At 39.0% G+C, this 72,089-nt stretch overlaps 1 protein-coding gene and 1 pseudogene across 1 annotated transcript; one reads left to right on the forward strand and one right to left on the reverse strand.

The window, feature by feature from the left end:
- The first annotated feature begins 28,330 nt into the window (after positions 1 to 28,330).
- LOC121438994 lies at positions 28,331 to 47,142 on the forward strand (annotated as a pseudogene).
- A 12,995-nt stretch (positions 47,143 to 60,137) lies between these two features.
- Positions 60,138 to 60,824, reverse strand: LOC121438996 (BCL2/adenovirus E1B 19 kDa protein-interacting protein 3-like). The gene has a single exon (XM_041639493.1). It carries the CDS (start codon positions 60,822 to 60,824, stop codon positions 60,138 to 60,140), a length of 687 nt encoding a protein of 228 aa, XP_041495427.1.
- Between the last annotated feature and the right edge of the window lie 11,265 nt (positions 60,825 to 72,089).

Here is a 72,089-nt window from a genome sequence, read left to right on the forward strand (position 1 = left end):
ACAATACGGTCGGGGATAGGTTTTAAAGAGACAGTCTCTTCGTCAGATATATCAGAACCTTCTCCCCTTCAGCAATTAAACCTTTAATATCTGGATGATGATTATAAACCCTAAAGATGTCATTAGTAAGATTCTGATAGGAAAGGCTGAGACTGGGACTCTCTCAGGCCCAAAGGAATGATAAATGTCTCTAAGGCAATCCCCTACTCTTAGCCAATGCTTCTCGTGAAGAGTTCCTTCCAGGGGAAACCACGGACAAAGATCCCCAATATAGTCAACAAACTTTTTCAAATCCTTCTTTTTTACCCTTACTCCCCTTGTCTTGAGGGACTCCTTGAGTCCGTGAATAAACATATCCTATTTACTGAATGCTTACCCCATGGTATTTTTTTTTTTTACCTTGCATCACTGTGTTGAAAACCTCCAAATTTGACTCACGGTCTGGTTTCCCATGAAATTCATTGTGAACCATTGCATTTTCCTCTGGCTGAGATGGTTCAGGTGCATGGACAGGCCTGCCCTCCATGTGCAGCAATGTTACTCAATGTAATTATTCAGCCATAGATAAGGCTGCACTTCCAGATTCTAAAGGCAGGCATGTGCAGGCAGACCCTCAGGCACAAAAGGCCCCATGTGACCCACATGCATGCATGCATGGGTACATCAACATATGACTTAGGTAAACCCTTGCGCACATGCATGAGTCACTTGTCATCAGGGCCCCATATGACCCACATGTGCGCATGTGTGGTTACATCCACGTATGACTCAGCTATATTCTTGCGAACATGCATGAGTCACCCATCATCTATGTCAACATGTGCGGGAGCAGCCTTTAAAAGCTGGACGCGCCATCTTTCGCTCTCTCTCTCTCTCTCTCTGCAACTTGATCTCCAGGCCTGTGAACACTCCCCTCTAACAAACTCCTAAGTGGATTTGATGGTGTTCTGTATCTCCTTCTCACTCATGCCAGGTAATTTTATTGGTGCCATGAGACTCAAGAGGCTTTCCCTCCCCAGGCCCCTCTCTCCCCCGGGGTGGCGATCTGGAATCAGGGATTTTCTCCAAAACAACCGTGTGTTCCATATGCCTGAACATGATTTCTCCGAAAAAACACAGGCTTCAATTGGTGATTTTCCCCATTTTGGCCAGTTTAACCATTTCTCTGAACTTGAGGAATTGACTGTTGAGCTCTGGCAACCCTCTGGTGTTCCTAGAAATGGGGGGACTGCCCCCAACCATGGTTGTTCCCTTCGCTGGCATTCATCTGTGGATTGCTTCCCTCAGTTGGCATTCTGTTTGGAATGGACCGGGGCCAGTCCACCCATGACTGAGGGCCCAGGGTCCCTCAGATTCTTCTTTCTCTTTTTTTTTTCCATTTCTTTTTTTTCTTTTTTTCTCTCACCATGAGAGGCTGCTTGGAGCAGCCTCTGTCCTTGCGGGGTTCCGAGTCACCCTGACCGGATCTAGACAGGCTTAAGAGTCCCTCCCTTGGCAAGGGGACACCCTTCCAGAGGTCTTGTGACACGCTGATTTGCACACTGCCTATAGGGGGAGACGTCCCACTAATAGGCCTTGTGGTGTTGACGTTCGCAGGTTTTCATGGTCTCAACTATGGGAAGCAAGCTATCCAAACCCATCAATCCAGCCTCCCCACTGGGATGCCTTTTAGAGGCCCTGAAACCCCAGGTCTTAATGCCCTACCTACAGATTCTCACACTTGTCCGCCTTTGTTCAAAAACATGGCTTCAGTACAATTTAGATGGCAATCTAAAGTGGCCACCTAACGGCACCTTTGATCCCCATATTTTATGGGAGCTTTCTAACTACTGTCAGTGCACAGGCAAATGGAAGGAGTTTCCTTACATCCAAGCCTTTTACTATTTAAGCTCTAAGCCTAAGCCCTTTTGTCCTTGCAAGCTGTTTGCCTGCTCATGTTTCTGGCTATTCCATCTATACCAGAAGAACCCTCTACCCTCTATTTCTGCTCTGGACCCAACTAATGAACTCCCGCCTTTTCGACCTCATCAGGTAGCTAACCCCATCACCCCAGTTTCTACTCCTGTCCCTTTAGCCCCTGCCATCGCTCGTTCAACCTCAGTTCGTACTCTTGTCATTTTAGCTCCTACTCCTGTTTCTATGCAGGTTCCTTTACCAACTGCTCCCGACCACACCAAGGAATCCGTATCTTCCCAACCTCAACAGGCAGATACTTCTGCTCCTTTACCTCCCTCTACATTGCCACCTCTCTTTGCTTGTTCTTCAGCTCTCTCTCCCCCACCACTACCTGCTCCAGTAGCCCCGTTGAATCATTCTTTTTCTCCAGTGCCTGGCCAAAGCAGCCGCCCTGCTCTGTCACCCACCTTTACCCCTCCTCTCACACACTCATGTGCTGCTATGGAAGCTAACCCTATCCAAGCCAAGCCAGCTGCAATTCTCCTGTTGTGAGACGTGCCCAATGTAGATGGATTGATTAGGGTACATGTTCCTTTCTCACTCTCAGAACTCTCCCATATAAAACAAAAACTGGGGTCCTATACATCTAATTCTATCACTTTCATTAAACAATTACAATATCTTACCCAGTCTTATAATCTTACCTTTCATGACATCTAAATGATCTTATCTAATAACCTACTTCCTGAGAGTGCAGGTGAGTTTGGGAATGGGCCAGACTACATGTAGATGAGATTCACCAAACTCTTGCCTCCCACCCTCCCAGAGCAGAGACAGTCCCAGAGCAAGACCCACACTGGGATTATAATACTCCAGGTGGAATCTTAGCTAGGGACCAGTTTTTGACTTGCCTCCCGGCAGGTCTCCATAAACCTGCCCTCAAGCCAGTGAACTATACTAAGCTCTTAGAGATCATTCAAGATATGAAGAAAAATCCTTCTGCATTTTTTGGAACACCTCACAAAAGCTCTGTTACAGTATACTAACTTAGATCCAGAAACCACGGAAGGCAGACAGTTACTCATGATTCATTTTTTTTTAATTAGTGCTACTCTGACATTAGCGCTAAACTTAAACGCTTGGAGAAAGACCCCTGACCCCACAGGCAGAAGACTTAGGGTTGGCTTTTAAAGTGTACCATGCAAGAAATGACAAAGCCCACAATCATTGTCATGTGTTAACCATGGCCTCCTGACCAACTGAGGTGACAGACTACCGGATCCACATTGTCCGTGCTGCTCCCTTGCCCCCTGGGGCTCAAGAACCATCAGGCCCATGTTTCAAATGTGGTAGAACTGGTCACTGGGCCAGAGCATGTCCTAATCCTCATCTTGGTCCCAGGAGACCTTGTCTGAGATGCCATAGGGAAGAACATTGGTCAGTAGATTGTCATCGTGCAGATAGTGGTATGGAAACATCAAACCCAGAAAATTCCCAAGTTGACCTTCTAGGTCTGGCCATGGACAAGTGAGGCTGCCCGGACTCCTTTGACCCGACCACAACTGTCATCTGTAACAGGGAGCCATGGGTAAACATCACAGTATCAGGATGCCCCGTCTCCTTTCTCTTGGACACTGAAGCCACATACTCAGTACTGAGGGAGTTTTAGGGCCCTGCCCCTCCTTCTAGTTTCCCTATTGTTGCAGTAGGGGGACAGCCTTATCTACCTCAGCAAACCCCACCACTTAACTGTGTTTTTAGGGAAATTTATCTCATTCATTTTTAGTCATGACAACCTGCCCGATACCTCTCATGGGAAGGGATTTTTTAGCAAAAGTAGGAGCTTCCATTTCATTTGCTCCTCCCAGTCACCTTACCCCAGACTCACCAGCAGCTCCACTCCTCCTTCTCCTCCTTCTAGCCTCCCAACCTCCCAACCCAATGTGTCTTTTTCTCTACCAGCCTCCCAGGTGGATCCCCCAAGTCTGGGACACCCAAAAGCCCTCCGTTGCTAAGCATCATTCCCCCATTCTTATCCAATTACAAGATCCTACCTACTAAGTACATTATCCAAGCTCAGTACCCCTTTCTCTCCAGAGCATTAAGGGACTTAAGCCTACTATCTCTGACCTCTTAAGAAAAAAGCTGCTTCGCCCCACCTCTTCTCCCTTAACACCCCTATACTTGCTGTTAAAAAACCTAATGAAACCTATATCCTGGTTCAAGACCTCCGGATCATTAACTCCACAGTGGTCCCTCTTCATCCTGTAGTGCCTAACCCTTACACACTTCTTTCCACTATTCCTCCAGGAACTCCCACTTCTCAGTTCTAGATCTCAAGGATGCTTTTTCTCTATCCCTCTCAGATTTCAATCTTAAAACATCTTTACCTTCACCTGGACTTATCCTGACACCTCTCCACACAGCTTACCTGGACTGTCCTTCCCCAGGGATTCCATGACAGCCCACACCTGTTTGGCCATGCATTACCTTCTGATCCGCTCTCACAATCTCTCCCTAAGTCTAAACTCATACAATATGTGGATGACATTTTACCTTGCAGTCCATCATTGGAGATGAGCAAAACTGATACCTCTGCTCTTTTAAATTTCCTGTCCAAAAGGGGCTATGGAGTCTTACCTTCTAAGGCCCAAATGTCTACCTCTCAGGTCATTTATTTGGGATTAACTACAACCCCAACTCATAAGGCTATTACCCTAGACAGAAAGAAACTAATTCAGTCCCTTGCAGTTGCTTCCACAAAAGAAGAGGTTTTATCATTCCTAGGAATACCTGGCTTCTTGTGTTCCTGGATCCCCTCTTTTTCTCTCTTTGCCCACCCCTTATATGAGGCAACTCTTTGCTTTCTGCATGAGCCCCTTCTCCATCCCATTACTAAACCTTTCCAGAGACTCCAGCAAGCCCTTATCCAGGCCCCAGCTCTTCATCTCCCAGATTTAACTCGTCCTTTCTCTCTCTATGTAACAGAGAAGGAGGGATATGCCCTTGGGGTCCTAATACACCAGCTGGGACCTTCCTTTGCACCTGTAGCATACCTGTCAAAGAATATGGACCTCACCACTCAGGGCTGAGCACCCTGCATATGTGCCTTAGCGGCCACTGAGCTTCTTATTCATGAGTCAAAGAAATTAACTTTTGGGTCACCCACCACAGTCTTCTCCCACCACAATCTGTCTCATCTCTTTACTTACAAAAGCTTACAAACATTACCCCCTTCACAAGTTCTTTCCCTCCAGGTGGCACTAGTAGAAGATGTCACATTCACTTGCCAATGCTGCCCACCCCTTAATATCTCAAATCTCCTACCTCAACCTACTCCCCATCTCACTCCTGCATAGAGATCTTAGAGGATCTACTGCCCCACCCTTCACATATACAGGAGGGCAAACTGTCCCAGGCCACTTATACCTAGTACACAGATGGTAGCTTCTTTTTGTGTGATGGGACCCATAGATGAGGGTATGCCATAGTCTTGGATACTGGGGTAGTGGAGGCACAGACACTCCCTGCCCATACCACTAATCAGCAGGCTGAGCTAATTGCCCTTACCCATGCCTTCCAGTTAGCAAAGGGACAATCTTTAAATGTTTACACAGACTCCATATATGCCTTTCATATCCTCCTGTCCCACGCAGCTATCTGGAAGGAGCGTGGGCTTTTTACAATGAAAGGAGGCTCCATAACTAACTCAGGTTACATTATGGACCTGTTAAAAAAAACCTCCCATCTCCCCAAAGTTATAGGAATTATTCACTGTCAGTCTCATCAGACTGACAGTTCCATTATTTCCAAGGGAAATAACCAGGCTGACCAAGCAGCTAGAACAGCAGCATTCCAGAGCCCAAACCTACCTCAATCACCTCGGGGGGTTCATACAGTACAGCCCACATTCTCACAGAAACCTCCTACAGTGTAGTTCATACATTCCCACAGACAGCCCCTGATACCCAGCAAGTTCTGTTCTACCTACATCAGCTCTTTCATCTTAATAGTAAATCTCTGTTTCATTTTGTCAAGGCTCACCTCCAACCCACCCCTGAGGACTAAGAGTTCTTAAAAGCTATCACTGCCTCTTGTCAAATTTGTTAAAAGTCAGATCCCAAGACCAAATACCGTAGCTTCCCTTTCCCCACCCATCATGTCAGGGGCTCCCTTCCAGGAACTAACTGGAAGCTGGATTTTACTCATATGCCCACTGTCAGAAGATCCTGGTCATGATGGACACAATGTCTGGGTGGATTGAGGCATTTCCCACCACTAATAAGAGGGCCCAGACAGTTTCCAATGTTCTTCTCTAAGAAATCATCCCCCGGTTTGGAATCACAACCTCTCTTCAGTCGGATAATGGTCCAGAGTTCACTTTCCAGATTTCCCAAAATTTGTCCAAGGCTCTTAACATCCCCTGGCATTTTCACATCCCATACCACCCTCAGTCTTCAGGGAAGGTAGAATGAACTATGCTCTTTAAAAAATGTTCTTGCTACAATGTTACAGGAGCTTCACTTTGACTGGGTAAAACTTTTGCCTCTGGCCCTACTAAGTCTTAGGGCTCTCCACAAAAGTCCCCTTTTCAGCTTGCCCTTTGAACTCATGTATGGGTGACCAATTTTAACCCCTGACCTCTCACCTAAAACCTCTCTCCTTCCTGATCACCTGCTTACTCCACTGTTATCCCATCTACACTCCCTATTATGGGATTTCATGGGCCACTCATTACCTCAACCATGTGTTAATTCATGCCCACTGCCAATTAAAATAGGGGATCAGGTATTATTTTCTCCCCCAGACCAATGTCCCTCACTCCTTTCTCCTAAATGGCGGGGCCCCTTTAAAGTGATTCTTGTAACTCCCACAGATGCCAAGCTCGAGGGACTTCCTCATTGGATTCACCTGTCACATCTTTAACCTTTTACTCTTCCAGCTCAAGACACTCCCCCATATACAGTAACTCAAACAGGTCTCTGTTCCCTTAAGTTCCAGAGGACACCAAGATCAGCCACTCTCTCTCCACTTCCAGTAAAATAAAAGACTCATCCTTACTCAACTCTTCTGTGCCAAAACTGAATATACTCTACCTCTTCCTCTTTCTCCTATCTGCTTCACCAACTTCTCCATATCTTCAATATCATGCTTAAATTTCCAGTTAACCACTCAGCTGTTATTACAGGGACCATCATTAAATATAGAGCCGGCGGTAAAAGGACTGTCAAAAGCCCAGGTGGTAAGAAACAATAACGAGTTTGTAGCCGCAAACTCCAAAAACTTACAAAACAGACTTTAACATAACAGCTTTATCACTGACTGCAGCAGTTTTTCCTGGATGTTAAGGTAATACCATGATGCAAAAGGAAAACCAGTGGCTTAGGATTTACTACAGGTAAAACATTAAAGGGTCTAATCATTATCCTTTTCAATAATTTCCTCCTTCTCCCCCCTCCCACAATCTTCCATTCTATTGTCGTAATCATAAATTTTTAATATGTCTAAACTTTATTTCTTTTCAAACATTTTTAAAATAAGCTCCAGGGAGTCAACTGGACCTACCTAAACAGACCAGACTCACCCAGAATAAGTATCATTTAATTATTCCCTTATCTTTCCTGGTCTCAGGAACCCCTGGGAAATTCCCTCACCCACCCCCAAAAAAGACACCAAGATCAGTCACTCTATCTTACATCTTGGGACTCTCCTCTCTTAATCACTAGGATCTAAATTTTTTTCCAGACATAATTTTCTGCCTTTCCAGCATCTTGCGAGGTCCAAGCTGTCAGCCAGCCAGTTCCTCAGAACCCGGAAAATACAACAGCAATCAGCCACCCCAAGACATGGTCAAGCATCTCAACTCCTCAACGCCTACAAAGTCAGCGTGAAGCAATCATGAGGGACCTTATGACGCCCCATTTCCATCCATTAAGAACCCCCAAACCTCCAAAATCTTTATTATAAACAAAAGGGTGGAATGTAATTATTCAGCTACAGCTAAGACTGCACTTCTGCGTTCTAAAGGCAGACAGACATGTGCAGTCAGGCCCTCAGGCACAAAAGGCCCTGTGTGACCCACGTGCGTGCATGCATGGTTACATCCACATATGACTCAGCTGAACCCTTGTGAGTTGTCCGTCATTCGGGCCCCAAGTGATGCCACATGTGCACATGTGTGGTTACATCCATGTATGTCTCAGCTAAACCCTTGCATGCATGCTTGAATCACCCATCATCTATGTCACCAGTGTGACATAATCACTCCAACTCCCTGTGCACATGTGTGGGGCAGCCTTTAAAGGCTGGACGCGCCATCTTTTGCTCTCTCTCTCTCTCTCTCTCTCTCTCTCTCTCTCTCTCTGCACCTCGATCTTCAGGCCTATATGTAGCCCCCTCTAATAAACTCCTAAGTGGGTTTGTTGGTGTTCCATGTCTCCTTCTCACTCGTGCCAGGTAATTTCACTCAAGCGTCCATGGTGACCTAAGCCCTCACATTTACGTGCCATCTATCCTGGCCAGTGGGATACAAATGGGGGTCCCTGATAAACCTGGAGTAGAGGAATGGAAGGGCAAGAAACACAAGAAATGACAGCAGGATAGGATTTCTGAGCAAGCCGTGTTTTATTATTTCTCAGAAGCTGTTATATATAGCAAAATGGGCAAGTGGGAGGGGAAGGTGTCAGGTCCACTGGAATTCAGGTCCTGAGACATCCCTAGCTGATAAGGAGATACTGAGGGTCTGTGATTGTTGACTAACAAAGGAAAGGAGATAAGATACCAGGTTGATTTCCTAGGCCCGGATTTTACCCTTCAGAGGGGATAGAGGTGAATATTTTACTTAACTTGTGAGCTTAAGATGGCTGTAAACAAAATATAGATCTCAAAATACAGGTCTTTGCTCCCAGCAAGAAACCATGAGAAAACGATCAGGAACCACAAATGCAAACATAAAGAGCTGAATATGAGAGATGGAAGACAGAATCTCAAACACAGGAGATACAATAGAGGAAATAAATTCATCACTCAATGAAAACATTAAATCTAACAAAAGCTCAACACAAAATATCCAGGAAGTATGTGTAGTAATAAGGGCAGCGGGGCTGCGTTCTCAGCACCCCCGGCCGCCTGCCCGGCTAGCTTACAACGTGGGGCTTCATGCCGTGAGTGGGGCATGGCGTCTCTCCCAGGCATCTGCTCCCGAGAGAGCTGTGGAGTCTCTGACCTCACTTCCTCTTCCTCCCAGTGTTCTGTTCTGTTTACTCCACCTACCTATGTCCTAACCAATAAAATGGGCCAGGGCAGTTTCTTTATTAGCCAATGACCTTCCTCTATCAAGTATGGGACACCAAGAAAAGACCAAACCTAAGAAAAATAGGTATAGGAGAAGGAGAAGGAGTTCAACTTAAAAGCACAGAAAATATATTTAACAAAATGACAGAAGAACACTTTCCCAACCTAAAGAAAGACAAGCCTATGAAGATAAAAGAAGCTTACAGAACACCAAACCGACTGGATTAAAAAAAAAGCCTTTTTTGCCACATAATAATCAAAGTGCTAAACATACAGAATAAAGACAGAATATTAAAAGCTGCAAAGGAAAAAGGCCAAGTAACATATAAAGGTAGACCTATTAGAATTACATCTGACTTCTCATTGAGGACAATGAAAGCCAGAAGGTCGTGGTCATATGTTATGCAGACATTAAGAGACCATGGATGCCAGCCTAGACTATTATACCCAGTAAAACTTTCAGTCACCATAGAAGGACAAAACAAGATATTCCATGACAAAACCAAATTTAACCAAGCCTATTGACAAACCCAGCCCTACACAAAGTACTAGAAGGAAAACTCCAACCCAAGGAAGTTGGTTACATCAACAAAAACACTGTCAATTGATGATCGCACAGCAGCAAATACCAAAGAAGGGGAAAACACACAAATTAACATCACCAGCAATGAAAACGAAATTAACAGGCAATAGCAATCACTGGTCATTAAAATCCCTTAATATAAATGGACTCAACTCACCTATAAAAGAAACAGACTAACAGATTGGGTATAAAAACAGAATCCATTCTTTTTCTGCATACAAGAAACACACCTCAACCTCAAAGACAGACATCTCATCAGAAGAAAGGGTTGGGAAAAAAATTCCAATCAAATGAACCTAAGAAACAAGCTTGTGTAGCTATCCTAATATCTAACAAAATAGACTTCAGACTAATATCAACCAAAAGGACAAAGAACTAAGAAAGATATTTCATATTAGTCACAGGAAAGATCCATCAAATGGAAATCTCAATACTGAACATATTTATGCCCCAAATACAAGTGCAACCTTATATGTTAAAAAAAAAACAAAAAACAAAAAAAACACTTCTAAAGCTTAAATCACACATTAAACCCTACACACTAACAGTGGGAGACTTCAACATTCAACACTCCATTGTCACCAATGGACAGGACAGGCAGACAAAAAATGAACAGAGAAATAAGGGAACTAAGAGATGTTATGACTCAAATGGACTTAACAGATATCTATAGAATATTCTGTCCAAACAGAAAAGAATATACCTTTTTCTCAGCTCCTCATGGAACCTTCTCAAAAACTGACCACATACTCAGTAACAAAACAAACCGCAGCAGATACAAAAAAAAATTGGAATAACCCTATGTATCTTATCAGTTCACCACGGCTTAAAACTAGAGCACATCAACACTAATTCCAGAAAGCCCACAAACACTTGGAAATTAAACAATGCTCACCTGAATCATCAATGGGTCAAGGAAGAAATATAGGGAGAAATTAAAGACTTCCTAAAATTCAATGAAATGAAAATGCCAACACAACATACCCAAATTTATGGGACACAATGAAAGCAGTGTTAAGAGGAAAGTTCATAGCACTAAATGCCTACATAAAGAAGCTGGAAATATCCCACAGTAGTGAATTTACAGAACATTTGAAAACTTTTGAACAAAAAGAAGCAAGCTCACCCAAGAGAACTAGATGGTAGGAAATGATCAAATTGAGAGCTGAAATTAACAAAATAGAAACAAAGAAAACTACAAAGAATCAATGAGACAAAGAGTTGGTTCTTCAAGAAAAATCAACAAAATAAACCTTTATCTAAACTAACCAAAAGGCAGAGAGAGAATATCCAAATTAACAACATCAGAAATGAAAAAGGGGATATAAGAATAGACATGAAGAAAATGCAGAGAATTATTAGGTCATATTTCAAAAAACTGTACTCCACAAAATTGAAATACTTAAAGGAAATGGATAACTTTCTGAATAAATATTACTTACCAAAATTAAATCAAGACCAGAGAAGCAAATTAAACCGACCTAAAACTGTTGAAGATATTGGACAGTCATCAAAAGTCTCCCAATCAAAATAAGCCAGGACCAGATGGTTTGAGCACAGAATTCTACACTATTTTTAAAGAACTAATACCAACACTCCTCAAATTGTTCCACACAATAGAAACAGAAGGAAAATCGCCAAACTCTTTTTATGAGGCTACAATTACCCTGATACCCAAACAACATAAAGACATTACTAAGAAAGAAAACTACAGAGCAATCTCACTCATGAACACTGATGCAAAAATACTAAATAAAATACTGGCAAATTGAATACAAGAACACATCAGAACCCCCCATGATCAAGTCAGATTTGTTTTAGAGATTCAAGGATGGTTCAACATATAAAAATAAGACAATGTAATCCACCATACAAATAAACTGAAAAATAAAAACCACAGCATCATCTCATTAGATGCTGAAAAAGCTTTTAACAAAATACCACATCCCCTCATGATAAAGGTCTTGGAGAGAGCAGGATACTAGGAACATACCTAAATATAATAAAGGCAATATACAGCAAGCCAACAGTCAACATCAAACTAAATGGAGAGAAACTCACAGTGATCCCACTGAAATAAGGAACAAGACAAGGTTGTCCACTCTTTCCATATCTATTCAATATAGTTCTTGAGGTCCTATCTGGAGCAATAAGACAACAAAAGGAGATAGAGGGGATATAAATATCAGAAAAGAAGAAGTCAAACTTTCACTATTTGTTGATGAAATGATAGTTTACATAAGCAATCCCCAAAATTCTACCAAGGAACTTCTACAACTCACAAGCACTTTCAGTAATGTAGCAGGATAGAAGATTAACTCAAAAGAATCAGTAGCTCTCCTATATGCGGATAATAAATGGGCTGAGAAAGATACCCAAGAAATATCACCCTTCAAAACAGCCACAAATACCATAAAATATCTTGGAGTAACTCTAACCAAACAAGTGAAAGATTTGTATGACAAGAACTTCAAATCTTTGAAGAAAGAAATTGAAGAAGACATCAGAAAGTAGAAAGATCTCCCATTCTCTTGGGTAGGTATTATTAACATAGTAAAAATGGCAATCTTACCAAAAGCAATATACGGTTTTCATGCAATGTCCATCAAAATCCCAGTAAAATTCTTCACAGACCATGAAAGAATAGTAATGAACTTCATATAGAAAAGCAAAAAAAAAAAACAAAAAACAAAACAACAACAACAACAACAGGATAGCCAAAACAATCCTATACAATAAAAGAACTTCAGGAGGCATCCCTTACTTCAAACTCTACTACAGAGCTATAGTACTGAAAGTAGTCTTTTATTTGCATAAAAACAGAGAGAAGAAGCAAGGGATCCAAATTGAAGACCCAGATATTAATCCACACACCTTCAAACACCTGATTTTTGACAGAAAAGCAAATAATATCAAATAGAAAAAGAAAGCATATTTAACAAATGGTTCTGGTATTTGTAGATATCAACATGTAGAAGAATGAAAATAGATCCATATCTATTACCAAGCACAAAATTCAAGTCCAAATGGATCAAAGACCTCAGCATAACGTCAGCCATACTGAACCTCATAGAAGAGAAAGTGGGAAGTATACTTGAATGCATTGGCACAGATCACTTTCTAAATATAACACCAGCAGCACAGACACTGAGAGAAATAATTAATAAATGGGACCTCCTGAAACTGAAAAGCTTCTGTAAAGCAAAGGACATGGTCAACAAGACAAAACAACAGCCTACAACATGGAAAAGATCTTCATTAACCCCACATCAGACAGAGGTCTGATCTCCAAAATATACAAAGAACTCAAGAAACTAGTCATTAAAAATACAAATAATCCAATAAAAATGGAGTACAGACCTAAACAGAGAACTTTCAACAGAGGAATCTAAAATGACTGAAAGACACTTAAGGAAATGCTTTACATCCTTAATCATCAGAAAAATGCAAATCAAATGGCTCAGAAATTCCATCTTATACCTCTAAGAATGGCCAAGATCAAAAACATTGATGACAAAATTCAAGAAGTCCTTGTATTTTACTGCTGAGTAATACTCTAATATGTATATATTCCATACTTTCTTCATCCATTCTTCTGTTGAAGGGCATCTAGGTTGTTTCCAGGTTCTGGCTATTACAAACAATGCTGCTATGAACATAGTTGAGCATATACTTTTGTTGTATGATAGGGCCTCTCTTGGGTATATTTTGCATACAAATGGATGGAAATAGAAAACACTATCCTGAGTGAGGTAAGCCAGACCCAAAAAGAGGAACATGGGATGTACTCACTCATATTTGGTTTCTAGCCATAAATAAAGGACATTGAGCTTTTAATTCATGTTCCTAGAGAAGCTAAATAAGAAGGTGAATCCAAAGACAAACACATAGGCATCCTCCTGAATATTAACCTTCATCAGGCGATGAAAGGAGACAAAGACAGAGACCCACATTGGAGCACTGGACAGAAATCTCAAGGTCCAAATCAGGAGCATAAAGAGAGGGAGCACGAGCAAGGAACTCAGGACCATGAGGGGTGCACCCACACACTGAGACAATGGGGATGTTCTATCTGGAACTCACCAAGACCAGCTGGCCTGGGTCTGAAAAAGCATGGGATAAAACCGGACTCTCTGAACATAGCAGACAATGAGGACTACTGAGAACTCAAGAACAATGGCAATGGGTTTTTGATCCTACTGCCCATACTGGCTTTGTGGGAGCCTAGGCAGTTTGGATGCTCACCTTACTAGACCTGGATAGAGGTGGGTGGTCCTTGGACTTCCCACAGATCAGGGAACCCTGATTGCTCTTCGAGCAGATGAGGGAGGGGGACTTGATCGGGGGAGGGAGAGGGAAATGGGAGGCGATGGTGGGGAGGAGGCAGAAATCCTTAATAAATAAATAAATTAAAAAAAAACATTGATGACAACTTATGCTGTAGAGGTTGTGGGGAAAAGAGAACACTCCTACATTGCTGGTGAGAATGTAAGCTGGTACAACCCCTATGGATGTCAGTGTGGCGATTTCTCAGAAAATTAGGAAACAACCTTTCTCAAGACCCAGTAATACCATTTTTGGATATATATTCAAAGGATGCTCAATTGTGCCATAAGGACATGCGCTCAACTATGTTCATAGCAGCATTGTTTGTCGTAGCCAGAACCTGTAAACAACATAAATGCCCCCCGATCGAAGAATGAATAAGAAAAATGTGGTACATTTACACAATGGAGTACTACACAACAGAAAAAAATAATGGCATCTTGAATTTTGCAGGAAAATGGATGGAACTAGAAAACATCATTTTGAGTGAGGTAATACAGAAAGACAATTATTATACGTACTCACTCATAAGTTGTTAAATATAAAGCAAAGAAATCCAACTTACAAACGACAATCCCAGAGAACTTTGAAAACAATAGGGACACTAAGAGAGACTTACATAGATCTAATCTACATGGGAGGAGAAAATGACAAGATCTCCTGAGTAAATTGGGAACATGGGGACCTTGGGAGAGGGTTGAAGGTGGGGGGAGAGACAGGGCAGGGTACAAAGAAAAATGTAGAGCTCAATAAAAGTCAATAAAATACAAAACAAAACTCTAAATTCCTTTGTGGTTTGTGTAATCTTCTCTTTTACGTGAAATAAGACTGCCTTTTTGTTTTTGTTTTGTTTTGTTTTAAATCAAATAACCTTCCAGCTATCATTGAAGGAAAAATCATGATGTATTATTCTCTCAAGTCTTCTGTTTTATAAATAAGTTTCTGACCCTTTACTGATTCAGTATTTACAGACTAATTATTGTATCATTTTTACCTCCCAGAATCCAATATATAACACTGCAAAAATAGGCCTGTAGTAGGAAAGCAAAAATCTACTTAACCATAAAATAAGATTCTAAACAGAAAATTCATTCTTTTATTTTATGGGAAAATACTTTTGAAAATGTTGTTATAAAACCAAATAATACAGATCTAAAATATAGCAATAAAATAACTCATAGTGACATCCTACAATATTCATAAAACAGGCTTGTTCAGCCATCATCAGAGAAGCTTCCTCCTGCAGCAAATGGGAAAGGATACAGAGACCCACAGCTAGACAATTGTGGAGAGAAAGAGACCTTGAAACAATCAGCTCTGAAAGGAAAGTCTCCAGGGAATCTCTCCCCTCAGGGCTCTAGGAATCCTGTGGAAGGGGAGATGGAAAAAGTATAAGAGCTAGAGGGGACTGAGGACACTAGGAGAACATGACAGTCTAAATCAACATTATCAAAGCTCATATGAACTCATAGACACTGAGGCACCAGCACAGGGCCTACACAGGTCTGCACCAGGTCATTTGAATGTTATGGCCTCCAGTATAGTATTTTTACGGGTTTCCCAAGTGTCCAAATAAAGGGGTCTCTGATTCTTGTGCCTTCTCTCATGCTTTTTTTTACCCCATCTCTTTGTCTTGTTTAATTCTGATGTGGTAGTTTTTGTTTGATCTTATCTTATTTTATTTTTATTTTTATACCATAGAATCATGTTTTTTTTTCTAATGAGAGAGAGGTAAAGCAAAACAAAACAAAAAACTGTCATGAGTCCCACATTGAGGCCATCTTTCGTGGTCCAGCCTCAATGGGTTCATACATTCCAGGGTAGGGGCATGTGGATTAGAAATGTTAGGCAGAAACAAAGCAGAGATACAAAAGAAAAGACAGAGACACAGGATAGAGTTGGGAGGGCAACCCAGTGAATACTGAATCTGTCCCTGTTTATTTCTCATGATCTTTAAATACTTGAATCAAAAAGAAGGAAGAAGGCAAGACTTCTTTACCATGATACAAAGAACAAAGTAATTACCATCTTAATACCCAAAACACCAAGTAAGGGCACTGTGGGTAGCCTCACCTTATGTCACACTTCCACCTTATGTCAAACTTTATCTCAAACAAAACAAAACAAAAACAGATATGTATTGGAGAGGATATGGGGAGAAAACTAGGAGGAGTAGGGGGAAGGAAAATCATAATCAGGATACATTATGTGACAGAAAAAATATTAATTTTCAATAAAAAGGAAAATATTAATAATTATAAGAAAGTATAGCTATATTTTAAGAGGAAAATTCAATAAATTTAAAACTAATTTTATCATTGCTAACATCATGTGAAAGATAATTCTCAGATTTCCTGGGATCTCTGCTTGACTTTCAAAATGATAAACTTTATTATTGTCTAATTGTATTCCTGTATATCTTTCTGTGCATGTAAATAAAAATGATACTTCAAAAACAAGCTTGATATTTAGAATCAGAAGAAATAACAAAGGGGAGGTTTCTTTAAGAGTATTCTAGTGATAGTTGGTAGAGAAAATAGTTAATCTTGTCAACTTGACTATAGTTATAGTAATTAGAGAAAGAAACAGATGAGTTTGTCGATGAGGGTATTTCCAGAAAGATTTAATTGAGGTAGGGAGACCCATTCTGCTTGTGGATTTTGTCATCTCATAGACTGGGACCTTGAGCTGAGTAAAAAACAGAAAGGGATCTGAGTCCCGGCATTACTCTCTCTGTTTCATAATTGTGATACATTTTGATCAGTTGCTTTTAGCTCTTGCTATTATGCCTTCCTTAGCACAAGGTGTACTCTCAAACTATCACCCTAAATAAATCTTTTCTTAAAAACAACAGAATTATAATTTCAAAGATGATATTCCTTTAAGGTGACATGCATTTTGTTATTATAATAATTATGATGGATATTTTCCTCAGAAAAAAATGGACATATTATCATAATACATATGTTAGCTCATGAGTACAGTATGGTAACAATCTATTAAAACTGGAATCTTTGAGTTGATACACTGATTTATACTCTTTTGTTTGTTTTATATATTTTAAATTTAAAATATAATTACATCGTTTCCCCCTTCACCTTTCTTCTTCCAAACATTTGTTCCTGAATATAAAAATGAAACCTGCTCAGTCCCTACAATTATAATGTTTATTTGTATCTCTCTCTCTCTCTGTGTGTGTGTGTGTGTGTGTGTGAGAGAGAGAGAGAGAGAGAGAGAGAGAGAGAGAGAGAGAGAGAGATCAGAGATGATCACTTGGTATTCAATAACCAGTAATTGTCTTAAGGATTTTTCAAACTACTTTTCAAGTATGCTAATTTGATATAATATTTTAGGCAGACCAGTAATATTATAAACAGCTGAGATTAATGAAGCAAGTATTAAATGTGGGGTCAAGAACATGACAAAAACCCACAGAGACAACTGACCTGAGCTCCTAAAACCTAATGGACTCTGGACCAATAGCTGAGGAGCCTATATGCGACCCACCTGGGCCCTCTGAATGTGAGTGACAGTTGTGTGGCTTTTGGTTGGGGGATGGCAGTGAGAACAAGATTTTTCCATGGTATATGAACTGGCTTTTTGGAGTCCATTCCCTATGGTAGGATATAGACAGTGTTTCTGTCCACCAGGTCCCACAGCTGTTCAGTACCAAATAAACACACAGAGGCTTATATTAAGTATAAATTCTTTGGCCTTTTTCTCAGACTTATTCTTAACTAGCTCTTACAACTTAAATTAACCCATAATTCTTATCTATGTTTAGCCACATGGCTTGGTAACTTTTCTCAGTAAAGTATCCTCACCTTGCTTTCCCTGCATCTCACTGGCAACTACATCTCTTCCTTTTCTCTTCCCAGAATTCTCCTAGTCTTGTAACCCTGCCTATACTACCTGCCTGACCATTCAGTTTTATTAAACCAATACAAGTGACAAATATTTACAGTGTACACAAGCATTCCTCCATAGCATTTTTACTTTTTTTGTTTTTATAACAAAAACCTAAAACTAATCTCCTTTGTTTAGGTTTTTTACTAACCACTATTCATAGCAACTTGTAAACAACATTCTAAACAAAGACAAACATCCATAATCCAATTTTAGGGAAGATGGGTGTAGTTTTCTAGACTGATTTCTGTAGATTGGGAGTGCTTTTGGAGACTTTGTAGATTGGTAATCTTTTGGAGACACTGAGAAAATTTGGAATTATGGTCAAGTCTTGACTGGAGTGTTCTGTAAGACTGGATTACCTCAACCAGTGGCCCTGAAGATGTTTTGGATGTAGAACTCAGAGGAAACTGCAACAGAGGCATTCTAAGACATTGGATCATCTGGGCCATACAGTCCTATTGGAGATTTTTTTCAGGGGTTATTCATCAGTCAAACCTCTTTTTTCTTAATCCACAATAAATCCACAGCCTCTCATTCCTGTGGAAATAAATGCAGAAACTCTTTCTAAAAGTAATATGCCTTTTGACTTAAATTTTTAAGTCAAGATATTTTTAAAATATATAGGTTGGTTTAATCTAGCAGCATTTATAATCAAATGTCTTTTAGTAGCTGTTACTCTGTCCTCAGTAGTCAAACAATTCCAAAACAATACAATAACCTACAGTATCCAGATTCTCTGGAATTTTCCATGTTTACATGCTTTTTTATTACTCTATTTTTAAAGAACTATATCCTTTTTCATTTATCTCCCAAGCCTACATACATTTTTAACACACTATAAGCCATTTAGAGGTTTTTCTATATGAATCTGTCTTTACTGTATATTTTTATCATTTTTTGGTTCACATGAGTCTTTAATCTGCTAAGGAGCATTGCTAGGATTAAAGTGGTGGCTTCAGTGACTGGCTTCACCCCATTTCTTGACATCCCGAAATTCTAGCTTCATGGCTGATGTACTGGCAGGATCCACATTTATTGCCACAACTCTGCAGTTTCTAGGTCCATGCCATCACCAAGAGGCATACTACCAGCTGCTCATGAATGTCATTTAAGTGTTTGGTAGCAGGGCCTCTTAAAAGAGCTGTGAGGTTTTGGCTGTTAATGCTGAGTCAGGAAGTCTCTCTTAAAAGGGCCTTACCTCTTCCTGCCTCTAGCAAGCAGAGCCCACCCATGAAAATGCCACTACCAAGAAGCTGCACTTAACTCTGTTCTTTTGTGTCTAGAATCCCTTCCCAAGCATTCTCAGGTTTAATGTGTATGTAGTTGTCTCACGTTGGGTACCACATGTTGCACGAGATCTAATTGAGCTTAATATAAAAACCTGGAACCAGATATCAGGGAAAATGCTGAAAGATCTGAGAAAGGAGCAAGCCACAGACAACTCTTACCTTAACTCTTAAGTCAAAAAGGGCCGAGCTACTGTCTCCTCCTACCATAATTATATTCCTCTTTCTGCACAGCCATATCACGTTCTGTCTGTCTGTACAGATCTCCAGACCTTTATGGTTAATCTGTGGCTATCTCTGACCTCTGATCTTGAGGCAATCCTTATTTATTAGAGTACAAACAAAATATTACCACAGTGGGATGCCTTGCTCAGTCTTGATGCAGAGGAAGGGACTTGGTCCTGCCTCAACCTAATGTTGCTTGCTTTCCTGATTCCCTCTAGCAAGTCTTACCCTTCCTGAAGTGTGGATAGGGGTAGGGTTGGAGGTTCTGAAGAGAGTGGGAAGAGGTGAGGAAAGGAAATTGTGGTTGGTCTATAAAATTAAAAAAATAAAAAGGAAAAATGACAAAAATTCAAGTATTAAATGTATACTTTCTCCATTATTTTATTTTGTTTACTAGTTATCTTTACCAAGTAATTCTCATATTAGTTATAAATTTACTACACACCACTATAAGCCTTTAAGACATAAGAGTATAGTCACATATTACATAACAATAAAGTAGAAAGTGTTTCTTATCTCAAGATAAAGGTGGCTCATGTGATTTCTCTCATTAGATTTAGAAAGCAAAGGAGTAGAAAATTCAGGCATAGATACATAGCAACTTTTAGTGAGCTTTTTTTACTTTATAGAAAAAAATATTTTTATCTGGGAGAATGTAACCATTGGCAATATCATCAAATCAAGGTCTTTCTAAAATATACACCATTAAACCTAGAATACACGAAACATAAATTATTTTAGTTTATTTGTCCTTAAATTGGGAAAATTTCAATATATAACCAAGTAGGTAAATAACTCATATAGGAAAAAGTGATAATGAAAATTACTTTCTATCTCAGTTTTACTATCTAAAGTCATATTTCTGTAATTTCTTAAGAAATTCTCTGAGTATTATAGCTTTGAAACTAATGCACTTCTCTGGATTATTAAGGTCACATATTTGTGCAATGTACTGTTGAAACTGAGATTTACGCCTAATTTTGTCAATCACAATTTACAGATATATACTTATATACAAAAATGTGTGTGTGTCAGATCTAGAATACTAAAAGAAAACGACCAAAATGAGAAAATAATGCAATGGAATTCATTAAATTTTTGTTTATGATTGGTCCAGATATACCATTTCAAAAATGATTGTCATTTCAAGATCATTTGTTCATCTGACCAGTAATAGTAAATGACCCTTTAATATTCACCAAACACATATGTATTTCTAAAATTTCAACAATATTACTATTGCCTAATGTATCATTTTTCATGATTTTTTTTCATTTTCATTTCCAAAGAAGGAAAAGCAAAATAGGAAGGAGAAAATATTAGAAAAAAACAGTTTTGATAAGATAAGGCAATAATTTATTTTTTCAATCTTCGTACACCCAACTTCACATATGCTCTACATTCTAATGTACTATAGTCCATTCTGAATGTTATCATATAGGTTTACATGTTATTATGTAGGTTTACTTTACCAAAATAGTTCTGGTACTCTAAATGATGCTGAGGGAAATGGAGGTGTGGGAACTTACCAACGTATAATGCTGGCAGAAATTCACTTGGTTTTCATATCCCACTCGACCTTTTTAAGCAAAGTATTAATACTGTCTCATACAATGAAGGTTCTACATATTTACAGAGTTCTGTGGACAGGTACATATCTTTGCTTATACCTGTCTAGATCAGCTGGAAGTAAAAACTAAATATATAATGTTGAAAGATGATATTTGCTTTTGATGTGATTATTCAGTCTTTTTCTGAAATTTCTCTGTAGTAAGTGGTGGATCATGATCTGCTTGGCATATACCCAAAGGACACTCTATCCTATCACAATGATACTCATAGCATCTTTATTTGTGATAGCTGTAACCTGGAAACAACCTATATGTTACTCAACCAAAAAATTAAGAAACTGTGTTACATTTACACAATGGAATATTACATAGATGCTAAAAATAAAATCAGGAAATTTGCAGAAAATTTAACTAGAAAAAAATCATCCTGAGTGAGATGGCACAGACCCAGAAAGACAAACATAGTATGCACTCATTTATAAGCGGATATTAGCTGTAAAGTAAAGGATAACCAGGCTACAATCCACACACCTGGGGAGGCTAGGTAACAAGGAGGGCTCAAAAAGGAATACAAGGACCTTCATGGAAAGGGGAAAAAGAATAGTTTTCATGAGTGCATTGGAGGATGCTGGGGATAGGAACAGGAGGGATTAGGTGGAGGGGTGATCAAGGAGAGTCTACTAGGAGAGACAACTGTAATTGGGAACATTTGGGGGATGAGGTAGAAACCTAATGCAATGGATCCTCACAGGAATTTAGAAGGGTGATCCTAGCACAAACTTCTAATAATGGGGAATATAGATTCTAATCTGGCCATTTTTTGTATACAGGTGACTTCCAGTGGAGGAATTGGGATATCACCCAGCCATAAAACCTTTGTTCTACAATTGGTCTTGAATGCAAGATACGCTGGGATAAAGTTGGCACAGAACTTGTGGGAGTGACCAACCAATGAATATCTCAAATTGAGACCCATACCATGAAAGGGAGTCTACCTCTAAAAATGCCTAGAGGGCCAGGACCCAGAGACTGGTAACTCAGAGACGTAGGATAGAATCTAACATGACTGACCAAAAATAAAATAATAATAAAAAAAAAGATTCCTAATGATATTCTGCTATACTCACAGATTGTTGCCTAGCCAAATCGTCATCAGAGAGGCTTCATCTAGCAACTGATGGAAACAGATTAAGAGACCCACAACCAAACATTAGGTGGATCTCGGGAATCCTGAAGAAGATGTGGACAAAGGATTGTAGGGAGCCAGAGGGTTTGAGGACACCACAGAATCAACTAACCTCAGTTCATAGAGACTCACATAGACTGAACAATCGCTGTATTGGTCTAATCTAGGTCCTCTGCATATAAGTCTGTATATCTTGGTGCTTCTGTGGGACTTCTAATAGTGGGGGTGGGGGCTGTCTTTGGTTCTTTTGGAACCCTTTTCCTCTTATTGGGTTGCCTGGTCCAACCTTAATATGAGAGGAGTTGCCTAGTCTTATGGTAACTTGATATGCCTCTGAGGCCTGCCCTTTTCTGAAGGGCAGGGAGGGGGAGTGTCTCTGGAGGAGAGGGTATGTGGAGGCCAGGGACTGGGAGCAGAGGAGGGAGGGAAACCTTCAGTCATGATGTAATGTGTGAGAGAAGAAAGGAATGAAGGACAGAAAACCTATACAGCCATGAATAATTAGTAAGCAGATTTTAGAGAGTAAATTTTATGAAGTTAAGGTCATTTTAAAATCTCTTTAAGAATATTTCCTGAAGTATTCCCTTTACATTGCAGATTCATACTCCAAGATAGGACAAAAAGAGCCAGCTTCTTAATGGGCTTGAAGGAAAGGGTGTTTAAGATAAAAAGTGGAAGGATTTGTAGAAATTATCAAATATTAGTCATTTCTATCAAATATTATAAAACAAGGAATTAAAATAATTTTGTCTCCCATGTCTTATAAGACCTGTAAATATTTTATCCTCCCTACCCAGGAAAATCTTCGTTTACTCAGAGGGCTACTGTTCTATACTGGGAATTTGATGGCCTGGATCGGTTACAATTTTCTTCTTGGAGCACACTTCTTTCCCCACACTTTTTTATTTCTTTTGTCCTAGTTCTTTTTTTTTTTTTTTGGTTTTTCGAGACAGGGTTTCTCTGTAGCTTTGGTGCCTGTCTTGGAACTAGCTCTTGTAGACCAGGCTGGTCTCGAACTCCCAGAGATCAGCCTGCCTCTGCCTCCCGAGTGCTGGGATTAAAGGCGAGCGCCAACACCGCCCAGCTGTCCTAGTTCTTATTAAGTAATCCAGCTGAATAAGATTGAGAGGTTGGACCCCAGCCAATGTGAACAAGATAGAGTCACAAACATTTTTTAGTATAGAAACCAAATGCAAAAAGCAATTACCTTGATATTCAAAGTATTAATAAAGGAAAACTTTGTCAGAGGTGAGCTTTATATCAGCTTCATTATAATGTAAATTATTCTACTCTTGTTTCTTAAAATAAATGCATTTAATTATCATTTACCTGCAATTTTCTTAAATCATAACTAAAATTTTATAAATATTCCATTTATAATAAATTATGTACTTCTCAATTAATTCTACTTTTTGTATCTTTCAATGAGAAATGAAGAACTTTCTTTTGTATTCCACAATTTTGAAATAATCTAACTATTGCTTATTTGTAATGAATAATACATTTTCATGCAATTTGAGCAGAATGACTGAATTTTTAATTTACTGTTCTCTTAATCTTCAAGTATCACAATTTTAATATTTAGTCTCATAGCTCTTGTTCTATTTAAAGTACAGTAAATTCAAAAGCATTAAGTCTTTATGTATAAGCATACAGATATCATATTATGGTAGATTTTGTTGAAAGTAAAGTAGAAAGAATACTGCGGACATGTAACTCATAAGAGAAAAATTAATGTTGGATGATATACTTCATTTGTCTCCCTAGGTTATTGGCAGATGTTTAGTTTTGTTTTTAAAAAAATTATACTGACCCAGGCAGTGGTGGCACATACCTTTAGTCCAGCAGTGGGGAGGCAGAGATAGGCAGATCTCTTTGAGTTTGGGGCTAGCCTGATCTGCAGAGGAAGTTCCAGGACAACCAGAGTTGCACAAAGAAACCCTGTCTCAAAAACAAGTTTATACTTGAGTATAAGAAATATATATTGTAGAAATGACAGTAATGAAATATTGAGATCAAAAGACCATTTATCAGAGAACAACCATATAAATAGAAGAGTGAAAGACATTTTTATAGCTATTACAGGGAAATACTTTTCATTCAATATAAATAATAAATAATTACAAAATCAATGGAGACGCAGTATTTCTTGATAAACTATTTGATCATATAAAATCATTTTGTTATAATAGTAATATCAAAGAAATAAGGTATATTCAATTGTTATGTCAGATATTTTCCTCACTTAGCTGAACATGCATGTGTTTAAAATTAAGATTATCTGGAGCTAGAGAGATGGTTCAGGAGTTAAGAGCCCTGGCTGCTCTTGCAGATGACTTGAGTTCAGTTCCCAGCATTGATATAGTGGCTCACAACCAGCTACAGTGTATCTTATGCCCTTTTCTGGTCATTATAAGTACTGCAAGAACATGGGACACAGACATATTCTGACAAAACACTCTTACACATAAAATAAATATTTTTTGATTTAGGTTATCATCAAGGTAGGATCTCATTCCTATCCTTAAATAGGCTTGTCAATTATCCATAACTGCAATGGAACTAAATAAGCAACAAAAGAGTGCGAAAATTAATTCAGAACAGACATACTAGCCTGATACTTGTTTTCTTTAATGTTTATGTGCATAAAAATATTAAGTAGGTACAATATGAAATTTTATAATGATAAGTTTGAATTTGTTCTAGGTTTGTGCCTTGCCTTTAATTTGTAAAATGTTTTCATTAAAAATATTTATTTTTTTTCTTGACTAGAGTCAAGCATTTTAATAAAAGCATCATTACCTTGCATAGTCTCCAACTCCCACAGACACTGAAAATATATAATGAAAAAATAAATCCTATGCCTATGAAACAAGTAGCTTAATTGAAATACATTTATTTTGCTCTGCCTTCAGAAGGAAATGTTATTTCAGTTAACAGATGGATAAAATTCTGGAGGTCTTAATCTTAATACTACGCCAATAAACTTAACATAAGGCTCTTATTACTCTAACATAAAGCAACTTAATGCAAATGAGGATACACAGTAAATATTACTTAGCACATTTTAAAGCATTAAATCCATCATCACAGTATGTGGGTCAAGACCTAGAATTTTCATCTACTCAAGTAACATAACATGAACGCACATGTATTCCCTAAGAATCTAAAGTATATTTCACTTATTAAAACTGGTCATTTCTAAGTACTCTGTAACTAGATAAAATTAGTTAAGCTTTCTTTCTTTAAAAATGCATATTTTCTTATGCCTTAGTACTATGACTAAAAGACTAGATTAATATTTTGGCCATCAATAAAAAGGAGAATAAAATATATGAAATATATTTATGTCTCTAATTTTTATCTATCTTCATTCTTTTTTGCTGTCAACCTATTGAACCTTTATATATTCCATTTCAAAATGGAAGATATGTTTATAAATATTTCCAAATATATTTATTGATCAATGATCAAAATCAAGAAATATGATTTTAAAGTTAATTCTTACAAAAACATTTAGGTAATTAATGCTATAATACTGACATTTATTATTTGAAAATTACTTAATTTGATATCAATGTATAAATAAGTAAGAGAGGCAATTAATCATTTGAAACAAGTTTATCTTACTCCAACAAGTATAAAATGACAAAACCAAGCACAAAGTAAAGTATTTCTTTACCTAACCTGTACATCAAAAAGAAACAATTTTAAATGAATTTATTCATATATATCATGCATTGTGTATAAATAAATACACACTCACACACATATACATACATACATACACCTATGAGTATACACATATATCATCTCCAGAAGCTTAACTTAGTAAGAGTTTTCCTTAGAGTTCAATACAGTTCTTCTTTCCTTGTATAAGAGACATTAGCCATATTTTCATAAAATTTGTGAAAAATGAAATTAGGCCTGCTTCATTTGGAACTTTATAGGAAAGAATGTTGTGATAATGAAAGAGCCAAGTAACATTTCTATCAATCACTCATTACAGTTAGAAGATATTCAAGATAGAAATATTTCTTGAGTTTGATGGACTTCATATCTTTCTGCATTTTTGGGCTATGGACTTGACAATTTTTATGATTCAATTATTGATATATAAGTATATTCCTATAGGGAATCCCATTAGATGTTAAATAGTGCTATGATTCTTCCTAGGCATAAAAATTATGTACCTAAGTTTTGGTTCTTTTTCTTAAGTAAGTCTTTATAAAATAAATTCTAATCACAGTTTCTCCTCCACCATCTCTTCCAGATCATCCCCACCTCCCCACTTATCCAACTTCATGCCTTTCTCTCTCTCTTTAGAAAACAAGCATGCAAATAAAGAACAAACTAAAATAAAAATAAAACAAAAAAAGAATAAAAAGCATCAAAAACACACTTAAAAATAACACATGTATATATACACACATATACACACACACAAGCTACAGAAACAAAAAATCAGAAACCATAATGCTTAAGCAAAAGACTAGTAAGGTTTTTAAAAAGCCCTAATAAATCATTTAGAGACAAAACAAAACAAACAAACAAACAAAATACCATTACATTTGTTTTGCATTGGCAGTCCACTGCTGGGCATGCCATTCATTGTGGTTTTTAGGCTCGGTGAAAATTTATTGCATAAAATTAATTTTTCTTTTGAGAATGGTTGACACTTGGAATAGCTTCTTGTTTTGAGGTAGAACCCTAACCAAGTGAGAACTTGTTTCTACTTCCATTCTCTGTGCTGGAATTACATCTGGCTTAGACCTGTGCAGGCTCTGTATATGCTGCCACATCCTCTTTGAGTTCATATGCATGCCAGTCCTGTTCTGGAAGGCACACTTTCTTTGGTGTTGTTTATTCCTATTGGTTTTTACAATCTTTTTACCTCCTCTTCCACACAGCTTCCAGAACCCAAAGGGGAGGTTTTTTTTTAATTGTGCAATGGGTTTCTTTTTTTTTTTATTTTATTGATTTTTATTGAGCTCTACAAAATGTAGAGAAAAATGGGAAGGAGTTTTATAAAGACATCCCATTTAGTGAGTCTTCCAAGGTCTCTCAATTTCTGTACATTGTACAGCTGTTGGTCTCTGTATTAGTTCCCATTTCCTGCAGGAGGAAGCTTTGCTAATGCTGGCTGACAAAGACACTGATCTATATATATATAGCAGAATGTCATTAGGAGTCATTTTATTGCTGTGCTCCCTTAGCAGAACAATAGCAATTGGTTTTTCCCTTAGGTCGATGTGCCTGCTAGTCTCAGGAGCTTTTCTTTTCTTTCCTTTTATTTTAATTTTTTAAAACATAATTCTTTATTTGTTCTTGGGAAATTTCACATCATGTAACTCAGTCCCACTTCCCAGTCACTCCATATCTGCCCCTCAACCTGTAGCATTCTTCCCAAAAGAACACCCTAAAATTAATTAAAAACAAAACAAAAGAGAACAAAAAACAAACACATAAAAACCATCTTGCCCCTCTGTCTTTCTGATTTCTTCATTTATCCAAGTGGTATTGGGAGCTTTGGTGTGTCAAGTAGTATACCTCTTGTCCAATACACCCAATCCACAAAAAAAAAAAAATCATTTCAGTGAGTCACTGGTCTGGTGCAAGGCCTCTGGTATACAGTCCATATTCAACCCTTACCAAAACTCCTCTCAGATAAGCACCTATTGTCACAATCATGGAGATCTTCTAGTTATCATTCTACAGGACCAGTTCCTTCATGCTCTTCAGCAGGTCATATATGAGTTAGATTTGGGGGTAGGACAATCCAAGGGCCAGGATGTGGGTCTGGGTGGTAGGTAGCTCAGCCGATCAGATCAGAACACTGGGACTGGCGAGCTCAGGCGAGCCAGAACTAGCTCTCCTAGGCTGTGGTAAGGGATGCGACCTTCTCTTTTAAGTGCAGAGGCCACCTATATCAGGACCAGTGAAGGGTGTAACTGGCTCAGTACAGTCCTTGGATTTCAACATGTATATTTTCTATGACCTCCTGTGGCAACACAGGACATGGACATCATCAAAGGCACCCAGCTATAGCAGAATCATGGACCCAAATATAGCCCTCAGCAGCAGCTCAGGCCAGGATGTCAACATTGCCCAGGTGGCAGTACAGGCCTCCCAGATCACTGTGGCCCTGGTGGCAGCCAGGCCTGCAGACACCATCATGGTCTCAGGTGACTATCCAGACCCTGGGCATCTGCACAGCCAGTGGTGGCAACAGGAGCCATGGATATCTGTTGTGGGAGGTCCTTCTGCTCCTCCAGCCAATAGCCGCTGAGATACCAGCCCATTGGGGTGTGGTCTCTCTCCCTTTAAAAAAGCGGCTACTTCCCTTCTTGCTCTCTTTTGCTTCTTGCTCCGGTTCCGGCGACTAGACTTCTTCCTGATTGCACAGAGGGCTGTTGTCTGGGACGGTGATCTGTAAGTTTTTACCCCTTTAAATAAATACCACCCTATTAATCATAATTCCAAACTGGTGTGTGATTGTTTATGACTTACGTCTTCATCTGGTACCCAACGTTTGGTTTTAGGACCACCTCCTTCCCCCGCTCGGCTGCCTGCCCTGAGTTCGGCTTGGCGCGAGCCCTCCGTTCCTCAGCCGTGGCCTGTGCCTTGTGGCCTGTGCCTTGTGCGTGGAGTCAGCAGTTTAATATAAATTACCATGCAGTGGCTTTCCTTGCTGTAGTTCTTTATATTTTCCCTTTAGACACCTCAGATTGACTTCAAGTCCCCACGCACCCTATTGTCTTCCTCCCCACGTGGATTTAAACTCCACAGGCCCACGTAGTCTCTGCCCACGTGGTTTGCTCTTTTCTGAGTCATTTTTAAATCTCCCTTGCAAGCACAGCTCTTAAGTGGCGCGAACCAGAGCACGTGGTTGCCGGTTGCCAAAAGCTGCAAACCCTCAGGGCGACTCTGTCACGTGGAGGCGTAAGCGGCTTCCAGGTTGCTCTTCTCTACTCCTGGATTCTGGGTTTCTGGTTCCATCTATGAAATTGATTTAATTACACTTACTTTGTTGAGAAACTCGCATTTTCCAGTTTTTAACTTCTACTAAGGCAGACACTGAAACAGGACCCTGTTTTCATCAAAACTTGGCAACAGCGCCACCTGCTGGATAATAGGTAATATGGCAGTTTTCATTTCTAACGCAAATTTTACTGCTTTGTTTTTACTGATACAATGGATTAGTAAATTTGTATTTACTAATACAATGGATTATGTCATACAAGGTTTATGTGATTATGGGGATATCTTAATTTGCTTGTTACTAGGTTTCAGTTTTCTTTTCCATATTCTATCATTAAGGAAGAATATGGCACTCTTAAGAATGATAGAATCTTTACAAACTAATAATGAACGGAAGAATATGGCACTTCTAAGAACAATAGAATCTTTACAAACTAATAATGAACAGAAGAATATGGCACTCCTAAGAATGATAGAACTTTACGAACTAATAATGAACAACTAATTGACAGGATTAAAATTATTGAAAATCAGAGGTTATCTGAACAAGTGGATACTATGACAGACAAAATTGACTCCATATCCAAGGGTACTAGAAAGTTACCTGAAAGGGTTCAGGCTGTTGAATTTGACGTTCAGACTTTATCACAAAGTTTTGATAAGGTAACAGACAGAATGTACCTCCAAGATGGGAATCTACATGATATACAAGAAAAGTTTAAGGAGGACATGTTATCTTTGAAGGAAAAAAATTAAAGCTTTGGAGTCACAGGTGCAGAATGGGGACCAAAAAATTGATACATCTGTGAAATCACTGGAAACATATACAGGTCAGGAAATTCAGGATTTAAGAGAGACAATGATAAAAAGATTTGAAAAGAATGGAGAAATTATTAGAGCTGGTGAACAGAGTAAGGAGGCACAAGGACAGGATACAATGCCTCCACCAGCTATTTGAACTGGCTTACCCAGTGTTTTAGCGACATACCCTATACTTAATTCTGACAAAATGTCAACTTCTAAAGGCTCAAAGAGAGTCAAAGAAGCTAGATGGATACCAATAGCAATGAATGATCTAAAAGAAATTAAGCAAGCTATTGTTAATTTTGGCTTGCACTCTGCATATGTAAAGGAAATGATAAGGACTTGGACTTCTAATGCTAGAGCTACCCTCCATGAATTCCATCAATTAGTGTCTGCAGTTTTAGATAATGGACCTTCCTTGATGTTTGGAATTTATTTCAGAGAAGAATCAAAACATATGGAACAGCAAGGAAGAGCAAAAGGAGTCGAGGTTTCCCAAGATCAAATTCTTGGTGCAGGAGAATATGCTGATCCAAGCTCTTTATGACGATGAAGTACTGTGTCTATGTCACCAAGCAGCTTTAAATGCTTGGAATAGGATACAAGATCCAGAAAAAAGGGTTGAATCATATACCAGAATTAGGCAGGGACAGAGAGAACCCTTTATTGACTTTTTGCAAAGATTAATTAAGGCTCTGGACATAGGGATAACAGACCCAGAAGCTAGACGAATACTTCTTGAATCTCTATCTTTTGAGAATGCAAACATAGAATGCAAAAAGATAGTTGAGCCTTTAAAGTCTATATCAGCACCTATGGATGAATGGATTCAGCATACGATGAATGTTGAGACGTTTACCTATAATCATGAATCTTGAGTAGGAGAAGCGATTTCCAAAGCAATGAGGAGACATCAAACTGCCAGGTGTTTTAATTGTGGTAAATTAGAACATTTGCAAAGGGATTGCAGGCAAAGAATTTCTAGGAATAATATAACTTCTGGGAATGACAAAAATAGGAGACCTCGGCCTTCAGGTATATGTAGGAGATGCCATAAAGGCCGGCATTGGTCCAACGAATGCAGGTCAACAACAGACAGACGGGGCAACCCGATATCATCGGGAAACTCTTTGGGGGACCTCTCGCAGGCCCCCAAGCCAACAGTGGCCCAGTCATTCCCAGTCACAGTGGAGAATGTGCCTCACCAAGAAAATTGAAAGCTCCAATTTCTGCTGTAAAAAGTAATACTGGTCTAAATGATGAATTACCCATGGAGGATGAGTCAAAAAACCCAGTAGGACAGAGTAAATGTATATTTTGGCAGACTTCTATTAACGATCAAAGACCAAAGCTAAGAGTCTGTATAAATGGCACTTTTATTGAAGGCTTATTAGGCACAGGTGTGGATGTAAGTATCATTACTCCAGAATCTTGTCATCCGAATTGGCCTCTTCAAGAGGTAGATGTTCAGTTCCTGGGAATTGGAACCCTATCTCGTGTAAAACAATGCACAAGATGGGTTGAATGCATAGGGCCTGAAGGGCAAATAGGAAGACTAAGGCCATATATAGCCAATATTGCCATCAATTTATGGGGCCGTGACCTGCTACAGCAATGGAATACCCAGATTAACATTCCTGTAGTTCCAGGAACTCATAATGCAGGGAAGGATATGATGAGGTATTATGGAAAAAGGTCACCAACCATTCAGGCTGTACAAGAACATATAGCAAATACCAAACCTTTAGAGGTACATCAGCCCTACCTTTAAAATGGCTAACTGAGAAGCCAATATGGAACAAACAGTGGCCTCTAGCTGAAGATAAATTACAGGCATTGGAACAGCTGGTACAAGAGCAACTAGATGCTCACCATATTGAAGAATCAACCAGCCCTTGGAATTCTCCTGTGTTTGTTGTAAAAAAGAAATCTGGGGCCGGGCGGTGGTGGCGCACGCCTTTAATCCCAGCACTCGGGAGGCAGAGGCAGGCGGATCTTTGTGAGTTCGAGGCCAGCCTGGTCTACAAGAGCTAGTTCCAGGACAGGAACCAAAAGCTACGGAGAAACCCTGTCTCGAAAAAAAAAAAAAAAAAGAAATCTGGGAAATGGAGAATGGTGACAGATTTAAGAGCTGTCAACAAGGTAATTCAACCTATGGGCCCACTACGATCTGGAATTCCTTTGCCTTCTCTGTTACCAAAAGGATGGCGTCTTATAGTTATTGATTTGAAAGATTGTTTTTTCACTATACCATTACAAGGAAAGGATAGAGAAAAATTTGCCTTCACAGTGCCTACTTATAATAATTCTCAGCCTAATAGGAGATATCAATGGACTGTCCTCCCACAGCGTATGCTCAATAGTCCTACATTGTGCCAATATTTTGTAAGTAAACCATTGAAAATAATTCGTAAACAATTCCCCAAGGCCATAATTTATCATTACATGGATGACATCTTGTTATCTGATTCAAATAAAGATACTTTAGAATGGATATTTGAAAAAGTTAAGAAAGTCTTGCCTAGGTGGGGATTTCAAATTGCCCCTGAAAAGATTCAAAGAGGAAATTCTATTAATTACCTGGGTTACAGAATAGGGTTAGAGAAAATTAAAACGCAAAAGGCACAAATTAGGAGAGACCGGTTAAAGACTCTTAATGACTTCCAAAGATTGTTAGGAGACATTTCCAGTCTACGACCAGCTGTTGGGATTACACCTGATTTAATAGTTCATTTAAACAAAACCTTAGATGGTGATAAAGATGTGAATAGTCCAAGAAAACTTACAGCTAAAGCAGAAAAGGAACTGACAATGATTGAGGAAAACTTACAGGAGGCACATGTGGATAGGGTGAACCCAAATCTTAGCTGCATCCTAGTCATTTTGCCTTCCAGAATGTCTCCTACAGGGATTCTAATGCAGAGGGAAGATATTATTTTAGAGTGGATATTTATACCTAATAAACCAAGTAAAAAATTAAAAACTTATGTGGAAAAAGTCTCTGAATTAATTATAAAAGGTAAGCTGAGACTTCGTCAACTAGCAGGTATAGACCCAGCAGAAATTATAGTGCCTTTTACTACTGAAGAAATAAAAAGGTTATGGAAAGACAATGAACCATGGCAAAGATCTTGTGCTAATTTTTTGGGAGAAATTAATAGGAACTATCCCAAAACTGGTAGACTTAACCTCATGAAGAGAACTTCTTGGATTCTTCCTAGAATTGTACGTGATGCTCCAATAACTAGAGCCCGTATGTTCTATACTGATGCAAATAAATCAGGGACAGCAGGTTACAAGTCAGATGAATTGAGTAAGGTGGAACAAAGCCCTTATAATTCTGTCCAGAAGGCAGAATTATATGCCATTCTTATGGTGCTAAGGGATTTTAAAGAACCTCTTAATATAGTTACAGATTCACAATATGCAGAAAGTGCTATCTTGCATATTGAAACCGCTGAATTTATACCAGATGACACAGAGTTGACTTCATTGTTTATCCAGGTACAAGACATAATCAGGAATAGGCTTTGTCCGATGTACATAACACACATCCGGTCACATACAGGTCTGCATGGTACTCTAGCATAAGGTAATGCTGAGATTGATCAATTATTAATTGGAAGCGTGTTGCAGGCCTCAGAATTTCATAAAAAGCATCATGTCAATAGTAAAGGCCTAAAGAAAGAATTTTCCATTACTTGGCAACAAGCTAAGGACATTATAAAGAGATGTCCTACTTGTTCTTTCTATAATCAAACACCGTTGCCTGCAGGGAGTAACCCAAAGGGTACTAAGAGAAATGAAATCTGGCAGATGGATGTGTTGCACTTATATGGAATTTGGTAAATTAAAATATGTACACCACACCATAGACATGTATTTAGGTTTTCAATGGGCTACTGCCCTGAGCTCAAAAAAGGCTGATTCAGTAATCACACATTTATTGGAATTCATGGCCATCATGGGTATACCTGCACAAATAAAGACAGATAATGGTCCAGCATATGTATCTAAGAAAATGAAATGCTTTTTTTGATTATTATATTATAAATCACATTACAGGTATACCAAATAATCCTACAGGTCAGGCAGTTATAGAAAGATCAAATCGTACTGTAAAGGATATGCTGAACAAACAGAAAGTGACAGAAAATTCCCCCAGAAATAGATTACATAATGCTTTATTAACCTTGAATTTTCTTAACGCTAATGAGAAAGGAACTACAGCAGCAGAAAGACATTGGATAATGGAAAAGTCTGCTGAACTAAATCAACCGATTTACTTCAAAGATGTGCTGACCTCTCAATGGAAGCCAGGAGATGTGCTATGTTGGGGAAGGGGTTTTGCTCTTGTTTCCACAGGAGAATAAAAATTGTGGATACCATCAAAATTAATAAAGTTTCGATTTGAAGAGGAGAAACCACTTAGAAAGGAGAAATGACAACTCATCCACAATGATGATATTCATAGAGGTGGTAAGAAAAACATATAGAATAGGGGCAGGGTTGTGTTCTTATCTCCACAGGAAAACACTCATCTTTGAAAAATTCAAGGGACCCTGGATGTTTGGATACTGACAGATGGAAAAATACCTGCCCAATAGGAAATATCAAGAAAACTGAATCGGTTGTGTAAGTAAAATATATTAAACCATATTTCTAAATTTATAGAGCTGGTTTTGAAGTTGGACTCTGGCTCAGTCCCTCTCCAATTCCAAGCCTGTTAGTAAGAGAAAAACCCAGAGTTTCTGGAGTTTCTGTCTCATGTCAAGAGCCATGATATGGGACAGAAAGAAATATGAGTTTAGAAAATATCTTTGCTTTTCTTCATATCTATCATACTTTTCATTGAATATATTTGTCATGCCTTTCATTGAATGTATATATATGTATGTGTATATATATATGATTAATGTTTAAGTTTTTCACAATGAACAATGAGTTTTTCCTGAAGTGACATTTGAAGTTTCCAGGAAGAAGATGGGGCCCCATAACAACAACTCCATCTGGTTGATATAATGTCATGATCCTGATAGCGCTACTACAAGACCTGTTTTGGGTTCCAGCTGCACAGATGATCCCAACTTGGTTAGCTGAAATGGTGAACATCTTATACAACATTCTGGCCAGACCTCCACAAAATACTCAGAGACTATTTGCAATTTTAAAAGACATTGATCTTGAAATTTAACCATCATTTTACTTTCACAGCATCCCCCAGAAAAAAGGTCGCCCCCATGCCAGCTGGAAGTAATTCTAGAGGATGACGTCCCCTCTCCCAGTAAAGTTTGCCCTTGGGCTTAGGGACATCATTTAGGGGTTGGGAGGTTGGGGGAGGAATTTTATAAGCTCAGGGATCATTTTGAAAAAAAAAAGAGGGATGATGTGATAATAGATTTGTAATTGTAAGTTACTGTTTTTAGACAAATATAGTGGTATCGATTCTTGTATATTGATACAAAGTTAAATTATATTGACTATTGTATGCATGCATGTTTCTCTATCTGTTTAAAGCATTTTTTATGTATTGACATATATTGTATTGATATATATTGTATATATTTACCATATTGCAGTGTACATTTCTACCTCTGATTAAGATACTTATATATTGTTTCTGTATTGATACATATTTACCATACTGCAACGTATATTTGTACATTGTTTATATTTGGAGGTCATTGTCCTCATTTGTTTCACAGTCGTTTATTTTTTAGTCTTTAAGTTAGATAGATATTGAGAATTATATAGACTAATAGTCATCTAAGTTTGTCATTTATAATTAGACTAATCAGGTCCTTTAGATACATAGAGATTATACTCAGTATAATCTTCAACCTCTTCAAAGAGCTGTAGAAAATGGCCTTTAATCTAACTCAGAGTTTTGTGGTAGTAAGACACAATTGCTCCTGACAATTCCTGAGAGAATGTTGAGCACCAAAGACACTCTACCTGGAGCCTTTCTTTTTGGCAGAACTGACCTTTGGGCAAAGAAATGCCCATACCTCAACCACTGACAGAGATACAGAGCTTGCATCAATGGATAAAACAGGACTCTCATATCCTGCCAAGACAGGGTAAGATAGTTTTGAAAAGTTGCTTGCCTTTGAAAATGGTATGTTAGTTATGTTAGGCCTTTCCCAAAGTTGGTGGCTTCAACGCTGCAAACATGACTTTGGGTGATTGCCCAGGTAGCCAGTTGTCTCTGTGATTTGTTGTATGTTTTGGGAGTTGTTTTACTGAACTTCCTAATTACCCAGGTAACATTATTTCCCTTCTCAGATCTTCGATGGGGTTGAAGACTATATAAATGTAGTTACTTTTTTTCTCATGACTTGGCCAAGTTATTTATTATACAAGACCTAAGCTAGTTAGAATAGAATATTTGTACTTATTGTATATAATTTCATAGTGGGTTTAGAACTCTCTTACTTAAGCAAAAGGGGGAGGTGTTGCGGGAGGTCCTTCCGCTCCTCCAGCCAATAGCTGCTGAGATACCAGCCCATTGGAGCATGGTCTCTCTCCCTTTAAAAAAGTAGCTACTTCCCTTCTCGCTCTCTTTTGCTTACTGCTCCGGTTCTGGTGACTAGACTTCTTCCTGATTGCGCAGAGTGCTGTTGTCTGGGACGGTGATCTGTAAGTTTTTACCCCTTTAAATAAATAGCACCCTATTAATCATAATTCCAAACTGGTGTGGGATTGTTTATGACTTACGCCTTCAGATATCAATCCAGAACCTGACTTCTGTTAGGTCACAGACCCATACAAGGTCAATGGTAGAAGTCTGAATCCAGTCACCAATATGGACCCATGTGGAAACACAGGCCATCATAACTGACATCACCCTGATGTCAGCACAGCCCTTAGACACCAACATGGCCACAGGTCATCAATCCTGAATATGCCTGAGGTAGGACCACAGACCCTGACATGGTTTTTGGTAGCAACCCAGGCTTGAATATAACCATGGCACAGGTGGCAGTGCAGGACACTTATTGGTATGACCCCCATGGCAAAGTAGCCCTCAGAACCAATGTAGATCCATGTGGATGCCCAGACCCCTGACATCAGCATGCCCTTTGATGGTTTCAGGATCTAAAGACATCAACATAGATCCTAGCTGCAGTAGGACCATGAACCCAGACATAGCCCTTAGCAGAAGTCCTGACCTGGATAACACCACGACCCAAGGTAACACCGCAGGCCACTGAGATACTGTGTAGCTCTAGTGGTGGCATGGCCCTTGGATATCAACATGGCCACAGGTTGCTGCCTAGACTCCTAAGAATTTGTGTGGCTTTTGGTCGCACCACGGGCCACAGACATCAACACAAATCCCAGTTGTGCTAGAACCACAGATCCAGACATGGTCCTCACCAGCAGCCCCTACTCAGATGTCACCTTGGCCCCAGGTAGTAGACAGGCTACCACTGATCAGCATGGCTACAGTGACAGCACAGTCCTTAGACACAAATATGGCCCTAGGTGGTTGTCCAAAGCTCTGGTATCAGCATGGCCTTCAGTGTTTTCAGGAACCACAGACAACAACACAGACCCTGGCTACAATAGGACCACAGAACCAGACATGGCCCCACCCTGCATTCTGAGCTCAGATTTTGCTATGGTCCTGGGTGGCAGCCCAAACCATCCAGATTAGCATGGCCCTGAAGGCAACGTGGTCTTCAGACACCGTGGACTCAGGTGTCTGACCAGACCTCTGTCAATTACATGGTCTTCAGTGGTTACTGAAGCCATAAACATCAACACAGATCCTGGCTGCTGAAATGCCACATATCCAGACATGGCCCTAGGCAACAACTCAGGCCCATATGTAATCATGTCCCCTGGTAGCAGTACAGGTCACTCAGATCAAAATGCCCCCCAGGGGCAGCATGAACTTTGGACACCAAAATTATGGTGGCCTAGACAATGGGCATCCCTGTGGCCTTGGTGGCTACATGGGTTATGGATATCAACAAAGACCCCAGCTGCAGTAGAAACACAGACTCAGACATGGTGAAGGCTCTAGCTAGGCACCAGCATAACTTTTCCATGTTCAATGATAAATGTAAATGTTGTCTTAAGCAATAAGGTCTTACAGTTAGTTTTTGGTAAGCAACCGATAATCTTGGCAATTGCTTGAGTTCTTTAGAGGTTTCCATAGCACCCTAAGAAATCAAACTCCTCATGTGTCTGAGATTGTGTTCTAATTTGACAACATAACATCAGAGGCTGAGTAATTTATAAATATAAAAGTTTTATGCTGATTTCTCCCATTCTCTCTCTCTCTCTCTCTCTCTCTCTCTCTCTCTCTCTTTCTCTTTCTCTGTCATCCTACCTATCTATGTTGTTAGAGAGAGAAGTGGGCCTGCTTTTTGTTCTGGTTACCCAGCTAGCTTACATATGAAATAATTACATAGAAACTGTATTCATTTAAACACTGGCTGGCCCATTATTTCTAGCCTCTTATTGGCTAACTCTCACATCTTGTTTTAACACATTTCTAATTATCTGTGTTCGCCACAAGGTCGTGCCTTACCGGGAAAGATTCAGCATGTCTGACCTGGCACCTTCATGGTGGGTAGCTCTTTGACTCTGCTCTTCCTCCCAGCATCCAGTTCTGTCTTCCCCACCTTTGTTGTAATAGGAGCGGGCTACATTCCTGGCACCCGGCTGCCCGCACGGCTAGCTTTATACCCAAAATAATTACAAGGAAACTGTAATCTTTTAAACACTGCCTGCCCCATTAGTTCCAGCCTCTTATTGGCTAGCTCTTACATATTGATCTAACACATTTCTAATATTCTGTGTAGCACCACGAGCTGGCTTACCAGGAAAGATCTTAAACTGCGTCTGTCTGGAGTAGGAGAATCATGGCAACTGCTTGCCTCGGCTTCTTTCTCCCAGAATTCTGTTCTATCTACTCCACCCACCTAAGGGCTGGCCTATCAAATCGGCCAAGGCAGTTTCTTTATTAACCAATGAAAGTAACTCCTCTGTCATTTCCCCTTTTTCTGTTTAAACAAAAAAGGAAGGCTTTAACTTTAACATAGCAAAATTACATATAAAAGAGTTTACAATATTTATATCTATTTTATCTTTTATCATAACTAAGGAAAACTATAACTATCTATTTATTCCTCAGCTCCATCAAAGACTCCAGAAGGATAAAAAACTACCTAAGTAAACAAGAGGTAAGCAACTTCCAAAACTCTAGAAATGACAGAGAAATATCGCTGCCTAGACAGTCATCCAAAATTCTTTTGTATCGTTAGGGCATCCATTTTTGGCCTTCAGGCCCATAGTATCCAGCAGACATTTCTATGAAGTAGGAAATTTCAAAGACAGTTCAGTCACTATCTGCTTGTCTTGAAGAATGTCTTGCAGACTCTTTCATGAATCAGGAACCCCAAAGAATCATCTCACCTTTAGGCAAGTTCAGCAGTCCTCTCTCTGTGGGTTCTCTGTGTCCATTTTATGCATCAGTCCAGGCAAAAGCAGTTTCTTGCCCAAATGGCTAACCAACTCCATAAGGAGCCTCTTCGATGCCCATCTTCTTCTTGAAGTAGATTGGTGCTGCCAGGAGCAGACGTGTCTCATTGTCATGAAAAGCCCTAAGTTATTAAAACATTTTAAATGCCATATTCTGCAGTCTTTGAAAGATATGAAGAATGCCTATCTGACATATATCTATGCACATCTACAAAGCCTAACTAACATGACTACAAACGACAATTATCAATGATTATCCATTAACAACCTATATTTCCTAATTATATATTACATTTAAAAAATGAACTACACAATCACAATACCTTAATCAAGATCAGAAATGCATATACATATAACAAAATTGACCTTTTAATCCATACCAATGCAAATTATTCATATCTATACCATATCCCCCTTTAAATGTAAAAGAACATTTATAAACAATATTTGGGAATATTGGCATAGTTATTTCTCTCCAAACTGCTTCCTTCTGTATAGGGGAGCTGTTAATCATATCCTTCATGGGGTAACCTGTGTGCCAGGTTCATCTCAGTTAGCAATTGAGTAAAGTAAATTTTTTGAAGGTGTTTACAGCAACATTTCAGGAGGACGTGGTCTATCATACCATATTGGGATAGAAGCAATCCATAGGGTCTCATCCTCTGTGAAAACAAAAGAAGACCCTCTCCAAAGCATCACATCCTTAGACCCAAATTTTGAAGGCATACCCTCATGATATCCGTTCTGGTTCCATTTGGCAATAATATAATGAAATGTCTCTCTGTACTTAGCTCCTTCACAGTCAAAACTTTTAAAGAAAACACAGTGTATGCAATCCAGACTCTCTGTGAATTTTCCATTTTTATGTGGCTTATTTTTCTTTATTTCTTTTAATCTATAACTATCTTTACTCTCTGTACTCTGTTTCGTGAAAGACTTTACCCCCCCTTTTTTTCAAGGGCATTAACTTTATTCTCTATATATATTTTTCTCTCTCTCAAGCCTACGTACACTCATCCAACATTGTGATCCATTTAGTGATCTGAATCTGTCTTATTGTGAATCTGTAATTTTTTTTTTTTACTATCCAGGAGCAATTCCTAAAATGCTAAGTACTTCTTTTTTTTTTTATTGCGAAAAGAAGAAAAAAAAACATAAACAAAAAACAAGTTTCCACCTCCTCCCAGCCTCCCATTTCCCTTCCCCTCCTCCCACCCTTCTCCCCCTCCTCCCACCCTTCTCCCCCTCCTCCCACCCTTCTCCCCCTCCTCCCACCCTTCTCCCCCTCCCCCCACTCCTCTCCCCCTCCCTCTCCAGTCCACAGAGCAGTCCGGGTTCCCTGCCCTGTGTTAAGTCCTAGGTCCTCTCCTTCCATATCTAGGAAGGTGAACATCCAAACTGGCTAGGCTCCCACAAAGCCAGCACATTAAGTAGGATCAAAACCCCCTGCCATTGTCCTTGGTGTCTCATCAGCCCTCATTGTTCGCCATGTTCAGAGAGTCCGGTTTTATCCCATGCTTTTTCGGTCACAGTTCAGCTGGCCTTGGTGAGCTCCCCGTAGAACAGCTCCTCTGTCTCAGTGGGTGGATGCACGCCTCGTGGTCCCGAATTCTTTGCTCATGTTCTCCCTCCTTCTGCTCCTCCTTGGGACCTTGGGAGCTCAGTCCAGTGCTCCTGTGTGGGTCACTGTCTCAATCTCTATCCATCACCAGATGAAGATTCTATGATGATATGCAAGATATTCGTCAGTATTGCTCTAGGATAGGGTCATTTCAGGTTCCCAATCCTCAGCTGCCCAAGGAACTAACTGGGAACCTCATCTTGGGCACTAGGGAGCCCCTCTAGGGTCAAGTCGCTTGCCCACCCTAAAGTGGCTCCCTTAACTAAGAATTGTGGTTCCGTGCTCACCTATCCACCTTTCCTTTATCCCAATTCTCCCGTTTCCCAGGTCCCCCCTCCTTCCCTTCTACCTTTTCTTAAAAACTTAAGTTGCACCATGTAGGGGTAATTTGGTACTGCCTGTTTACTGCCAGTCTAAACCTTAACTGGGCTGTTGTTATGGTAATTACGATCGTTCCTGCCTGAGGTCAGCTCAGCACAGTTCAGCATGGAGCAGCTGCTCCTGCATCAGATCAATTTGGTGCCCCTGAGCTGTGCACAGTTCCAGGCACATAGCAAGTTCACACTGGAGCCATAGTCAGCAGTTTAATTCTGAGACTGAACATGCAGCACAGAAACTCTCATCCAAGTTACAGCCAAATTTGACACGCAGAGCACTGTGCAGTCTGAAAAAAAACCTCTCTGTATGGCAGCGGGAATCCGCCATGCTCTCCTGCCATCCTAAGCCTGATCCCACAGTCTGCCCAGGCTGGGAGCGCAGGCATGGTCTCAGAGTACTCTTTGTGATCCCAAGCTGGAACACAAACATCCAGGCCCACAAATGTACCATAGCCGGATTTTGTATTGGCGATAGGGCCCAGGAAGCCGCGTTTGAAAACCAAACGGGGCTTTTATTTTATTTTATTTTATTTAGGCTGCCGAGTCAGGAAATTCTCTCTGTAGCATGCCACCAACAAACAGCAAAACTCTGTGTTAAACTCTCTCTCCCTTATTTTTAAGCCTTCTCAGGTTTTTAAGTGGATTTAGTTACCATGTTGGGTGCCACTCTGTAGTGATAGGAGTGGAGGGCTACGTTTCTGGCACCCGGCTGCCCGCACGGCTAGCTTTATACCCAAAATAATTACAAGGAAACTGTATTCTTTTAAACACTGCCTGGCCCATTAGTTCCAGCCTCTTATTGGCTAGCTCTTACATATTGATCTAACCCATTTCTATTATTCTGTGTAGCACCACGAGCTGGCTTACCAGGAAAGATCTTAACCTGTGTCTGTCTGGAGTGGGAGAATCATGGCAACTGTCTGCCTCGGCTGCTTTCTCCCAGCATTCTGTTCTGTCTACTCCACCCACCTACGGACTGGCCTATCAAATGGGCCAAGCCAGTTTCTGTATTAACCAATGAAAGTATCTCCTCCGTCACACCTTCCTAAGTTTCTGCCCTATCAAAAGACCAAGACAGTCTCTTTATTCAACCAATAAAAGCAACATATTCTATACTATTTCCCCTTTTCTGTTTAAACAAAAAGGAAGACTTTAACATTGTAAAACTACATATAACATGTATCAAGCAAGAATTACAATTACAATATTTAGATCTATTTTATCTTTTATCATAACAAAGGAAAACTATAACTATCCATTCTTCAACTCCATCAAAGATTTCAGAAGGATATAATATTACCTAAGTAAACAGGAAGTGCATTATAAGCAACTTCCAAAACTCTAGAAATGACAGAGACATCTAGCTTCCTGGACAGTCACCCAAAGTTTTTCTGTAATGTTGGGTTACATCTTCAGCCTACAGGTCCATAGTATCCAGCAGACATTTCCATGACGCAGGAAATTTCAAAGACAGTTCAGTCACTTTCTTCTGTATCCTGCAGAATGTCTCACATACTCTTTCGTAAATCAGGAACCCCAAAGGATCATATTACCTCTAGGCAAGTTCAACAGTCCTCTTTCTATGGGTTCTTCCTGTCCAGTTTACGCAACAGTCCAAGCAAGAACAGTTTCTTGCCCAAATGGCTAGCAAACTTTATAAGGAGCCTCTTTGATGCCCATCTTCCTCCTGAAGTATATTGGTGCTACCAGGAGCAGACATGTCTCATTGTCATGAAAAGCCCTACATTATTAAAACATTAAATGCCATATTCTGTGGTCTTTGAAAGATATGAAGAATGCCTAACTGAAATATATCTATAGACATCTAGAAAATCTAACTAACATGACTCCAAGCTTGACTATTATCAATGATTATCCATTAACAACCTATATTTCCTAATTATACATTACAATTTTAAATGTACTACACAATCACAATACCTTAAACAAGATTAGAAATATGCATATAACAAAATTGACCTTAAAATAGTAAATCAAGATTCATATCAATGCAAATTATTCATATATATATCATCTCCCCCTTTAAATGTTTAAACAATATTTGGGAATATGGGTGCAGTGTTTTCTCTACAAACTGCTTCCTGCTGTATGGGGGCACTGTTAATCTGTTTTTTTTTGTGGTGTATCCTGTGTTATAGGTTTATCTCAGTCAGCAGTTGAGCAAAGTAAGTTTTTGAGGGTGTTTACAGCAACCTTTCAGGAGGATGTGGTCTATCATGCCATATCGGTCTAGAAGCAACCCACAGGGTCTCATCTTCTGTGAAAACAAACGAAGAACCTCTTTTCCAAAGCATCATATTCTTAGACCCAAATTTTGAAGTCAAGATACCTTTATAATATATGTCCTGGTTTATCTTAGCAGCCCATACAATGAGATGTACCTCTGTAATTAGCTCTTTTACAGTCAAAAATTTCAATGAAAATACAATAATACACATAATCCAGGCTCTCTATGAATTTTCCATTTTTACATGGCTTATTTTTATTTATTTCTTTTAATCAATAACTATCCGTACTCTGTCTCTTTAAAGACTTTATCCTTTTTTTAAAGCATTAACTTTACTTTATGACTTTTAATACTCTTTTTTTCTCTCCCAATCCTACGTATGTCTATCTAACCCTATGACCCATTTAGACGTCTTTTATGCCTGAATCTATCCTATTACATTGTCATTAATTCTCTACTATTTTGAAGAGCTTTTAAAATGCTAAGCTCTTAAGAATCTAAGCAGTGACAATCAAATACAGGTACTGCCTGCTTGCCCCACCCAGTCCAACATGGTGAAATCCCTTGTGCCTCTAAGCCATGTGCACTGCACTGCTAGCATGGCAGGGCTGCTCTGGATGTTGGCTCCACCTCTCTCCAATTTCAAAATGGTGGATGGACCATTTCTGCTAGCTCTGGGCCATCAGGTAGGAGCCAAACTCGGCACTTTAACTCTGAGACTAAGCCTGTGGCATATAAACTTTTTTTATTTGAATAACAGCCAAATCTGCCACGCAGAGCACTGTGCAGCCTGGAAACATCTCCTTGTATGGCGGCAGAAATCCACCATGCTCTCCTGTTTGTGCACACCTGGTAAACCTGATCCTGCTGCCTGCCCAGACAAGGAGCGGTGAGTCACAGGCATGGTCTCAGCCACTTTCCTTCCAATCCTAAGCAGACACACAAACACTGAGGCCCACAAATGCTCCATAGCCAGAGTTTGCAACGGTGGCAGGGCTCAGAAAGCCATGTTTTAAAACTGTGTGGCTTTTTTTGTACAGCTGCTGAGTCAGGAAGTTTTCTCTTAAATGAACTGCCTGGGCCATTATTTCTAGCCTCTTATTGGCTAACTCTCACATCTTGATTTAACCCATTTCTAATAACCTGTGTTCACCACAAGGTCATGGCTTACCAGGAAAGATTCAGCATGTCTGACCTGGCAGCCTCATGGTGGGTGGCTCTCTGAATCTGCTCTTCCTCCCAGTTCTGTCTTCCCCACCTTCCTAAGTTTCTGCCCTATCAAAAGGCCAAGACAGTCTCTTTATTCAACCAATGAAAGCAACACATCCTATACCATACTACCCATCTATCTATCATTCACTGCTCACAATTACCTTCTAAAATAGTTTATAATATTAAGGGACACTAAAAGGTATTTGTATGATTGAATCGGCTTTTGGAACTCACAATGGAACCTCAAATTTACTTCACAGATGAACAAGCTATGAAATACCTCACTCTTGTTTTATTTCAGTTTATCACATGAGCATTTACTTCTTTTCATATATACTTTTTTTCATGTACTACCATGGGTAGCAACTATAGTTGTTATACCCTATATTGTTTTTTATCTTTAAAATACATATTTGTGTGTTTTCAGATTCTCAAATACTATAGTTCTCATGTCTCTTCAATTCCACATGCCAATTTTAATGATTCATCATGGAATTTTATATACAGCTAACTAAATGTTTTGCAATGACTCACAATTTCAATAGTGCTTTTAATGGTTTTTAAACTTCAAAATTAATTTATTACTACTCAGGTATGACTTAATCCTACATGTTTGCTCATAGAATATTTGTCTGTGTTCTCACTACTTTTAAAAACACATTATAAATTGATGTCGGAGTGAGCCTTTACGCTCAGCTTTCTACCCACATTCCTCAGCACCACAATCTTATACCTTTTGCAGGCAGGTAAGCCCCAGCTGTGGATTCAGAGACCATGGGTGTTCTCCTGTGCTGGGACCTGGCACTACTCAAAGGGAAAGCCAAAATTCCTTCCATACTGACTATACCATTGGAAAAATAAAGATCACAACTGATAAGTATTATGGTGCAAGACAGTAAGATTTATAATGAACTTTAAGATTGAAGGTGGGACAGACGCCAATTTCAATCATTAAAACTTTTGACACCTTAAAGTGAGCTGATGTTGCTGCTGAAGTAAATCAGGATTATGGTCTTTATCCAAAAATTCTAGTACAGTAATGAAGGCATCACCTGAGGTAGCTGAAGGCAATTTAAAATGATCACTTTACTCTTGTGGTGTGGCACTGTAGATCAAGAACCCAGACAAATATAAATGTAAATTAAGACATTAGCAATAGAAAAATTGAGATCTTAACAGGTCAACTTGGCAACAAGAATCCAGTGCATCCCAATGATCATGCTAATATGAACTAGAACTCCAGTGACACTCTTCCTACAGCCATGCATATTGTTGCTGTGGTGGAAGTTCACAAAGTCCTGTTGCCAGGACTACCAAAGCTGTATGATCCAGAGTTTGTATAAATCATCAAACCTGGGTGAACTCTAATACACAGGATGCTGTTACACTTAGTCTTTGATCAACATTCAGTGTTTTTGTGTAACAATTCCCATATGCAGTGGCAAGAATAAAAACTACCATGGCAATGATATATGAACTTGCAGCTGGAGGCACTGCTGTTGGGACTAGTTAAAACACTAGGATTTACTTCACTGAAAAGGTTGCTAAAGTGGCTACATTAATAGGCTTGTCTTTTTGTCACTGCATTAAGTAAATGTGAGGTTCTGGCTTCTTGTGGCGTTCTGAAAGACTTTAGTAGGGCTAGGAACACTTTTCTGCCTGCAGTCTGATCAAGATAGCAAATGATAATTGTTTTCTGCTTTCTGGTCCTTGGTTATGACTGAGAGAGCTATCTTGGCTGAAAATGAACCAGGGAGCAGCACCATGCCAGTATGGTAAGCTCTACTAAATGATGGCTATGGTTGCACTTTATGTCATTGCTGTTAGTGTTGAAAAAACAATGGACATTTTTATCTGAATGTTTTAAAACCCATAATGGTTAAGAATATGTTATACTAAGAAAAGCTACAAGGAGATGCTTCTTTCACTTTCCTTCACAGAAAACTGTATGGTGGAGAATCCAGTTCAACACAGAACGGATCTACAAGCTAAAAACCAGTCTTTAATGTTGGTGACAACTCTTAGTTCTTGGATAGGGAAATGACTGTGAACTTGGCTGCCTCGTGCCAGAGTAGTTTGAAGACCGGGTAAAACCCAAGGACATACTGAGTCCAAAATTATTTAAGTAAATTTACATAAAAATAAAATTGCATGAAACTTTTAAAAACACAGCATTAAAAAGTAATTACGAAACAAAATCCAGGAAAGTAATGAAAACTGAGTCTGCATAGTAATTATTAGCTATTCCTTAAGAATTCTAATACAACTAGGTAGAAATCAGGTGTATTTAAACTCCCAAATGCTTTCATATGAACACTGAGTTTTCATTAGTCACTTAATTTCTCCAGAACTTGCTTTGTTCTTTACTAGCAAAATTTTCAGCTGTATCATCTGACACCCAATATTCTTTTCACTTTAAGATTCTAAGTTTTCTTTTTTATTAGCACTTTAAATATACTTGTCAGAAAAGGAAAACACTGTCTAATAGCATTTTTAACCTGATGTACAGAGGAATTAAAGTGTGCTGCAACCACTGGCATTAACAACATTCTTCAGAGAAATATGTCTTGGTTTTCAGACATAATCAAATCAGCAAACTGAGTTTCACTAACTGTGCCAAAATGTCAAATGGTTATATCTATATAATGTTAGAACAATGTCTGTTAACATTTAAGGCCCTTAAAACTGTGAAACAATTATTTCTTTTTTTTAAATTTATTTATTTATTAAAGATTTCTGTCTCTTCCCCACCACCACCTCCCATTTCCCTCCCCTCCCCCAAGTCCCCCTCCCTCGTCAGCCCAAAGAGCAATCAGGGTTCCCTGTCCTGTGGGAAGTCCAAGGACCACCCACCTCCATCCAGGTCTAGTAAGGTGAACATCCAAACTGCCTAGGCTCCCACAAAGCCAGTATGTGCTGTAGGATCAAAAACCCATTGCCATTGTTCTTGAGTTCTCAGTAGTCCTCATTGTCCGCTATGTTCAGTGAGTCTGGTTTTATCACAGGCTTAAAGGACATTGAACCTATAATTAGTGATCCTAGAGAAGCTAAATAAGGAGAACCCAAAGAAAAACATATAGGCACCCTCCTGAATGTTAACCTTCATCAGGCAATGAAAGGAGACAGAGACAGAGACCCACATTGGAGCACTGGATAGAAATCTCAAGGTCCAAATCAGGAGCAGAAGGAGAGAGAGCACGAGCAAGAAACTCAGGACCACGAGGGGTGCACCCACACACTGAGACAATGGGGATGTTCTATCTGGAACTCACCAAGGCCAGCTGGCCTGGATCTGAAACAATTATTTCTGAAAACAATTCATGTATTCTCTGCTACCTGAAACTACACTACTAGGTAAGGCAAATTTAAGTTTAAATCTTAATGCTGCCACTTGAAAATCATTTTATTTTGGATAAATTTATATTTCCCCATATTCTGCCAGGTGAAGATAATGGAACCATTTTCTATAAGCAAAAGAAAATGAAATGCAATTATTTGTCTTTGAACAATGCACTCTGAATTGATGAAGGTCAAGGACTGTCACTTTCTTGTCTCATCCTTTCATCTGAGAATAATGTATGACACTATTATTATTCCAACATTCTTAAACTATGCACTCTGAAAAATGAGTCGTTTAGCAAAGCTTAATGTTTCTTTTTCATGTACTTACAAACAGGAATTTTTAAAATGTAATAAATATGCCTACAAAAGAATAAGTATCCTTTGATACCCCAGTAAGTCATATTTCTGCTTACTTGGAGGATATTGAGTTGAATGATAAGCCATACTCAAACCTCATGTATGTACTGCATCAATAATAAAAGCTGTGAATAAAGAGTAACATTATTCATTAGTGCATTTGACCTTTGTTGTGTGGCTAGTTTGCATCAGAGAATACACCACTCAAGTTCTGGAGCTTCTGTCTGATGTTATAATTGTAGATAAGGCATCTTAGTAGTTAGATATTCTTCAGTTGTATATCTTGCAAGCCTGTGTGAAAAGCCTATAGTTTTCTCCCTCAAACATATATGTTTTGGAAGGTAATAAATGGTTGGTCAGGTACTGCTATTTTAAAGGTAATTTTATCACTGACACCCATAGCAAAATAAGTGCATTTGCAAAGTTGGAAACAAAAATATAGAGATATTATATTCCTTTCCATTTTTCCATTCTTCTGGCCTAAACGTAAATATAGTGGATTCATTAAACTCCTTCATCTGGAGAGAGAAGATGGAAGAAGGGAGTAGAATGTGCATACATGTTGCAGATATATCCATAATTCAATATGGTATATACGAATACACAGTCATTTTATTCATAACTTAATTATCACAAAATTTCACTTTCAGCAGACATTTGCTAGTCATTAGTTTTACATTTTTTATGTCTACTATGAGAAACTGTGGCAATAAATGCAGACAGAAAACATACTTACATTTATGTCATTAATTTACTGCATCTGATGAGAGATAGAATAGTTCCTTTATAGTTCATTTCTTATAGCACAAATTCTAATAGGTCTTAATAATAAAAGCTCAGAGTTAGATATAAAGGAAAATACTGAGAGATTAGAGAGACTAAGGCCCCAAACCACTGCTACCTTACCTCTCAACTTCCCAGTTGAAAAAGAGACGAAATTCCTGTTTCTTCCTGTCTTGTTACTTCCTCTCTCCATCCAGCCATATCCTGTCTGAACAGACCTCTAGACCTCTATGGTTAGCTACTGGCTAGCTCTGTCCTCTGATCTTCAGGCACGTTTTATTTGTAAAAACAAGATTTCACCATGTTTTTTTTTTGCATTTCCATTGTTTCAAATGTCTGCTAGTCATCATATTTTAATCTGAAAGGGTAAACTTTTTTCCCATTGTGACTTTTTCCCCCACATAATTCTATTGGAATTTTCCTTTGGGGTAATTTACATTAAAGATTTTTTTATTGCCCAGAAGGTATTATTATTTTTTTTTACTTTTATTTGATCACATTGTGGATAGTAATATTTTACAATATGTTTTTAGCCAAACTATCACATGAGTACCCTGTGCTGATTTGAATGACGATGGCCCCATAGATGCTCAGGTGCTCATGTTTGAATCTTAGTCCCCAGTTATTGGAACTGTTTTGATTACAAGGTATAGCCTTGATAGAGATGTGTCACTGAAAGTAGGCCTTGAGGTTTCAAAAGCTCATGCCAGGCCCAGTCTCTCTCTAGCTGTCTCTCTCTCTCCCTTCTTCTGCACTGTTCCTGTCTCCTTTTGGCTATGATGATCACAGACCAACCCTCTAAAACTGTAAGTAAACCCCAATTAAATGCTTTCTTTTACAAGAGTTGCCTTGGTCATGGTGTCCCTTCACAGCCATGAAGCAGTAACTAAGACAGCCCTTTATTGCAATGTCTTAAAAAGTCATTGTTTTTCTCTAAAATATGATCTGGGCTTCCATTTTCCACATTACTCTCAGCACTTATATCTTCCAGCATACCTACAAAGGAGGCCATTAACCTCTGTGTATTCAACGACGTTTCAACCCCAAAGTTCTAGAGCTTTTTCTCTCCAAAAGCAATATGGTGAGGTCTATCACAATAATGATGCCACTTCTGGCATACATTTCCATTGTAGTTTCATTTCTGTGGCTGTGGTAAAATACCCTAGCAAAAATCACTTTGGGGAAGAAAGGGTTTGTTTGTCTTACAGTTCCAGGCTATGGTCTATTGTTGCAAGGGTGTCAAGATAGGATCTTAAAATATCACATCTGTACCAAGAACACAGAATAAATGCTTAGAACAATGCAGCCTTGTTTACTTAACTGGGTTTATTTGCTTTTATACAGTTCAGGAGAGTCTTGCCCATGAACCAGTGCTTTTCACATTTAAGGTACATTTACTTATCACAATTAACTCAAGACAATCTTCCATAGACATGCTTGTAGTCCTACCCAACATTGCCAATCGAACACTGACGGTCTCTTCCCAAATGATTCTACGTTGTGTCAATTGACCGTTAAAGCTAACCATTGTAATTGACATGTGTAATTCCATTTGAGGCAACGAGTCAGTGGCTCATCTGGAAGATTTCAAGTTTATCTATCAGCGGCATTCAGGTTTTCACCATGATTATCTCATTCTGAGCTCAAGATAAAGGTATCGACTACTAGGGAATCATTTGGTTCATAGTTTATGCTTTAAGGTCCCTGATGGTCAAGCATAAATCTGTAATGCTCCTTTAGTGCAATACTGAAAATTTACTCTACCACTTCTTCTTATTTTCTATTTTACAAAGCAAGTGATCTAGCTATGCCCTAAATCAATGGGTCAAGAAATGTACTTGTTCTTTGTAAACAGGGGCAAAAGAAGGAATTTATATTAGTTAAAAAGTATTATGATTTGTAAACTTTCAAAACCAATAAGTATGGATCAATTAAACCATGAATTATTTTATATTGCTCTAATTATTTATATTAACTATAATATCTTTAATTATGTAGTGGCAAATATTCATATGATCATAAAGAATTTGAGTGTTATATTGGGTTAAGTTAAATTTTTACAATGTATAATTCATAGTGAAAAATATTCTTAGGGCCCTCAAAAATATCCCACATGATTGATTGCCTTGGAAAACCTTTTCTAAATAAAATAGCGGAAGTCATTTATATTAATATAATAGGATAGCCATATGTATTTTAAAGGGCAAATAAAAATCACAAATATGATTACAATTGGAAATAAAAATAAGAAACTTCTCTTGAAAAGGAGAAACCATTTTTAAGAAACTAATTTAAAAAATAACTTCCTGAAAATTCAACATAATGGCCAATTATAGTCTTTGATGGAAGTGGAAGTTCTTAATTGTACTTTTGAATTGGAGAGTGTTTTGTTGGAATGCAACAAATAGTTTCTTTTCTATATAGGTACCAAATAAATCTATTTTAAGAAGTTGTATTTAGTGCTTTTGAATATATCTTAGTTTTGTCAGAAATGTTCTCTGAAGTCTAAACTTGGCTACTCTGAGATTTCAAAATGCTATCTAGCTAATTAGGAAAAAAGTGATGCTCTATCAGTAACAATAAACACTAAATTTCATGCTCTGAGATCTTATCCAACAATTCTCAGTATATCATAATATTCATGTTTAAAATTTTTATATTGTTGGAGCAGAGACATAACAATTGTATTTAATTATTTATTTTTCTTGTCTTTTATCAAATAATTCCAAAACAAATTACCTTACAAGTATCCTCCATTTTAACTTTACACATGTTATATCAATTTTAATTTTAGTACCATTTAATCAATGTAAAATTAACTATCATCTAATAGATTATATATTCTCATGAATCAGCAGAAAAATAATAGTTTAAAGTCTAGCTCATTTTCCTGCTTTATCTTTAATCCTTTATTATGTAAATTAAGACAAGCTGATTTATAACATGTAGCATATATATAAAAAATAAAGGAATTTACTAAAATATTCACATTATATAGATTTTATAATTTCATACAAATAGCATTCTTTTCTGGGTCTTCATTATAGCATATCCAATACTTTTAGATTTGGTATGTTCTCTGACTTGTTTCATTCACAATGTGGTAACTATACTTTCACACACTTGGCCCCAGCATTGGCATTTGCTCTCCTATGTCCTGCCCCAATGTTCAGGAAAATTCCTGGTGTTTATTTAAGATTTATATAAATAGTTCACTTATTTTTATTTTAGCATCTTTTCCCATTTTTTCTTTTATTGGAAATTTTTTTTCTCTTATAATATATCCTCATTATAGTTTCACCTCCCTCTATACTTCCCTATTCCTTCTCACCTCACCTCTTCTCCCAAACAGATCCATTCCCTTTCTGTCTCTCATTAGAAAAGAATAGGGTTCTAAATGATAACAACCAAACTTGACAAAATAAACTATAATAAGATGAAGCAAAAGCTATTTCATTGAAGTTGGACACAGCAACCAAACTGCAGGAAAATAATCCTAAGAATAGGCATAAGAGTCAGATGTTCATTCACTCTCACGGTCTGGGTCCCATAAAAATTACCAAGCTATCCAGGCAGTGGTAGTGCACACCTTTAATCCCAACACTTAGAGGCAGAGGCAGGAGGATCTCTTTGAGTTCAAGGTCAGCTTAGTCTACAGAGTGTGTTCCAGAACAGTTAGGACTGGCCCACAGAGACACCCTTTCTCAAAACAAACAAACAAACAAACAACCACTAAGCTAATAGCTATAATATATATGCAGAGGGCCTGATGTTGACCTGTGTAGATTCTTTGCATGCTGCTTCAGGCTCTTTGAGAGCATATGAGTGTTTAATTGATTCAGAAGGTTTTCTCATAGTGTGGGATAATGCTCTTGCACATTGTAATGATTTGTCACTCACATTGGTTTAATAAAATGCTGTATGGCCAGTAGCCAGGCAGGAAGTAGAGATGTAGCAATCAGATTAGGAGAATTCTGGGAAGAGGAAATGCAAAGAGTGAGTCACTAGTCAGAAACAAGGGAAGCAAGATAAGAATGCCTTACTGAGAAAAGGTACCAAGCCATGAGGCTAAATACAGATAAGAATTATGAGTTAATTTAAGTTGTAAGAACTAGTTAGTAATAATTCTGGGCTAACAGGGCAAGCCATTTATAATTAACATAAGCCTTTGTGTGTTTCTTTGGGACCGAACAGCTGGGGGACTTGACGGTATAGAAACTTTTGTCTAAATCCTCCTGGTTTCTTCTAGTTCTTCTGACTCTTATCTACCTCATCTTCCTTTGAATTCTCTAAGTACAAAAGGGAAGGGGTTTGATGCAGATACCCCATTTGTACTCTCTCTGTGTAATATCTGCTGTAGATCTCTGCATCTATTCCAATCTGCTGCTAAAGGAAGCCTCTCTGATGATGGTGTGTTAAGGTACTGATCTATGAAAATAACAAAATTAGGAGTTATTTTATTGAAACGTATTTTTAGATCAGTAGTATTTTGTTTTACCTTTGCTTTCTGGGCTATCTAGTCTCTGGTTCTTGATTACTCAAGTAGTGTCAGGTATAGGTTCCTTCTCATATAGTGGGCCTTAAGTCATATCAGACATTGGTCAGCTAATTCCACAAGTTCTTTGCCACTATGGCATAGCATATTTTACAGTCAGGACAGATTGTAGGTAAAAGGTTTTGTAGTTGTGTTGGTGTCCTCCTTTCTCTTTCAGTAGACTTCAGAGTACTTCCCCATACCAAAGGGACTAGAACATAGGGGTGAGGGTTTCATGAAAGCATCAGCTCAACTTGTTGATGTTCAATGAGTTGTGTGAGTACTGTCCTTGACAATGGAACTCCATTATCAGTTTGTGGAGAGCAATCTTCTGTCTTAGCAACAGCCTGAGTGCTGCGGCCTGCGCAGCCTGGATAGCCGAGACTGGCAGGGGTTGCCCGGATTGAGACCCAGAGGCTTCTTTTCAGGTGGAAGAACAGCAACCTTTATTTTCCTCAGGAACCATTTATACCTCAACTCCTTCTGTGGAGACCCACCGGCCAGGAAGAACACAAACATCCTTGTCAATTACAGACCACAAGGAAGTCCCCTGCCAGTCAGAGGGAGTGAGGGCAGCTGGATCACAACAACTCCCCCTCTTTTATTTTATAATACCTTGCCTGTCATGGGGAATAGCCCTCTAATATTCCCTCTCTTAGGTGCCCCCAAAGTATTGCCAGTCAGTCGCTACACAGACACATAGCCCTAGACCAAGTATCCCCAGGATTGACAGTGCCAAGGAGCCAGACCAGTGCTGCAACCATCTAGCATGCACTAACTGGGTGGTAAAATTAACAAAAGCAGTATTCCAAATCCCTCTCATATGATAGTTGAGTTCCATAACAGTAGCAGAAGCATGCAATACAGTGCCATGAATTACTCAAATAACATGATAAACCGTTGAAAAGTCCAAAGACAGTCCACTTGCTCCTGAACCAGAGCCACTTATTGGTTCAAGGACAATATGTCCAAATGAATATGTCCATTAAGATCATTCTGAATGTCCAAAGCATTGCTGACTCTTTCAGCCTGCTGGTTGACAGTTTCAGCCATCTGCACAGTCTGTTAGAGAGCAAGTCCCACAGCAGTAGCTGTGGTGGCAAAGCTCTGCTCCAGCTGCCTTCTGGCCCCAGCCGCACTCTCTCTGGATCCAAACTGCTGCATGGAGTGGAGCAGAACTCAGGGAAGCAGGCTCGCTGCTCCAGCTCTGGGACCATTGAAGGGGCTCCACTTTAACAATCTTTTAGGGAATTTGGGCATCGTCAACCTGTCTGGCTACTTCCTGCTGAGCGGGGGTGTTGCATTCTTGGGAGTATTTTATATCAACATTTCAGGGGGTCTCAGTGATTCAAACTGCATAAATTTGCAATGAATCCACAGGTTCTCATCCTCTGTGGAGACAAAAGCAGAACCTCTTTTCCAAAGCATCAAATCCTTAGGCCTGTATTTTAAAGTCAAAATACCTTTCTTAGTAATTTCCAGATCAAACGTCTTTCTCCAGTCAAGAACACAAAAGACAACACAATCAACACAATAATATATATCTCTACACATTGTATCTTTTGAGGCCCTCAATTCACCTTCCTGCCTCCTTTTTATTTCTTCCCTACTGGCCAGTCTGCCAGAGGGTGCCCCTCAGAGCATCTCTGGGAATGAATAAACACATACTCCTTTTAATCTGACTTGACTTGTTCCCAATCTGGAACATTTAAACCCCCTCCTGCACAAAATCTTTGGCTGTCTCTTTGTTACTTCCATGCCTTGTTGCTTTAAGAGTTTCAGTTACTTTTTGAGGTCTTTCAATTTACCCTCCTGCCTCTTTATACTTGCTTATCTTTTGGAGGATGTCCCTCAGAGTTATCGCTGGGGATTAAAAATTAGAACACTTTACCTTCTCCAATATGCTCCTCTATTTTGCTGGCGGCTTGAGCCACCCCATTCACGTGTCCCCACTTTCCAGATCTCAGTGGGACCTCCACTTGCTATGGCCTACGCAGCCTGGATAGCCGAGACTGGCGGGGGTTGCCCGGATTGAGACACGGAGGCTTCTTTTCAGGTGGAAGAACAGCAACCTTTATTTTGCTCAGCAACCTTTTATACCTCTACTTCTTCTGTGGAGACCCACCAACCAGGAAGAACACAAACATCCTTGTCAATTACAGACCACAAGGAAGTTCCCCTGCTGGTCAGGGGGAGTGAGGGCAGCTGGATCACAACACCTGAGTTGTTTGAGAATTTCCTTGGGACCCACTTGCCCAGTGACTCAATTGAATGAGATCCAAAGCTAAGAGTCTGTATAAATGGCACTTTTATTGAAGGCTTATTAGACACAGGTGCGGATGTAAGTATCATTACCCCAGAATCTTGGCATCCGAATTGGCCTCTTCAAGAGGTAGATGTTCAGTTCCTGGGAATTGGAACCCTATCTCGTGTAAAACAAAGCACAAGATGGGTTGAATGCATAGGGCCCGAAGGGCAAATAGGAAGACTAAGGCCATATATAGCCAATATTGCCATAAATTTATGGGGCCGTGACCTGCTACAGCAATGGAATACCCAGATTAACATTCCTGTATTTCCAGGAACTCATAATTCTGGGAAGGATATGATGAGGTATTATGGAAAAAGGTCACCAGCCATTCAGGCTGTACAAGAACACAACAGAATGGCGCCCGACGTGATGGGCTAAATCCACTTAAAAACCTGAGAAGGCTTAAAAATAAGGGAGAGAGACTTTAACACAGATTTTTGCTGTTTGTTGGTGGCGTGCTGTAGAGAGATTTCCTGTTTCGGCAACAGCAACAGAAAAAAAAGCTGCGTCATTTTAAAGTGCGGCTTCTTGGGACTGTGCCGCCAGTGCAAACTCTGGCTTTAAAGCATTTCAATGGATTTTATGGGACTGGATGTTTGTGTTCCTGCTTGGGATCGGAAGGAGAGTGCTCTCAGCGCTCCCCGCCTGCACCTGGGCAGATGGCAGAATCAGGCTTAGGCAGGCGGAAGAGCATGGTGAAAGAGACGTGTTTTCAGACTGCGCAGTGCTCTGCGTGTCAGATTTGGTTGTAACTTGGATAAAAAGAGTTTCTGTGCTACATGCTCAGTCTCAAAATTAAACTACTGAGTGCGGCTCCAATGAGGACTTGCTGTGTGCCAGGAACTGTGCACAGCTCAGGGGCACCAAATTGATCTGAGGCAGGAGCGGCTGCTCCTTGCTGAACTGTGCTGGTTGGCAGGAACTACCGTAATTACCATAATAACAGCACCGTTAAGGTTTAGACTGGGCAGGACACAGGTGGTACCGTATTACCTGTACATGGTGCAACTTAAGTTTTTAAGAAGTGCTTAACATTTTAAGAAATGCTCCTGGATAGTAAAAATATTACAGATTCACAATAAAACAGATTCAGACATAACAGACCTCAGTGGATCACAGCGTTGAATGAATGTACATAGGCTTGAGAGAGAGAAGAATAAGAATATAGAGAATAAAGCAAATGTCTTAAAAAAAAGGGTAAAGTCTTTAAAGAGACAGAGTACAGATAGTTAAGAGATTAAAAGAAATAAAGAAAAATAAGCCACGTAAAAATGGAAAATTCACAGAGAGTCTGGATTATGTACATTGTGTTTTCTTTAAAATTTTTGACTGTAAAGGAGCTAAGTACAGACAGACATTTCATTACATGGGCTGCCAAGCTAAACCATAATGGATATAAAGGTATTACGATTTCAAAATTTGGGTCTAAGGATATGATACTTTGGAAAGGGTCTTCTTTTGTTTTCACAGAGGACCAGACCCTGTGGATTTCTTCTATCCCAATTTGGTATGATAGACCACGACCTCCCGAAAAGTTGCTGTGAACATCTTCACAAAATTACTTCACTCAACTGCCAACTGAGATGAACCTGACACACAGGTTACACCCTAAACGATCTGATTAACAGCGCCCCCATTCAGCAGAAAGCAGTTTGGAGAGAAAAAACTGCGCCCATGTTCCCAAAATATTGTTTATAAATGTTCTTTTACATTTAAAGGGGGAAATGATATAGGTATGAATAATTTGCATTGGTATGGATTTAAAGGTCAATTTTGTTATATGTATATGTATTTCTGATATTGATTAAGGTATTGTGATTGTGTAGTTCATTAAAAAATGTAATGTATAATTAAGAAATATAGGTTAATGGATAATCATCAGTAATAGTCAAGCTTGTAGTCATGTTAGTTAGATTTTCTAGATATATAGAGATACATTTCAGTTAGATAGACATTCTTCATATCTTTCAAAGACTACAGAATATGTCATTTAATGTTTTAATAACTTAGGACTTTTCATGACAATGAGACACTCTGCTCCTGGCAGCACCAATCTACTTCAAGAAGAAGATAGGCATCGAAGAGGATCCTTATGGAGTTTGATAGCCATTTGGGCAAGAAACTGTTCTTGACTGGACTGTTGCATAAACTGGACAAAGAGAACCCACAGAGAGAGGACTACTGAACTTGCCTAAAGGTGAGACGGTCTTTTGGGGTTCATGACTCATGAAAGAGTCTGAGAGACATTCTACAGGACACAGCAGATAGTGACTGAACTGTCTTTGAAATTTCCTGCTTCATGGAAATGTCTGCTGGATATTATGGGCCTGAAGGCTGAAGATGGATGCCCCAACCGTTCAAAGGAACTTTGGGCGACTGTCCAGGCAGTGAGATGTCTCTGTCATTTCTAGAGTTTTCTTATTTCTTGTTTACTTAGGTAGTATTATATCCTTCTGGAGTCTTTGATGGAGTTGAAGAATGAATAGATAGTTATTGTTTTCCTTAGTTATGATAAAAGATAAAATAGATATAAATATTGTAACTGTAATTCTTGCTTGATAACTGTTTTGCTATATGTAATTTTACTATGTTAAAGTTAAAGCCTTTCTTTTTTGTTTAAACAGAAAAGGGGGAAATGATGTGGGAGTGATTTCTTATTAATAAAGAAACTGCCTAGACCCATTTGATAGGCCAGCCCTTAGCTAGGCAGAGTAAACAGAACGGAATGCTGGGAGAAAGAAGCTGAGTCAGGGAGTCGCCATGATTCTCCCACTCCAGACAGACGCAGGTTAAGATCTTTCCTGGTAAGCCAGCTCGTGGGCTACACAGATTAATAGAAATGGGTTAGATCAATATGTAAGAGCTAGCCAATAAGAAACTGAAACTAATGGGTCAGGCAGTGTTTAAAAGAATACAGTTTCTGTATAATTATTTCGGGTAAAGCTAGCCATGCGGGCGGCCGCATGCCAGGGACGCAGCCCTGCCGCTCGAAACACAACAGGAGAACCATGGCGACTCCCTGACTCAGCTTCTTTCTCCCAGCATTTTGTTCTGTTAACTCCACCCACCTAAGGGTTGGCCTATCAAATGGGCCTAGGCAGTTTCTTTATTAATTAACCAATGAAAGCAACAGATTAGAAAGAAATAACTCCCACATCAGTGTACCATATATAACAATAGAGTCACTGTGAAAATATTTTCAAGGCTTCAGTTAGGTGCTTATAGCTAACCATACACTTATATCCAATCCAATTCTTTTTTTTTTGGTTTAAAGTAATTTTTATTGCCTAGGATATTTTTTCCTTATGTCTTGCTTTTTTTTTTTTTTTTTTTTTTTGGTTTGGTGTTCTCTTGTTTTTAATAACTATAAATTCAAGCTTAGGAAAACTTGTTTTTGTTCTGGAAAACAGAAACTAAACAAAGCTTTTATAGTACTGTTTGCAAACCTGACCTCATTTAGAAAGAGATGTAGTTGCATGGCTAGAATTCAGCTTCTAGCATGAATGATGCAAGTGTTATTCTGGTGGTACTAAGAGGAAATGATGGCATTGTTGACAAGGTTATAATCTGCTGGTGGCATTGCTGAAAAAAGCCCTTGCAAATTTCTAAACGACAGGAAATTCTGTTAGGAATCTCTAAAGTGTCTTACAGGCCAAAAAGGGAAGAAGGTTAGTAAAATGACTCAACAGAGCTTGAGTAAAATACTGGATTTGAAAATGACTGGGATTGGGTATGTAAAAATAGGGTTGTAGGTTGGGGATCATGTAGGTCTCAAATTCAAACTACAATACACCACTTCACAGGCCATGCACATTTCCACGTGCTTTTCGTTTCCCACAGTAGGTGCTGGCAGAAGGTGTGCTCAGTCGTTTTCCAATATAGACGCCCAGCCCCAAAGCCAACACGTGAGAAAGGAAGAGAGACGGGATGAAGACCTTCAGGAACTCTGCAGAGAAAATGCCCCCTTTCTTCATAGCTCCACTGTTCCTCATGCTTAGAGAGACAGCACTTTTAGGGTGTCTGAAATGGAACTCTTTGGGTGGGATGTTTTCGGGTATACTGGACCAGTCTGATACCCAGTCTGCACTTTTCTTCAAAGCCTCAACTTCTTTCTCTCCTTCTACAACTTCTTCTGACTGAGAGCTATGGTCCCTGCTGGTGTGCATCTCAACATCAAACATGATCTGTCCATCTTCTTGTGGTAAAGGGCTGTCACAGTGAGAGCTGCCTCTTGAGCGGCTCTGTCCTGACTCATGCTGTGCGTCCAGAAGGATCTTCTCCATGTCTCCATTGTGGATTGAGGAAGAGGAAGGGACGTGCTCCAGCCCCCCATTCTTCCCGTTGCCATTATCATTGCCATTGCTGCTGTTCATAGGTAGCTCCACCCAGGAACTCTTGAGGCCGGCGGGAGGCGGCAGGGGCTGCTCCCCTTCCTTGCAGTTGTTGTTGTACAGGGGTGGCGGTGGCTCAACTAAGTGAGACATGGTCAGGAGACTGGGAGCACCGCGGCCACAGCACTACAGTATCCGGCTCTCGGGCAGCAACACAATAAGTCGAGTCCCCCCACCCCCTTTTCTGCCTTATATCCAATTCTTTCCTTCATTTTGAACAGATATAAGTGATGAATTACCTCTAATTGTACTTGCTTGTCTAATCATGTCAATATACTTCTGAAGTAGATTGCCTATTTCATATAAACAATAAAGTTGGCTGAAGAGCAAGGACAATCAAATGAGCATTTTTATTTGTGGAATTAATGGTATGTAAAATGGAATATTCACAAAATTCTAAAAGGTTGTTAACTAAAGAGCAAATTTTAGATGTCCTGTAAATATGGCATAGCCATTGTATTCATGAATTCATGAAACTATGTTTTTCTGAACAAGAGAAGTTTAAGATTTGGCCCCTCAAAATTTCATTACAACTCTCCTTAAGAGACTATCTTGAGATAATAGTTGGTGGAGGAGAGATGTCACTTTCTCCAGTGTTTGGGTAAAAATTCCTAATTACATTCAGTAAACCACATACAAAAGAGACATGAAGGTAAGATAGTACTTGTTTAGAAAAAGAGCTACAAAAGGAAAGTAAGGGGGATGGTTGGCATAAGCATGACTACAGTTTATTATATAAGCATGTGAAATTATCTACTAATGGAAAAATTTGTAACAAGCAATTTTATCACAATTCACTTGCACAGAAATGGGCAACTAATCTTGATTGCTTCAGAAAAATAATATTTCATATCTTTTTTGTTGCATACCTAAGGGAATGACTTTTCTGGGAATGACTTATACTTTCTGACTCTTGCAAGCTTAACTTCAAACACTGAATGTTGTAGCCAAGTTAATCATACTCTTTGAGATCATTTGAAATTTTCATTCAGTCCATTTTCCAATTGTTTACTCAGCATGTTTAAAATTAACTTGGCTTTAAGAAAACAATATAATCGATCTTGCTATAACTTGGAACACCTGTGCAATAAACTTTTACATGTTAAGCTGAACACATAGTTTTTAATCTTAAACCATGTTCCATATTTTTCCTTTGTGTCCCTTCCATGATCCTGACTCAGAATTATATTTCTGTGTTGTGGAAATTGAGGCTAACATCATCTGCTGAAAGCAGAGGTTTGCAAGCAGCCTTGAATATAGCAGATACCCATAATAAAGTTGAAAAAAAGGTTTTAGTAGAAGTTGGTAACATGCATTGGTGAATCTGTATGCTGTTTAGAGTCAATAGGAGCCAGGGAGCATCTTCTTCCCTCATAAAATTCTTCTGAAAGATTCTTTAAGATAGAAAATTCCTAATTCATTTCTCAGATAACATTTGATATGTTCTTCAATAAATAGAATGACCTCTACGTGAGGAAGAACAATTTTTTCTTTTTTTTCTTATTTTTTTTTAATTTATTTATTTATTAAAGATTTCTGTCTCTTCTCCGCCACCGCCTCCCATTTCCCTCCCCCTCCCCCAATTAAGCCCCCCCACCCTCAGCCCGAAAAGCAATCAGGGTTCCCTGTCCTGTGGGAAGTCCAAGGAACCCCCACCTCCATCCAGGTCTAGTAATTTGAGCATCCAAACTGCCTAGGCTCCCACAAAGCCAGTGCGTGCAGTAGGATCAGAAACCCATTGCCATTGTTCTTGAGTTCTCAGTAGTCCTCATTTTCCGCTATGTTCAGAGAGTCCGGTTTTATCCCAGGCTTTTCCAGACACAGGCCAGCTGGTCTTGGTGAGTTCCCAGTAGAACATCCCCATTGTCTCAGTGTGTGGGTGCACCCCTCAGGGACCTGAGTTCCTTGCTCGTGCTCTCTTTCCTTCTGCTCCTGATTTGGACCTTGAGATTTCAGTCCTGTGCTCCAATGTGGATCTCTATCTCTGTCTCCTTTCATCGCTTGCTGAAGGTTAATATTCAGGAGGATGCCTATAAGGAGGAAGAACATTTTAAAGTAAGGTTGAGACTATTCTTGTTTTAAAGTACCCCAAGAGTTTTTTTAATGTGACATCACCACCCTTAAAGTATTCTTTGAATCATTAGCATAGCTTGCTATTGGATAAGAACTATTAATAGTATGAGTCTAATTTAACAATTAAACCATTTTGGCTATTATAAAATGCTCCAACTGAAAGAGGAGCTATAGATGGGACTATTATCATGTCATATTAAACAAAGTATCTACTTCAAGGGCCTAATTATAAAATAATATAAAAGAGTGATAGGGTTGAAAATTTTTCTGCAATATATATGGCAGGCAGGAAAAATAAAAGATAAAAGTTCTTGAAAAAGAGAAGAATTTGCATCTATGGAACAGTAATATTAAAAAGAGATGTGCAAAATCATCAGTTTGTCTGTAGATAGAGAAGTGAGAAGGGATATGTTGTATACATTCTTAGGGAATGATTTAATATCACTTCGAGAATCACCAATAAAGACAAGACAAGATGGCTAATCCTAGTGGCATTTCCCTGAGGTATAAATTACTTATTTAACTCCCACAGTAGTAGGAAATGTCAGCTTTTAATTTTCCTTTGTTCCACGTTGGAAGATTTAGTATAATAATCTGAGTACAGAACAAAAGTAAATTGAAATGGTGAAGGAACAAAAGATAAAAAGGGAGTGTTTCAATTTTGTTATTGGCTAATTAAAATTGAAAAAGTAGCAATCCATTTTTTTACAAAGTATATTTTGCATTCTTACTAATTTTATCAGATTGAGAAGATATTGTTATGCAGTTCTTTTCTCTGTTCCCTGCATAGAAAGCTACTAAACATCCTTTTAAACTTTTAACCAAAGGGGTAGTACAAATGAAACCACACATGTATGAAATTGTCAAATAATAAATTAGTAAATAATAAAATAGTGCATATTAAAATTATTTATAATCCAGATTTAGTTTTCATTTATGCTATTTATACTATGAGTGCAAATTTAGCAAATTGAGATAAATTATTCTCAGAATGTATTTTGACATTTTGTGGCTTTGTCATAGACTATGAACATAAAGAACCAAATTCTGATAGTTCTGACCACTGTTACCTAGAAGTAGATTTTAAAGTTGAATAATGTTAGGAAAACATCTCCCCTTTTCCTTTCTCTCCATATATATATTCATGGATATATGATTCCTTAGTTTTGTTTTTTTCTTTACTTTTGTCCTTTAAATATTATAAAGTATCAAAAATATGAAATAATTACAATGTTTCTCCCTTCCCTTTCCTCCCTGCAAGCTCTCCGATATAACAATTCTTGTTCTTTTTCAAATTTGTGACATCTTTTTTTTCATTAGTTGTTCTTACATACACACATGCACGCATACATACAAAGTAAAATGTCATCCACATATTGTGTGAGTTTTGACTTAGGGAGAGACAGTAAGAGAAGTTCAGAAACTGAAGCCTAGCCAAACACGTGTGGGCTGTCCAGGAATCCCTGAGGAAGGACAGGCCAGGTGAGCTCTGTGGAGAGGTGAGTGTCAGGATCAGTCTAGGTGAAGGCAAAGATGTTTTGAGATTGAGAGCTAAGGAGAATAGAGAAAAAACACATCCTTGGGGTCTAGAACTGAGAAGTGGGGAGTTCCTGGAGGAATAGTGGAAATAAGTGTGTAAGGGTTAGGCACTACATGGTGCAGAGGGACTACTGAGGAGATAATGAGCTGGAGGTCTTGAACCAGGTGATAGGTTTCCTTAGTTTTTTGTAGGGATAAGTCCCGCCCCTTGGGGGGCGTGTTCGCCTCGGGCTAATGTCTGCCTATAAATTGGCGAGTGAGCTCCCAGCTGTTGCTTCTGCTTTCCTGGTCTCCACTGGAACGGTGGTTCTGTAAGTCTATTTCGACATTAAAGCTATATATATTTTTTTACAATCTGTCTGCATTCGTTTACACCGCTACATTTTGGAGTCCAACGTGGGCTATTTTTGCCCCCGACTCAAGCGGGTAGCCCGCTAGCTAACACAGCACCCTTCTGGGTGCTGTTTTTTAGTTCGTGACTTCGGCCCCAGTGCCGAGTCTGAGACATACTGGGCCACACTGGCCCATTCTGCCTGCCTTGGCTAAGTTTTGCAGCGGAACCCGACTGCCTGAATTAGCAGAAGCTCAAGTACCTGCGGTTTTGCAACAAAAGCTGCCACAGCGGCAGATTTGGTCTGATACAAAGTGACTTGGCTGGGCAGTGGTGGCGCACGCTTTTGATACCAGCACTTGGGAAGCAGAGGCAGGCAGATCTCTGTGAGTTTGAGGCCGGCCAGGCAGTGGTAGCACATGCCTTTAATCCCAGCACTTGGGAAGCAGAGGCAGGCAGATCTCTATGAGTTTGAGGCCTGCCAGGTGGTGGTAGTGCACGCCTTTAATCCCAGCACTTGGGAGGCAGAGGCAGGAGGATCTCTGTGAGTTTGAGGCCAGCCTGGTCTACAAGAGCTAGTTCCAGGACAGGCTCCGAAAACACAGAGACCACCACTGGCAGTAACCTATCATTGCAGGTAAAAAATTTTCTTTTATAAATAAAATGTCTGAACACGTTTGTATTCAAGAATTTAACAGTTTTTTTTTTAATTGTACCATGTGGGAGATTTTACAAGAGGTGTCCATCACCACACATCTATGGATCCTTCTGGGATTCGTAGTTTTCATTGGCACCAAATGGTTTGATAATAGAAATATGATAAAGTCTTTACGAGACGAATCCAGGATTCTTAAGGCAGAGATTGAATGCTTAAAAACAATTGAGAATGACAACAATCTTCTCAAGAATCAGTTTGAAGTTCTCCAGGCTGAAAACAATCTTCTCAAGAATCAGTTTGAAGTTCTCCAGGCTGATGTTAAGGAGAAATTCATTACTATGGAAGAGGGAACAGCTGATCTGGATCGTAAGCTTCAGTCCCTTTCTGTAGGAAATGAAACATTAGTGGCTGATGTTAAGGAGAAATTCATTACTATGGAAGAGGGAACAGCTGATCTGGATCGTAAGCTTCAGTCCCTTTCTGTAGGAAATGAAACATTAACTGAGAGAATCAAAACTGCTGAATGTGACAATCGGATTTTGTCTAAAGCTTATGACAGATTGACGGAAAGATTGTCAATACAAGAAGGCACGGTTTATGCCATAAAAATTATGTCCAAAGATGAGATGTTATCTCTAACGGACAAGCTTCATACTTTAGAATCCTCAATGAAGGTTTTGGAACATAATTCTGGACAGGAGATTCAGACATTGCAGAAGGCAATGGTGAATAGAATTGAAAAGATTGAGGAATTTCTAAATTCTGATGAAGAAGAGCAAAGGGTAGAAAGGCAAATTTTAACTACATCTATGGGTAAATATCTCCGGGACAATTTCCACAAAGCTCTACCTACAGCTCTACCTGCCTTTCCAGTAATAACAACAGAGAAGGTGATTGGTTCCAGAAACCCTAGGGTCATCAAGGAGGATACATGGGAGCCTGTCCGTATGAATGATCTCAAGGAAATAAAACAGGCTGTCATGAATTTGGGATGCAAGCCTCTTTTGCTAAAGAGATGTTAAGATCTTGGGCCATGACAAGCAGAGCAACCCCCTTGGACTTGCTCCAGCTGAGCTCTGCTGTACTTGAGAGTGCACCGCAATTGAAATGGAAATGCTTATTCAGGCAAGAGGCTAGACTTTTAGAACAGCAGGAAAAGCGAAGGTAATTGACATTTCCCTAGATAAAATTCTAGGTGAAGGGCTCTTTTCCGACCCTCAGGAACAAGCTAATTTGGATGAAAACACACTCTTCATGTGTACTACAGCAGCCTTAAGGGCTTGGGACAGGGTACAAGACCCAGGACAGAGAATGGAATCATTTGTCAGAGTTAAACAGGGTCAGAGAGAACCCTTTAGTGACTTTTTACAAAGATTAACTAAGGCTGTACAAATAGGGATATCTGACCCAGAAGCAAGACATATAATGATTGAGTCGTTGGCTTATGAAAATGCAAATGTGGAATGCAAAAGGATTTGGGGCCCTTTAAAGCTCAGATCAGCGCCCTTGGAAGAATGGGTGTTGCATACACTCAATGTTGATACATTTGATTATGACACTGAAGCATGGGTAGAAGAAGCAATTTCCAATGGTAAAAGGAGACACCAGAATACCAAATGTTTTAATTGTGGCAAAATGGGTCATATGAAAAGGAACTGTAGGCAACAGATTTTCAGAAATAATAATAATAATAATAATAATAATAATAATAATAATAATGCATCTTTCAGAAATAATAATAATAATGCATCTTCTAGAAATAATAGAAATAGGAGGACTCAGCCTCCAGGTTTATGTAGAAGATGTGGAGAAGACAGACATTGGACGAATGAATGCAGGTCTACAAGAGATAGACAAGGCAACCAGATACAGTCGGGAAACGTGAGAGGGGGGCCTCACAGGCCCCCATGGCAAACATGGTTCAGTCATTTCCAGTTTCTGCAGAGAATGTGCCTCATCAGGACAATTAGGAAACCCCATGCCTACTGTTACAAGCAATAATGATCAGAAAGATATGTGTGTTTTGGCAAACTTCTATAAATGATCAAAGACCTAAACTGAGAGTGTGTGTAAATGACATTTTTATTACTGGCCTGATGGACACAGGTGCTGATGTAAGTATCATTAACCCAGAATCTTCTCATCCGTGCTGGCCTCTTCAGAATGTAAATGTTCAGCTCCTGGGAATTGGAACCCTATCTCGAGTAAGGCAGAGCATGAGATGGGTTGGATGTATAGGGCCAGAGGGACAAATAGGAAAATTAAGGCCATATGTAGCCAATATCGCAATGAATTTATGGGGCCATGACATATTACAACAATGGAATACCAAAATTAACATTCCTGCTACTTCTAGAGCCTATATTTCTGAGAATAATATTAAAAGATATTACAAATGGAGAAAACCGGCCATCCGGGCTGTACAAGAACAAGCAATTGATGTCCCTTCAGAGATACCAACAGCCTTGCCTCTAAAATGGTTGACTGAGAAACCAATATGGACAAAGCAATGGCCTTTAGCTGAGGAAAAGTTACAGGATTTAGAACAGCTGGTACAAGAACAATTAGATGCTGGACATATAGAAGAATCTACCAGCCCTTGGAATTCTCCTGTATTTATGGTTAAGAAAAAATCAGGTACATGGAGAATGGTGACAGATCTCAGGGCCATCAACAAGGTTATTCAACCTATGGGCCCTCTGAAATCTGGATTTCCTTTGCCCTCTTTATTACCAAAAGGATGGCCTCTCATAGTTATTGACTTAAAGGATTGTTTTTTCACTATACATTTGCAAAAAGAAGATAGAGAAAAATTTGCCTTCACAGTGCCTACTTATAACAATTCTCAACCTTCGAGGAGGTACCACTGGACCGTGCTCCCCCAGGGTATGTTAAATAGCCCCTCCCTGTGCCAATATTTTGTGAACCAACCATTGCAAATAACACGCAAGAAATTTCCCAAATCTATAGTATACCATTACATGGACGACATTTTGTTATCCGATTCAAACATGGATACCTTGAACAGACTGTTTGAAGAAATAAAGATACTTTTACCTAAATGGGGATTGCAAATCGCTCCTGAAAAGATTCAGAAGGGAGATTATGTTAATTATTTAGGTTATAAAATAGGTTTGCAAAAAATTAAGACACAAAAAGCACAAATTAGGAGAGATCGCCTACGGACTCTTAATGACTTCCAAAGACTGTTAGGAGACATTTCCAGTCTACGACCAGATATTGGAATAACACCTGATCTAATAATTCATTTGAACAACACCTTGGATGGTGATAAAGATTTAAACAGTCCCAGAGTATTAACAGCTGAAGCAGAAAAGAACTGACAATGATTGAGGAAAAATTACAACGGGCGCATGTGGACAGGGTGAATCCAGAGCTCGATTGTATTCTTGTCATACTACCATCAAAAATTTCTCCTACAGGAATTTTAATGCAGAGAGATGATATTATCTTGGAATGGATCTTTGTACCACATAAACCAAGTAAGAAACTGAAAACTTATGTGCAAAAAGTCTCTGAGTTAATTATAAAAGGCAAGCTGAGACGTTGTCAACTAGCAGGCATAGACCCAGCAGAAATTATAGTGCCTTTCACTGCTGATGAACTAAAGAAATTATGGGAAGATAATGAACCATGGCAAAGAGCTTGTGCTAATTTTTTGGGAGACATTAATAACAGCTATCCAAAAAGCAAGATGCTTAACTTCATAAAGAGAACTTCTTGGATTCTTCCTTGAATCGTCCATGATGCTCCAATAACTGGATCCCGTACATTCTATACTGATGCCAATAAATCAGGGAAGGCAGGTTACAAATCAGAAGACTTGGGTAAGGTGGAACAAAGTCCGTATAATTCTGTCCAGAAGGCGGAATTATATGCCATTCTTATGGTGCTAAGGGATTTTAAAGAACCTATTAACATAGTCACTGATTCACTATATGCAGAAAGAGTTATTTTACATATTGAAACTGCTGAATTTATACCTGATGATACAGAACTAACCTCATTGTTTCTCCGGGTTCAAGATTTGATCAGGAACAGGCTTTGCCCTATGTACATAACACACATCCGATCCCATACGGGTCTGCCAGGACCTCTAGCACAAGGTAATGCAGAAATTGATCAATTATTGATTGGTAGTGTGCTACAAGCCTCTGAATTTCATAAAAAAACATCATGTTAATAGCAAAGCTTTGAAGAAAGAGTTTTCAATTACATGGCAACAAGCTAAGGAGATTGTAAAGAAATGCCCTACTTGCTCTTTCTATAACCAAATGCCACTGCCTGCAGGGGCTAATCAAAAGGGCACCCAAAGGAATGAAATCTGGCAGATGGATGTGTTCCACTTTGCAGAATTTGGTAAATTAAAATATGTTCATCACACCATTGACACTTATTCAGGCTTTCAGTGGGCAACTGCTTTAAGTTTAGAAAAAGCTGATTCAGTAATCACTCATTTATTAGAAGTCATGGCTATCATAGGTATACCTACACAAATAAAGACGGATAATGGTCCTGCTTATGTTTCTAGGAAAATGAAGCGGTTTTTTGATTATTACAATATCAAACATGTTACAGGTATACCATACAATCCTACGGTCAAGCAGTCATAGAAAGATCAAATCGAACTATAAAGGATATGTTGAACAAACAGAAAGGGGTGGAAAATACCCCCAGAAATAGGTTGCATAATGCTTTGTTAACCTTGAATTTTCTCAATGCTAATGAGAAGGGAACAACAGCTGGAGAAAGACATTGGATAATGGAAAAGTCTACTGAACTAAATCATCCAGTTTATTTCAAGGATGTGCTGACCTCACAATGGCAGCCAGGAGATGTGCTACGTTGGGGAAGGGGTTTTGCTCTTTTCTCCACAGGTGAGGAAAAATTGTGGATACCATCAAAATTAATAAAGGTTCGATTTGAAGAAGAGGAGCCACTTGGAAAAGATAAATAACAATTCTTTCATAAGGATGGCGAACATACTGATGGTAAGAAATACAGATAGGTTGGAGGCAGGGTTCTTTTCTTATCTCCACAGGAAAATACTCATCTTCAAAGAAATTGAGGTACCCTGAATATTTAAATACTGATGGATGGACACATTTTGTAAGTATTAATTTATATATATATATATATATATATATATATATATATATATATGTCTTATTAAACATTTCTTTATAAATATATAGAGCTGGTTTTGAAGTTGGACTCTGGCTCAGTCCGTCTCCAATTCCAAGCCTGTTAGTGAGAGAAAAACCCAGAGTTTCTGGAGTTTCTGTCTCATGTCAAGGGCCATGATATGGGACAGAAAGAAATATGAGTTTAGAAAACTTCTTTGCTTTTTCCATATCTATCATACCTTTCATTGAATATATCTATCATGCCTTTCATTGAATATATATATGTATGTCTATATGATTAATGTTTAAGTTTTTCATAATGAACAATGAGTTTTTCCTGAAGTGACATTTGAAGTTTCCAGGAAGAAGATGGGGCCCCACAACAACAACTCTACCTGGTTGATATGATGTCATGATACTGATAGCACTACTACAAGACCTGTTTTGGATACCAGCTGCACAAGAGGATCCCAACTTGGTTAGCTGAAATGGTGAACATCTTGTACAACATTCTGGCCAGACCTCCACAAAATACTCAGAGACTATTTGCAATTTTAAAAGACATTGATCTTGAAATTCAACCATCATTTTACTTTCACAGGATCCCCCAGAAAGAACGTCGCCCCCATGACAGCTGGAAGTAATTCTAGAGGACAACGTCCCCTCTCCCAGTAAAATTTACCCCTGGATTTAGAGACATCATTTAGGGGTTGGGAGGTTGAGGGAGGAATTTTATAAGCTCAGGGATCATTTTGAAAAAAAAAAAAGAGGGAATGATGGGATAATAGATTTAAAATTGTGAGTTACTGTTTTTAGACAAATATATTGGTATCGATTCTTGTATATTGATACAAAGTTAAATTATATTGACTATTGTATGCATGTATGTTTCTATCTCTGTTTAAAACATTTTTTATGTATTGACATATATTGTATTGATAAATTTATATCGTATATATTTATCATATTGCAGTGTACATTTCTACCTCTGATTAAGATACTTATATAATGTTTGTGTATTGATATATATTTACCATATTGCAATGTATATTTGTACAGTGTTTACATTTGGAGGTCATTATCCTCATTTGTTACACAGTTGTTTATTGTCTTAGTCTTTAAGTTCGATAGATATTGAGAATAATATAGATAAATAGTCATCTAAGTTTGTCATTTATAATTAGACTAATCAGGTTCTCTAGATATATAGAGATTATACTCAGTATAGATAGATAATCTTCTACCTCTTCAAAGAGCTGTAGAAAATGGCCTTTAATCTAACTCAGAGTTTCGGGATAGTAAGACACAATTGCTCCTGGCAACACTGCTCTATTCCCAAGAGAATGTTGACCACCAAAGACACTCCACCTGGAGCCTTTCTATTTGGCAGAACTGGCCTTTGGGCAAAGAAATGCCCATACCTCAACCACTGACAGAGATACAGAGCGTGCATCAATGGATAAAACAGGACTGTCATATCCTGCCAAGACAGGGTAAGATAGTTTTGAAAAGTTCCTTGCCTTTAATAATGGTATGTCAGTTATATTAGGCCTTAGCCAAAATTGGTTGACTCAACATTGCAAACGTGACTTTGGGTGATTGCCCAGGTA

Source organism: Microtus oregoni, unplaced genomic scaffold, assembly GCF_018167655.1.
Source record: "Microtus oregoni isolate MIOR12 unplaced genomic scaffold, Mior012 000059F_ref0000304, whole genome shotgun sequence".
Classification (NCBI taxonomy): Eukaryota; Metazoa; Chordata; class Mammalia; order Rodentia; family Cricetidae; genus Microtus; species Microtus oregoni.

Bases quoted from the DNA above. Each gene is read 5' to 3' on its own strand.
- LOC121438996 (XM_041639493.1), bottom strand. From the start codon at position 60,824: ATGTCTCACTTAGTTGAGCCACCGCCACCCCTGTACAACAACAACTGC.